The following is a 70,498-nucleotide window of genomic DNA, read 5'->3' on the forward strand; positions in this document are numbered from 1 at the left end:
GTAACAGGTAGAAGGTAACACAGTTTACCGTATTTCTGTGTGTTTGACTGAAGTTGGAGTAAGACGGCAGCAAATCATGTTGAGACAGTTCAGGGCGTAAATGTCCATGTTGAACATGAGAGAAACAAAGTACCACTTTCTACCAAAGATGTTTAATGAGAGGATATTTCCATGAACAGTGATGTAATAGTGCTTTTTCTTGTATTGTATGCAACAGTTAAACCAACTTTATACTAAAGCTGCTGATGGACAGACTTTTTTTTTTTTTCCTCAGTCAATTCTAACATTGAAGCCTTGCATCAGACATTATTTGGCCCCGACAACTACACCCTTAGCTGGGGAATAAGGAACACTTCGTCCATCTCCATGTTCAGAGTTTACCACGAGGGGGTGCTGCAGGGCACCACACTCTTCACCAACTACACCGTGATGGGACTGTTGCCATGCAACAAGTACCAGGCCAAGGTGGAGGCGCTGTGTGGAGAGAATGGGCTCATGAATGCCAGGACAGTCACAGCACACACAGGTTAGAAAACCTGATCATCAAACAGTACACAAAGAGAGAAAATATAAACCTGATACTGGTAAGAAGCTTCTGATGACAAAACTGGTTTGACTGTAAGGAGGGCTAATGGATCATTTTAAAATACCATAACAAATGATTAAGGTTATGGTGGTCTGATGAGCCAATCAACGCCAACTGAAAGTTGGCTTAAAGATATTTTTTTGGCAAATTTGCAGTGATTTGAGATGATCGCATAAACTTAAATGCAGTGATTTGTAAAGCTCATGAACTGATAATTTATTCAAAATGGAAAACGGATCAAATGTTGAAATTGAAACATTTCACTGTTTCGTGAAGAATATTAGCCCCTTTTGAATCTGACGGAAGCAACGAGTCTCAAAAGTTGGGATGATACTGGAGCTATGATTCCCACTGAGTAGCATCCCCTTTTCTTTTCACAACAGTCTTCTGTACCCATGCTCAGTTAGGAAATTCGGATCGTAATCTTCTTCTCCTCTCTTCAAAATATAAACCAATTGTTCAGGAGCGACCAAACAGACAAAAAGATTTGTGGGATACGTTGCAGCCACGGTCTAGAAATGCGCTCTCAGCCCCATGGAGATAATAACAATGCCATGACGGAATGCATTGCAGACTACATTAACCTATTAAGACTGTTTAGAATGTGATCCTTCTGCCTGTATAGTATACTATTTGCCATTGTCGTGGATGAGTAAACATCATCTTCATCGGCAACACCATCATCGGCACATCTCAACTTTAAAATCTTCATCTTTAAATAAAATTCAAATTTAAAGCTTTGAGTTAAATTATCACCCTGTGATGCAGCCTGATTCTAAGGATTAGCAAGAGCACAACAATAAGAGAATACATCTTGCCAGGCTCTAAGCTCAGCGTTTGTGGCCAGAGCATATGATTTAGTCCTATTAGGCATCCTGTACGGGCAGCTGTTAGCAGATCGTTAGACGCGATGACAGTCAACAGTAGCAGGTCCTACTCATTTAGTTATGCTGGGTGCAGATTGAAAGATGCTTTATCAAATCACCTGCTTTAAGTAAACCTTTTATATAGAGCACTTTCCTGTTATGTCAAAAGCCATCTGGTGAGTCAGGTCAGTAAAAATAGTGCAATAAAAACTAATAATTATCTCTAAGCTGTTGTGAAAAAGTGTAAAGATGGTCCAAGTTGAGTAACTTAAATTACCTTCTCTATATTAAACTACAGCTGCTGATTTATCAGTACTTTATGGTGAAGGTTTTAGCTTTTAATTTTGTGTGGTTGTCTTTAAGTACGCTTTTTTTTTTGGTGTATCATTCATTTTTGTTACTGTATGTTGCGTATACATCCAGGACCTCATGGCGTGGCTGAACTGAAGTACCGCTCTAGTGATTCCACCGCCGCGTGGGTACCTAGTATCGTACAGACAGCCGTGGCCTATATTTACGAGCTGTCTCTGGAGAACGGCCCCACAATCCAGAGCAGCCTTGTGTCCGGGACAGAGCTGCCCCTCCCAGGGCTGGAAGAGGGGAAATCCTATGTTCTCAACGTGTGGGAAGAATGCAACGACCAGTGGGATTCTGAGCCGTCTCGTTTGTCCTTTGAAGGAGCCAATTCATCTTTTGAGATTGATGTGAGGGCTGCTGAATCTGGTCTGGACCGAGGTCAGTCTGAGGTTCCTCAGTCCAGCTAGACTGTTCATTATCTTTCATAAAAATCTTTGATAACCTAATTTCCATTTTATGGCCTCCATAGAGATAAAGTTAGATTTTGACAACATGGGTCTCGCAATTGTTGTACCCTGGTCACTGCCCCAGGTTCTACAGGACTACTTGTCAGAATCTCAAGCTAAATTGAAGCAGATCTTCACAGAAGAGGTGGGAGGAAGTTGATTGTTCAGAATTTATTATTTTAATCTTATAGAGTGTTGTGTAAAAGTTTTCTTCACTTTTTATCTAAATAATTCTGTTTTGAATTTATTTTTGTGTGGAAACAGGACGTTTCTTTGAAAAATCAAACGTCTACTTATGGATGGCTTTGATGTCTAGTTATTTATATTTATTCATAAACCATTTTCAGTTTCCTACATGTTAGCCAAACAATAATTTATTTACATAGCTGTTCATTTTTCGAACTTTAAGGGTTGTGTTTTCATGGAAGAAAGATTTCTTTGTTTGTATGTCCTTTAGCTGCAGGAGCTGTTGAAAGACTTTAATCAGCCAGTCCGCATCAACCTGGACTCCTTTGAACTTGCAAATGAGCCAGACAAAACGGAGATTCTGTTTCAGTCTTTTGATGCCTCCAAAAGCGAAGAAAATGTACCCCTGCCTGTTAATGATCTGCTGAATTATATCGACTCCCTGAATAACACCAACATCAGCATTAAGGACAGAGTCCTCTACTGGGATGGTAAGTGACACAGATGCAGTATATTCTCATAACATTTGCAGTAATACAAATATGATATTCAGAATCTTCTCTTTGGTGGGATATTATTTGCTTTGATCACTTGTTTTGTTCAGGTCCAGACACATGTGCCTCCTCCAAACAACCTTTGTGTCCTCTCAATTCTCTGTGCATTAACACTCTGGGCTCGTACTCATGTGTGTGCAAGCGTGGTTACTATGACGTCAGCTCCATCATTGATCCTCCTGGGACTTCACAACCAGCATGTAAAGGTACAAAGGCCATTACCAATATATATATTTTTTGTCTTTCATAAAACACATTGTATTTTTTTAATTAGATTAACTACGAAGGGTTTGACCGTAACATTTGTGGGGAAGGGGAACTTTGCTTTAAGGGGTGGCCGTGGCTCGGTGATGAGAGTGGGTTGTCCGATTAACCTGAAGGTTGGCAGTTCCATTCCCACTCTCACTGCTCAAAGATTGGTGAAGCTATAGCTGGAGGGGTGGCAGTCCACCTCCTTGCCCCATGCCCCCCGGGTGCAATGAATGGCTGTCCATTGCTATGTGTATATGGCATCTGTCTGCATGAGTGTGTGACCCAGTACATGTTTGTGTTCAACAGATGCCAACCTGTATGGGTTAAATGCAGAGGAGTAATTTTGTGCATCTACATGACAATAAAGATTTAAGTTAACTTTTTTTTCAGGTCTAGGTTTTTCTCCATCATATAAACCATCAACATTGTTATTTGGTTTAGAAAGACTTCCACAAAATGAGCAGGATCTTGTTTTTTTTTCATTTATTCTTTCAGATAAATCTCCAAGCAGTTTTTCTGCTTTTCTAGCATGACACCCAGTGTTTTCTAAATGTAATTTTAATGTATCAACAGATAAAGCTGCTGCTGAAAATTCTAACCCGGCAAAGGATTTAATGGGAGCTTAGAAATGACCATATTGAAGTCCTTGTAACGTATCTGATGTTTATTGTTGGATTTTACAGTTCCATAGAAGAACGTTTCACAAAATACAACTCTTGAACTCTCACCATTGTTTTCAAACAGATAAAGGTCTTTTCAGCCAGTGTCTGGATAAAATGGTGACTGGCGGAATAGCAAAAGCTTACTTGACCTCTCACTTCGAGGGAGAGGTTGAGGTGAAGTTGAACGGTGGCCAGTGCATTGTGAATGAGAGCAAGACACTTTACTACTTCCGTACCTCACAAAAATCCGCAGAGTGTGGAACCGAAAAACAGGTAAGTGACTACACTGTTTCACTGCTGTTTCTGTATCTGCAGCCCTTACTGATTGGGATGGTGGCGTTTTTTCATGATAAATTCTACTAAACTAATAAACTAAAGTAAAAGTTGCCTGTTTTTTTTTTTGTTTTTTTTTAAAAAAAAATTATTTTTTTATACCAGTTTTGTTTGCCGGCTGGGATTAAATATGTCAATGTAAATATGCGACAAAACAATATTCGCATGCCTTGATATGCACATTATCACGATACTATATCGTAGAAATGCTCTTTAACCCTGAAAAAATAATCTCGACCCAGAGCTTTTGATCATCCCACTCCACCGGTTTACAGTCATTAAACCGGTGGAGATTCAGCATGTTATCATGCTAACATTTATTATTTGTCATTAAACAAAAAGTACAGCTAAAGATTAATGCCATTAGTTGCTGATATTTGGTCATACACCATGAATTTGGACAAAATGTAGATGACAGTGGCATTAAAGGTAAGGTTAGGGCAAATATTACAATATCAAGTTCTATGGAAACCCATACAGTCCCTTTTGAGATTACAAATATGGCATCATCAAAGTCGTCAAGATACTTTATGTTGTTAAAATTTGCTGTGTGATGGATTCAGGCTATTTTTCTTTGAATAACTGACTACTCTTTCCATGTTGGGGTAATGTTGGTTTCAAACAATTGTGAAACAATCAAACACAGTGGTATGCGTTTGTTCCTCGGCTTTGTGCTGCAATTTGAGTTTGAGTTTGAAAATAAGTGAATATGTATTTGTCGTCCAGGTCAACAAAAGCCACATCCTGATCCAAAACACTCTGAGCATCAGTTGTCAGGTTGTCTGGAAGTGTGTCTACCCACGACATTATGTCCGCAACACTCAAGTCTTTGCAGATATGGAGTGGTGAGACGCATCTATTCCTGTGTTTCCATAACTGTAGTATGATGACAGATGTCAAATCCACGTACAGCACAGCAGAAGAGTTGAGTGTCTGTTCTGTTTCTTTGATTGTAGGCTCTCATCAATTTCTTTGGTGGAGTTCAACTCATCCCTACAGCTGGGTCTGACCATGACACTTTATAAGGATAAGTCTTATGCACACAGCTACACGGATACTATAGACCTTGGACTTGAGGACACCCTGTTCTTCCAGGTGGCCCTACAGACCAACAGCTCTTTTGCCTCAGAAGTGCTCCTGCAGGTGGACTCGTGCTGGGCCACTGAGAGCACCAACCCACAGGATCCCGTCCAGGCCGTTATTCTTGAGGAGAGGTATTTATTTATTTATTTTTCCCAATGTGACCATGTCAGATGCGTGGCTAGAAGCAAATGCATCCATCTCGCCATGCCACTGACTACAATTTGGATACTTTTAGAAATGTGTGAGAAAGAATTCCCTCTTGCATTTTGAACATCTCTAAAGGTTAAACAATGTGATCTAGACTGTTGTAACTAAAGGTGCAATTTAAAAGTAGCTTTAAGATGTATAATCGATTTTATTTGCGTTCAGTGATGAGGAGGATGACTATTATACTTGATCTTTTTCAGCTGTCCCGTTGACAACACGTTCCATTGGCTCTCTGTTAACGGTCTGGCACAGAGAAGCAGATCCAGATGTTCACCATGCCAAAGGGCTTACCCATCTACTTTCACTGCCGGGCCAACATATGTGTAAATGAGGAAGACTGCACAAAGGAAAATTAGGAAAAAGTCAGGTTGACATATGTGGTGGAAAAATAATGATTATCCAAGCACTGTTAAGGTGAAAAACGCTCAGGCAGGTTTTTTGAACAGCTCTTGTACAAGAGAGAGCAAAACTTCAACACAGAGCACCTGTGTAGCTCTGACTTACAGTTTCAGTGCATGTCGTATTATACCCGAACACAGGAGAAGAAAATAATTTACTTCTAATTTCTTCTTATCTCTTGATGAGCTGGACGGCCTTGTGGAGTGCACAAAACAAAATGAACAATCAAATACAGAACTGTTTGATTGGAAACATTTTCTCTCTAGTGCCTTAGAAAGAAGATTAGGTCTTATAAGTAATGCCTGGGAAATGGAGACCAAGTTTCACAAGTAACAAAATAAATATTGTACTGTAACAACTGGTTCATCTAATGCCTGGGAAAAAATATCAAGTCTTACAAGTGATTTAAGCATGATGAGACAGAAGTATAAGGCTAAATAAAAAGTTCCATTACAACATACATGCTGTAACCGACCGGTTAACATAAAAAGGTAATTTGTTACTAGCATGTGATCAGTTTGACTCCATTAACATGCAGTCTTTGTGTAGATAAACATAGATGGATAAGGACAATCGGGTTTTTTGTTTGTTTTTGTGTAAATGCAGATTACATTTTGAGGTGGTCCGTTTGGAATCTGATGTCCACAGGTCTAAATGCAAAAGGTCACCTACTCATCTTCAACATACTCAGCAACGCCAACTAAAGGCACATGTATCAGAAAAATAAGCTCAGCAATGACATAAGTAAAACCCACAGAAAAGTCAATTGATTTGTTCCGATCAAGTGAGACATTTTATAATTCGACTTGTAAAGTTGACATAATTTGTTTTCAGACTAAGATATCACACTTTCTAGATGCTTTTTCATACTAATAACCAAATATTCCACACTTCTTACTGTGGTTATAGTGACTTTTAAATTACATACATGAATTTTTTCTTTTTCTTTTCTTTAACTGACGAGGAGTACCCTGGTTATGACAAACCACCTACTTTCCAAGCTGTTCACCGCTGCTTTTAAAAATCCCCCAATTTTTTTTTTCTTCCAACATGAGAATAAATGGTTTTACCCTTATTTTGAACCAGAACTGCACCAGCAAGCAGCGGCCCAAAAGGTCACTGAGCCAGACGGACGGAAAAGGGAACCTAGGTGCTGTTGTGTCTGCTGGACCTTTGATAGTCAACATGAGGGTGAGGTCACTCCAGCCATCTTCCTGTGAGTTCATATCGACTGAGAATCTGCTCATATTCAGTTGATTCATATTAAAACTGACCTTCAGCAAATCGACCTGTTTTAGATCCATTTTAAGCGTTAACCAATTTAGCTGGAAAGTCTGTATTCTGTGCCTGAACTCGTATACGGGATTAATATGCTGTACAGTGCCGTGAGTACCGTAAAATAACTTGACTTTCTCTTTTCAGGGCCAGATCACATGACCGCAATCTCTATTGTGGTAGCGTCAATAAGCTTCTTGGGAATAACGGTGTTCTCGCTGAGTGCAGCCAAAGCAATCATGGCGTACTACGAGCAGCTACAGCTGCAATAAAGTGTTTGGAAGAGCACCTGCCAGTGTGTGAAGTTTGTGCCTTCAGTACAGACAGAAACGTAAAGGAGGAGAATATTATTTTTCTTTTTTTTTAAACTGTTTTTCACACAAAATTACCTGTAACTGGTTGACGCAACCTGAATTCACAATGTCAGTTTATTTCAAACCGAGCAATATCGTCAGAGCAAGCACTGTGGTTATGAGAGAGCTTTGTGACCTTTTTCACACCGCACTCACTTTGACATGGCTGCTATGCTTTCTCCTCCTTTCTTGTGGAGAAACTGAGAGGCCTGAAATTGAGGGAGCAGCCTCTTCCAAATAATGCAACACTGACAGTAGTTCAGCTCATTCAACCCGAAGCTCCTGGTGCAGATACGAGCAAAGCAATGACGACAGACCTGGCAGGATCAGGAGGATAACCTCACCAACCTTATTGAAAGTCTTCTGGTGGGAACCTCTGGACGGGATAGGAGCCGTCATTGGCAAGACGGTCAATTATGCAGTTCACACCACTTGAAAGAAGACCAGTTCACAATATCTGACTGTGAATAAACACATTTTACATACATTAAATATGAATTAATGGTAATGCTTTTCTGGATCGCTGAAAAACATTTGAATTGTTTGAGATATTCGAATGACAACCGTAAATATTTTCACATGTGACGTATGTACATAAATATTGTACAGTACCAGTTTTCTCATTTTTGGTTGCTGGCCCCCATTCCTCCCTCCTCAGGCCTTGTAAGCAGAGACAACACACGTGCTGTAGTGAAAACAGACAAGGACAGAGATATCTTCTCGACTATATTCGGTCTCTATATTAAGCTTTCTAAATGTAGGTAAAATCAGCAGGTGGCAGTACTGTGAATCCACAGATACCGGATGCATTGAAACTTCAAAGAAGAAGAAGACATTGCGTCACTTCCGCTGTTCAATCATGGCGTCCTCCACGAATGAAGACGGCATGAGTGAAGCACACCCAAGGAAAAATTCTAAAAAGACTAAAAATCAGGGTAAATTGTACATGAGTCGGAGACTATGAGCTGGTACCCATTTATCGGTTAATATTGAATGAGAGATTTTTTTTTCTTCTTAACTGTAATGTTGACATAACTTTCCTGAGCCATGCACAAATTAGCATACAATTAGCAAGCGAGCCTTCATGTTGTAAACAATCTTTCCCGCCCTTTCTTACAACTACGATTGATGTTCACACAAACGTTAAGCATGAGTATACATATACACATAAGCTGTGTAGTTTGACGTCGCTTTATTTGTTCTAAAATTGGAAAGTAATGAAGAACATCGGGTAAACGAGTGCAACTTCATAAAGAACCACTCGTAAACAATAGATAATCGTCCTCAAAAAAAGTAACCGTAATGCAAAACTGTTCTGTTTCCCTACTCTGCACACATTTTTAAGTGAATGTGTTATCTCTGTATGGACAACCATAAGCATAAACGTTTGAGTTGTCATTTTTTTCGTGATTGTAACGCACGTGTTTTGTAGTGGATGAATCTGAACTTCTGACTGTTCCTGATGGATGGATGGAGCCAAGGTTCACTAAAGATGACAACCCCCGCGGCCTGCTAGAGGAGAGCAGCTTTGCCACCCTGTTTCCCAAGTACAGAGAAGCTTATCTGAAGGAGTGCTAGCCTTTGGTGGAGAAGGCTTTAGGAGATGCAGTACGTACACAGAATTGGAATACATTTTCAACCTGAACATAAGTGTAAAATGTTGGCAGCACTGAAAAGTTGCTGATGGTTATGTCACCCCTGGTTCAGTGGAAGGTGCTCATTCCGCACTGACGTACTGCTTTTCTTCCCCTCACTCAAAATTGCTTTCTACCAGCAGATGTGCTTGGTGATGTTAGCCGCTGTCATCAGAATGACCCTGTTGTTTAAATTCAAAATAAGTTCTTATAATCATACATATAGTTTTAGAGTTTGCAGTTACTTGGTTAGATCGCACTAGCCTTCGGATATTGATAAGAAAAAGTGGTTATGGTAGCTTGGCTATTCTTAGCTAAGGGAAACTCTTGAATAACACTGCCTCAAAAATGTGTAAGGACAGGACCATTAAATTTCCGTTAACCACAGCCTGATTATTAGTAAAGAGTAGCAGTAATAATAACCAACAAATGCCAAAGTGCACCTGCCAGTGAGAAAGTGGTTTGCATGGATGGAATGAAAGTGGTATGCCAACACTGTAGTGGTTGAGCCTTGTCTACACTGGATATAACAGACCTGGGGCCAGATGCATAAATGTGTAAACACTTAGAGGCCACATGATCTAACAAAAAAGCAGACAATTTCAGAGTTTTTTTGTCAAGATTTCGCTTCTTATTATTCATTTTCATAGTCCGTTCTTATTTAATTTTAGGGGCGACAGGGGACTGCAGCCTTATGCCAAGGTTGTGTATAATGACTGCGAAAGACCATCTTAACCAGGTTTTACGAAGACAACATGGATTCAGAGATCGTATTGATTTATGACACGAACAAGCGGCTTATACCCTGCTGTAGGATATTAAAGGTTGTTTAAGAAAGCTGCAAATGTACCATAACTGATCTGTGCCTCTGGCCTGGCCCCTGGGATAAAGATGTATGCTGAATCTGATGTGATGTGACCTTCTGATCATCAGCCATGACAGTGAAATGACTCGTTAACTGGATATTTTATACATGCAGGAAGAATAGAGGTTGAGATATAATCGTAAGTAATTCCCTTTCAGTGTGGATGTGAACTGCTTTTAGCTTTATTTATCATTGTTTTTGGATGATTTTGTTTCTTAAGCATTTGACATCTATACTGACTTCTGTCATGCTGTTTTTTGCATTTTTGTCTCAAATCGTTCATTGCGTTGATCGTGTTTCTCTCAGCACGTCAAAGCTTCTTTGGACCTGATAGAAGGCAGCGTTACAGTCTGCACCACTAAGAAAACGTTTGACCCCTACGCCATTGTGAGAGCAAGAGACCTCATTAAGCTCCTGGCGAGGAGCGTCCCATTTGAGCAGGTAAAGGTCACTGGTCATTCTCAGGAACTGATTTTCATTCATTTATTTATTTTTTCCTTCTCCAAGCATTAGAAATTATGCTGATTTGTCTATTTACGGTGTTCATTCAAGGCTGTACAGATATTAGAGGACGATGTGGCCTGTGACATCATCAAAATTGGGACCCTGGTGAGGAACAGAGAGCGCTTTGTGAAGCGAAGGCAGCGGTTGATCGGCCCCAAGGGCTCCACCTTAAAGGTAAGTCCCGCAGCAGAGACGAGCACATTTCACACCAGCACAGGGGACAATCATTTTCTACTCTGTTGCTGATGCAGGCTGCACGTCTTTGGGATTAGAGTGCGGATTAGCTTTCTGTAAAGTAATTGCACAGTCTTTATAGAGTCAGTTATAGACTGTTTATTTCCTCTGTTTTTTCCCTGTTGGTCACATGCAGCAGTTTTAATCATCCTAATGATTACCAATAAACACAAAGTAAAGAAATTTGCATGTTGGGTAATTTGCATGCTGTTTGGAGTTTGATAGGCTCGATCCAGACCGTTCGTAATAACCTTTGAGCATGTTGTTATGGTATGAGAGAGCAAACAACAAATGGACTTGGAGCCCAGACCACATGCCAAACTGAGAGGAAAAACTCTCAATTGCAAATTTTGCTCTGAAATGCTTAAATTTCCCTAGTTTGCAGTTGGACCATGGGCATCTGGTGGGTCACCAATCTTTCTTTTAGACACAGTCTCGTGGCGAGTCTTGTGTTGATCTGGCCCAGGTTGTTAAAACATGGTTCTCAGAACATGGTGACGACACTATTGAGAACACTTGTTGTAAGTTTTCAGCAGCTAACATTAAGAACTGTTGCTTCTATGGGCCATTTTGTGCCCCCTGCATCTGAAAATGTGTCATTCAGTGAGCCGTTCACATCTGAGGGGGAAATGTGCAAAATTCTACAAGGCTATGCAACCTCTTCCCCATATATATATATATATATATATATATATATATATTATTGCTCTACCTGTATTAATATCCCAACAAAGGAATCAGACTTCTAATTGGTGTTTAGGTTATTACCAGTTGGAATTTGGAAATTCCAGTTTCAGAGCAAAATGCTTGGGCTGTGTTTTTAGTAGTGACTTCAGACACCCAAATAACGTGCTCTTAAGCACAGAAAATTGATGATTCCACAGGATATTCCCTTTAATGTTTATTTCTCCCTCATCACCTTTCTCCAGGCGTTAGAGTTGCTGACCAACTGCCATGTGATGGTGCAGGGCAACACGGTGTCTGCACTGGGGCCCAACAATGGCCTGAAAGAGGTAAGATTCTCACAGATCCTCCTTCTGTTCACAGACGTCCAGTGTCAAAACTTATCCACAGTGCTTGTTCAGGGGAAAGAAACCGTTTAATCGCAGTTAAAAATGAATTGTTAGATGTATGAGGCTGAATTGCACCCATGAAAATGTGTCTACATTTGTTAGATTCATATGTGTGCTTATTATACACGCCATCTTTTAGTGTGAAAAACCCTTTGAAAATGTTTTAAATGCCTTTGTTGAGATGCAGCAAAATTTCCCTGAGGTTAATCATGCTTTGATAAAGGTGGATAGTGGAGAGGTGAAACTATTGAGCTCTATAGGGAAATCTGGGTGGTTCCAGCAACAAATGATAGGATATTGCAAAGAATGCTATAACAAACATGGGAGCCAGTGGCTTCTTTAAATGATGTGAAATAAAGACTATTTCTTCTTGCTATTCAACTCGGTATAATACAATGTTAAGAATTCTTATTTTCACTGAGTTGGTTTCTAAATACATTCAAGCTACTAAGCTCAACAAGTGCTGCTAGCTTTGCCAGTTAGCTTCTGTTAGCTAGAGTAGCATTGTCAAACTAATTTCTTAATCTATTTGGCTGTAAATAAAAAGAGATTTGAATGTCTTTTGCTTATTTTACTTAACCTAACTGCTCTTGCCGCCTGCCTTAATTGACTAACTAGCTGGTCTAAGCTGGTCTTATTGTAGTTTGACCATATTTATGGTCAAGAAGTGCCAACATCAAATGTTATTGGCAATGTTGCTCCATGATGCATATAAGTGGAGATGGAAGCTTCTTTTATGAATAACTGTCTTTTAGAAGTGTGCAAAGCATTTTGCAACATTTTTATTCAGTTGTTTATCCATCACCTTTGTCTACACGTAAAAATATGTGTGATAAGATTGAAGACTTATTATTCAGATAAGACTTGTTAGCTTTAATTTTTGCTTGAGCTAAGATCGCTAAAATTAAAACATGTACAAATTTTGAGTTTGAGTCGAGGTTGTTATATTTTCTTGAAATTTCTTTTGTTACTTTATATATTTAACACGATTCAAATGATTATTTCATAATGAACTTTTATACATTTAACACCTGGGGTCATTGGTGGAGGTTGTTGCTAATAAATGTTTTTTTTTTGTTGTTTTTTTTAAAAAAAAAAAAAACTTTATGTTTATCAAGCCTGACTTAAAGTGAATAATCATATCAGAGCAGCATTTCATACCAAGTAAATTAAAATCATGTGTTGTCACTCTGTTGTGCAGGTACGTAAAGTGGTGTTGGACACCATGAAGAACATTCACCCCATCTACAACATCAAGGTAGGTTCACATATAACTGTTGCGGTTGAGAGGCTTTGTATTGGTCCACAGCTCTAAACCATGTTGAATAGATTTCAGTGACTGCATAAATGCCCAATGAAGATTTTCTCCATCCTTGTTCTTGATCTCCTGACTGAAACAAATTCCTCTGGGTTTGTATGCCATGGCTGGCTCAACCTGGAGCTGAGGGCACGATTCGAGGACCAGATGTAGAAATAAATCGGTTTAAACTAAGGGTTTCACGGCTTGTTTTTGACACATTTTTTGCTGATTGAATTGCAGTTGTGCATTGTGACGCAGTGATCATGTACAGCAAGGTTACTGCGATTCGGTACTGATCGTGATCACCAAAGTCTTTTGGTGCAAGCAGGACAGTCCCCAAAGTAGAACATTTTTGTTCCCGTTGTTAACCCCAACTCCCCTCTCCCGATCTTTCTCATGGTTGCACCGGTTAGACTCTGATGATCAAACGGGAGCTTTCCAAAGACCCGGAAATGCGAGCGCAGAGCTGGGAATGCTTCCTGCCCAACTTCCGCCACAAGAACCTGTCCAAGCGCAAGGAGCCCAAGAAGAAGAGCATGAAGGAGTACACACCGTTCCCACCTCCGCAGCCAGAGAGCAAGGTCAGGGGGAGCTCGCTTGAAACCAGATATCTACCTAACTGCTTTAATGTTGTCACTCATGCTGAGTCTTTTTGTCTCTATTTTGTCCTCAACATTTTTCAAGACTAATCTGCTGAGATTACTGAGTTAAATCTAATGCAGAGCTTTAAATATGTTTTTTTTTTTGTTTGTTTTTTATTAACAGGTTGACCAGGAGCTGGTAACTGGAGAATTCTTCCTACGTGAAAGTGTGAAAAAGAGGAAGAAGATGGAGGAAATTTATTTATTTATTTTTTTTGATCTCCTATGTCTCTTTGTTTTAAAAGTTTGTTTCTAGCAGCTGGTTCAGGATGATGCAGCTCAAAGTGGCATCATAAATTTAAAAAAAAGAAACCGCAATGTGACCGTAGAAGTACTGACCAAGAAGCAAGAAGAGCGAAACAAAGCTTTCATTCCTCCTAAAGAGAAGCCTTTAATGAAGAAAACTGCTAAAGGTAATGTAAAAACAAACAAAAAAACCCTCTGATCTGAGAGTGAAGCACATTGTATCTGGAACTGTGTACAGTTGTAGCATAACTAATCTCTGTCCCACCCCTGTTGACTGTTTTTTTCACAGCCCCTACAGAAGGCAAGCTGGACATCGACGCCATCAAGGACAAAGTGAAAAAAGCCAAAACAAAGAAACTGGGGGGCCCCGCTAGTGATCTCAGCTCCGCCCACCACCACCACCACCACCACCACCAACAAAAAGAAGAAGAACAAAAACAAAGGCTAACCACACGCCAAAGCTACTGTTACCATATATCATGGTATAAATTTAGACAGAGTTACAGACACTGTAAGCACAGAGAAGCACAGGCATGTCAGACATGCAGTGTGTGTGGATTAAGATGAATGATTCCATCACAATCTCTGAAATATGTTTTAATCTACTCCTTCTGTTTTTGAGAATTTCCTGTCTGTTATATTCTTTTATACGTGCCGGCACTTGCCAGGTTCAGTATTTATAGTATACCAAGAGTGTAAAAGAAAATGTACAGTAAATATTTCCTTTCCTCTGTTATCTTCCTTTGTACCTGGTCCTTTTGCGTGGACAGTATTTACTCCTCGGATTGTTTTCTATGTTCAGGAGGGAGGCTCGTTTACTTTGAAATGTGAAACCAAAGTTTTTCTATGCCCCTGATACTTCCTTTCAGAAGTTCTATAAGCAGTCCTCCATTCATGGGTTGACAGACCTGTTCATGTAACTGCAGTCGGGTGAAGGACATAATTGAAAATATGTTTACCAGGTTTTGAATTTAGGCAGATGCAGCTTAAGTTGCACAACTCACTGTCATTGTTTAAATATACAAAAACTAAACCAATATGTAGAATCACCGTATATGTACAGTAATCTCTTATCATGGAGGAATTTTGGCCTCGTTTCACAGAAACTGAAATGATGTAGTTACTCCTTGGCATTGCATCAACACGCAGCAGATTTCGCCAGAGCAACAGACTGCCAAAACCTTTTTTTATAGAGGTGCTCAAACTTTTTAATGGTGAGTCAGTGAAGTGCTTTTGATTAGTTGCACCTGGCTGCTACTCGCCCTCTTAACACCCAGGAAATCAGTGCATTTTGGTTTTCACACTAAAGTGAAGCCAACTAAAGTTTGGCCTAACATGTCGCATCCTTGATCATCTTGGCACTCACTACCAGATTCCTGCCTTGATGTGTAAAATCTTAGAATTTTAAGTGTTTTCTCCAAGAGTGTACTTCTTTTTTTTTTTTTTGGCCAATTTGGAGCAACACCACAGACATTAAGTAGGTGGGTAAGTACATCATGTTTCTGTCCACATGATGAGGACTCCTATAAAGTCTCCTCTTATTCTGACGTGGCATCGGTCAGAAATCATCCACCTAATAAAAATGTGCACCAGCTATGTGCCACCTGTGTTTGGTACTGGTTTGCACTGTTCAAAGCTACAAAATGTGTCTGTAAACATTCTACAAAGTTGCTCGACTACCAAACCCTGCTAAAGGTTCTGTATACAGGTGACTTTGTACATTTAATTACCTTGTTTATGTACAAATACCCATTTGTGTTGGCTGTAAAAGCATTTTTTTATTGCATTTGTATTTCAACCTGGTTTATTTCCAATAAAGCTATTGTATCCCAATGGTTTCATTTTTGACATTGCTCTTGTTGAGACTTCTCATGTGTGCAGACAACACAACAACACACGGTGTTTATGGAAACTTCGTATCTCAGGTAACAATGCAGAGCATCGTACAAAGTTAGCATGAGCTGTGTTGATGCACCCTACTGACATCTTTGATTTCCTTTAATATGAAGAAGAAAAAAAGCTAATTAATTTAGCTAATTGTTAGCTTTGTTGCTACCTCTATAAAGATGTTAAAAAGATTATGCAGCGTGACACGGTTGTTCACTTGTTGTTTTGAGATTGATTAATACAAAGAGCCTTTAGAACAAGCTGGAGCCCCCTTATCAATTAATTATTATTAAATATCCAGATTTGAGCAGTCTAACTATAGTAGTTTTCATACAGAAAATATTCTAGAGTGAGCAGGATGCGAAAAATGCATTTTCACAAATCCCAAATAAGGTATTTATTGGATCTACAGCCTCATTAGAATGATTATGTTCAGATTTGAGCAGTCTAACAACTGTAGTTTTCATACAGGAGCTGTTCTGGGGTCTCTAAATCTGCAGTGAAATGGCCCTTTATGCTCATCCCTTGAATTTGCAAATCGGAAGCCAACTTCTGCGTTGTCATGACAGCTGCTTGAAAATGCCAAAACATATTTTTGTCTTTGTCGTGATGTATAGGAAGCTCAGTGCGTGACATGCAAGGACTTTATTACGCTGACTGTAAAATTTAGTCTTCAAAAAAATATGTCCAACCACATCAGGAGGACCATAGTGTCTGGTGCAACGACCAATTTTTCTTATTCTAATCTGTGGCCATATAAAGACATAGGTTTTATTGTTTTATATATTTGTTTCAATTGTTATTACTTTACAAAGAGACAAATATAGAATAGTAGGAATTAACACTTGGCCAAAAGTTATCTGCTACGGGTACATTAAAGCACCACACTAAAAGTTTTTTTTTTTTTTTCTTTACCTAATTTCACTTAATTTAATCTTTGGCCAAAAAAAGAAATAAGACAAGTTGTTGTTACATGTTGTGGAAAGTAGCCTATTTAGATTCAGCGTAAAGAAGGCCAATAAAGGCCAATACAGCGTATTATCATACCGTAGAACCACCCCCTTGTGCTAAAGTGTCCTCTATTTCCCAAACTCAAATCTGGTCGCTCTACTTTGTGCACTTGTGGATTTTACAGTTTATGTACAGCAATGTTGGGAATTTCTCATTAGGTAAAATTAATGGTGTCACTCTGACAGAAGTCCATGCTCATGTTGACTCGAAACACAATCTCTATTCATAGCAGAAGACATTCGGGTAAAAGTAGCGAACTGCATATGCTACGATGAAGGTGAAGATGAGGGCAATGGGCCGGGTGACTAGAACAGACACATAGGTGTAGTCACTGGTTGTAAAAGCAGGATCCTGATCTACCCAATCTGGTGCCCAGTTGTAGCCTGGAAAAAACAAAGGGATTTCCAGAGAAATGATTAGTTCTACTTGAAAAGATCTTCACTATGATAATTTGCAAAGTGTGGCTGTGGATTTAAGAGTTATCAATCTCTTGCTTAACTGCTGTGAAACTTACTTTTCGGTGAATCTCGTTCATTGCTACCTGTAAAGACATTAAGAAAACATCAGACATGCCTTCATTTTTTAAAGCTTATCTTGTCTAGTTTGGATTCAAATAGGAAATGGATCATTTCTAAGACTAAAACCAAGCATAAATACTCACGGCAGAGACTGTTCTCACAAGTTCCTTCACATCCAGAGCAAGGTGCCCCTTGAGACTTATAAGGCTTTGTTCCTATCATATTACCACTGCAAAGAAAGCGCAACTTAAGTGACATCCTTTTCCCTTTTCAGAGTTTTTTTGCCCTGAATATTTTCTCCTTAGAGGAGGAGGTTTTGATATAATTGTAGTCACTGAATGCATGTGATAAAGGAGAATGAGAGAAATCAAGGTTTGGATACGGACTGTAAAATTTGTTCATGGTTTTCAACAAAGAATACCTCCAGTCATACACTTTAATGGATTGGATGGTTGAAGAGAGAAAGTAAGCCACTTTTTTTTCTACCTAAAACCACACCCGCAGCTATGTTTAGCAGTCATCTTAACCGCAAGGTGAGGTGTTGCAGAGGCATCCTTTATGTGGAATGTAAAATAAGAGGTGCAGGTGTTTCTTTTTTTTGCTTGTTTGTTTTTTAGATGTGTTCAACTTACGCTGTGGCATAGTTGCATACAAAAATGGCACCCTCGCGAGCATCAAAATGTGTGACACCCTTCGGGCAGAGCACGACAGCACAGCCAACCTTGTAGCTACTTGCCCACACAACCTGCACAAGACCAAAATGAAATAGTGAGATGCAGGCCAAGGTTCAAACATTCAAAGGTTCCCCTTTTTGGTACCCGTGTCACAAAGTTGAAGCAGCTTCAAACACTAAAGATCTACAGAATGCACAAACTTGTGTGTAGTGGCCGCAGACGTTTCTGCATCTGTTGCCTTCGTAGTTGTAAGCTTGTTTTTCATCCACCCAACTTTGTATGGCATTCGATGTGTCAAAAGATGATGGTGGGTAGCCTGTCCATATGTTTTCTCCTACAGAGGAATAGGTAGGGTGCACGCGACGGACGTCTTTGAGGTAGATGTTGTGGTCAAATATGCAGCGTCTCGCCCATGCTCTTGCAGTAATAGCCAAGGCCTCATCCCATGTCTAGAAAAGCAAATGCAGAAGATATTAATCCCTTCTCTTTCTTTAGGTATGTGTTTTTAGGTAACAGATATCAAAGAGTGTCTAGCTATACACGAGAACTTGTGAAAATGAAGGGGAGTGGAATTGTGTAATCTAGCTGGACACTCAAAGTGCTTCTAATACTACATGCCACATTCACCCATTCACACACGCTCAAACAGCACGTCTTAGTCAATGCTTCCTGCTCATTCACACACATTCATAATCCGATGGATGCATCGGTAGGCAAATGTGGGGTTCAGTGTCTTGTGGCCCTTCCTCCTGAGCTACAGCCACTCTCAAAGTGCTGTACAGAATACATAAAAACATTAAAATGACAAATGCCATTACACAGACACAAAAACATAGAATACTAAAATCCAAAATACTTTAAAACACACACAACCAGCCATGCAATAAAAACTAGGAAGGAGGCAGGATGGGGCAAGGCTATGGAGAGCTTTAAAAACAAATAAAAGAACTTTAAAATGAATCATGAAATGTATGGGAAGCCAGTGGAGTGAAGTTAAAATGGGGGAAATGTGCTCATATTTGCGTGTGCCAGAGAAAAGATGTGTCACAGCATTTTTTACTCTCTATAGCTGGACAATATAGGAACCACTAACCCCCACATAAAGTGTGCATTAAGTTATGGGCATGGATTGCTGTCTCAAAGTGCTTCCTAAGGGGAATTGGCTTTATTTTTGCCAACTGCCTTAATAGATAAAACTCGAGTTCACAACTGCCCTAATCTGACTATTAAATTTAAGATTAGCATCCACTTTAACCCAAAGGTTTGTAATGGTCAACTTCATATACTAGGCCAAATAACCTCAATAGAGTCTTAGCTGTGCAACTAAATGCCATGACTTCAGTCTTACTCTTGTTGAACTTTAAAAAGTTGAGAGCCATCCAGGCAGCGAATTAGCACAGTTTCCACATAAAAAGTCTGCCCACTTCAAATCAGTATTAATGCTGCTTTTGCAGATGTATTTTCCACATCACTGATTGGGACAAATGAATAAATAGATTAGAAAATAATAGAAAAAGCAAAATAATACCAAGTTTGTTTTTTGTTTTTCAATTATGACATTAAAGGCTAACATTCTGCTGCTTTTTGGCATGTTTTTGTTTGGAGTACACATTTGTTTTCACACTTCTGCCTTCAAAACAGTGAACAAATGTGCTTCCTATTCCTCATTTTTTAGAAAATTACAAATGAGTTTCAGCTTCTTTTACAATACACAGACTGTTGCTTAAAACTAAGAGAGAAATCAAAACCCCGTCTTCACTTACCATGTACAGCATGTCGCTGGCAGGTGGATTGACAGATGAACGGGCTCTGTTGTGTTCCCTCACACATTCATCAATGAAGTTCTTGTCAGTGATTTCTGGCAGTGAGACGGAGCAGAAACCCAGGTCCAGGACAACCCACACCCACAGTAGCATCTTCACTGTGCTGCCCATGGTTCTGTCAGTTACACAAACTCATAGGTTCTGTCAAGCTGTTACAGGAAATTACACACCCAACTGAAACAGGATGTGTGTTCTCCTTTTATGACGAGATATGACAAGTCTAAGACCACGGACAGCCCAGATGGTTTTATGATGTGCATAGTTGTTTGACTTAGTGATTCCAGATGTAAATGTTAACATAAAAACAGTTGCATGAAGATTAAGACCTTATTGGCATGTACATGAAATACACAAAATTACTTGTTCTTTGTTGGTCTTCACCTAGCTATTGCAAAGCTTTGAGGTGCATTTGGTTTGATTCTTTGTGGAAAAGGATTCGTAATGAAGCAGGATAATGAGGCACAACAATTACAGGCATTTGGGCCTGAGACTGAAGCACTACTAGGTCTGGGCAGAGTCAGATTTTTTTCAATAACTGTTTTTTATCCGGTTGTATAATTTCCTTTGCTTTTCTCTTTTGTTCCTCTTCTCTGTTGTTGTCACAAGTTTTGATGACTCATTGCTTAAAATGACTTTTTCTGCCTTCCTCTGTGAGATGCTGAGATATCTTGGCCCAACGCAAGAACTTGGCCTTATTTCTTCTGAGATCACTATCAGAAACCCTTGTTTTGAAACAGGATATTTCAACTGTGTAATATTATCAAAACCATGGGCATCCTATCTGGAAGTAACACTGAAAAAAATGGTCCATTAATCACTGCAATGCCCTTTTAGGCGGGTAACCAAATAGTTCTCTAGAAATTCTGTTTATGATCCAAAATAGTGTGGCCAGAACGCCTACAGGTGTTGCCAAGAAAGACCAGATTTCTAACCATAAACAAGTGATTTTATTGAAGTGACAAAATATAAACAAGACAAATGGCAAAATATATCCATGATGGTAACAGTCTCTTTATTAACAATTTTTATAATGGGACTGCCATTTGATTGTCCTTGTGTTTGAGAAGTGCTGTGTAGATACAGCTGAGTTGAGTCTTTTGTCTTTTATTAAATTCTCGGTCTCGTTATTATCTACCTGATCCTGATTTGGGTAAAACTGAATGTGGAATCAACAGTTTGTCTGACATTTTCACATGGTTCCCACCCTATGTTTTTCACTCTTCCACTCATACACTGAATATGTCTCAGAAACTTGAGGCACATCCATATTGGTAAGATATCATCTTCATTTTATTCTAAAATACCCTGTTTCAGTGTTTCTGATGCTTTTACAGTCCACTGTTTATGTTTAAAGTATTTTATCACAGTACAAAGTGACAATACAAATGCATGGTCCACATTCCATCGTTCTTACCTCGCAGAAACACTCAAGTAACACTTTCAAATGTAATTACATTCATGAATGCGTTACCTTTGTGCATGCGACTGGTGAACAACAGATGAGACTAGAGTTTATATTTTGTGAGAACACATATTTATACAAAGTGTGTTTGTGGACACTGTTAGGTTTAAGATTTAGAGAATGATGGTGGATGGAGCAGGAACCTGCTCTTTGTTTAGTTTTCTCATGAGAGCCAAGCCTCATCTGAATCTCTGTGTTTTGTCACCACCTGCAGTTTATCTGCAGAACGGCATAAGGCTCTTCCTGTTTGTGTAGCTTGTGGTTGTGGGAAAAAATGTTTGTTGTGTGTAAGGAGTGGTGATGACTGGCATTAGGGGAGTGACTCTGGGATGTCAGTGATCACTGTCTAGCCTCCTGGATGTGTCGTGGCCCCAACTAGACAAAACACAGATGAAAGGAAGTTCCCACCTGATGACCCCAATGACATCTTGGCCAGCACTGCTCACTGGTCTATATAGGGATTATAGGGAAATGTTCACTGAGTTTGGTCTATTCTTTTCTTAAGCACAAGTTTCTAGTGTTTACTTTGAACTCTCATGAGAGCCAAGCCTCATCTGAATCTCTGTGTTTTGTCATCACCTACCGTTTATCTGCAGAACTGCATCAGGCTTTTCCTGTCTGTGTATCTTCTTGCTTCTTTGAGTTTAGTTCAACTCAGTGCACAATTTGCAGCATTTTATTTGCTTATCTTTTTTAAAAACATTAGTTAAGTCTGAACCTTAGTGAAGAGTTTTTACCCAACAATCCTGTAGAGTCTAAATCATAGGAGGTCTCTTTATTCGCTCAGGAGAAAAGAAGTCCATATCCATTTACATTTCACCTATGTAATCAAACCTAAAACAACACCAATAAAAAAACACACATAAACCTATGCCTTCTTAACCTCCCTCTCTTCATTAAAGAAAATGTGTCTAATAAATATATATAGTGCAGCAGTTAACTAAATAGGACCCATCGTTAGCATATAAGTACTTTAAAAACCATCAAACTAGCTACAGATATATATATACTACTGAAGGATATTTTGCTTTCGGGGGAAATTTCAACCTAAAATGCATTATAGCCTTTACAGTGTCACATCAGTCTGTTCTAAACCATTAACATCAGCGTGGTCTGCGTGCTATATGACTTGCAAGGGTACCTGACCACACCACTAGGCACAGGTGACGATTTGCATAGGCCAGGGAGCATTTACATTGGACGAGGGACCAATGGGACTCAGTGCTGTTCTCCCACATTGAGCAGAAATGACGGCCGCCAACGATGTTGTAGACGTCAAGGAGAGCCCTAGGCACTAGCCACTGTTGTCACCAGACAAGCTTTTGATGGTGGTTGTGTTACAGTGTAGGTAGGTGTGTCTATCCAGTATAGAACTGAATATAGTCCATACTACCCGAATAACGTTATTAATCCATTGTTCCCCTGCATGAACAACACAGGCCTAATTTAATCTTCATGGATGACAATGCTTCAGCTCATCAAGGTCACATCATTAGGGAAAGGCTGCTGGAGACTGGGGTACCTCAAATTATTCATATATAACTGTGAGGAGGGCAACTGTTCTGTTGTCTTCAGGACCAAGAGTCAATGTAGATGAGGCTGGAATCAATGAGACTGGAAGCAAGAGTCTTTCATAGAGAATATTCTTTAATACGGTGTACACCGGGTCATACAGCTTGCACGCATCAGAGGTAAGACCTCAAACAAAGAATCCAAGTCCTATTAAAGGTACGTGCAAAACAGCACGTCTGTCTTTAGGTGTTATTTTCTTCATATGGTTTCTCTAAGGAAAGTCCAAACGTATTGACATGTCATATGTTTTCTCTGAACCCACTGATACCATATATCACAAGACTGACACTTCCGAGATCCTGCAGCATCAATCAGGTCCACCTTTTCCCAAAACATCCTTTCACCAACACAATAAATTTCATTATATCCATCTGATGTACATAACTTAGAGTATCAAGCAAAACATCTAATAGAATAGAAAGCATGAAAAACAAAACTTATTACCATTCTGTTTTGTATCTCAGAGAGTGTGGATTGTACACTAAAAAAAGTGTTGTATTGATTGTGTATTAGAACAGTTATTTAGTTAATTTGAAAGCAACTAAGTTAATTTGATGAAAATATTAATCAGTCTTCAGTGTGCTGATGTATTGCTGTCAGCTATGGCAGCACCATCTTGCTCACTACTGCGAAGACATTTATACAGAGTTATTGTTTAGTGGGGTAGATTACATAAGTAAAACCAGTTTAATCTTAATACCTCGCAGATTTTGTAAACAGATTTAGACAGTTAACCAGGAAATGGGTTATTTCATCTCTATAAACCTGCACTGCATATCTATAACACTGCACATAAGGTCAGTATTCCAATCTCATCAAATGCCATGTTTGTCTCCTGGATGAAGGTCACCTGCCGCAGAAACTGGTCCCAGTCTGGTTTGCAAAGTGGTAGCTCTGTCTGGAAGTGATTCCAAAACCTGAAGGGCAGACAGGAGACATTTTTGGACATTTACAAGACAGGTGCAGAGCAACTAATCAAAGCTACACAGATGTTTCTGTTAACTGTGCTGCCATCATTCAATACTGCATTCTGTTAATACTATCTATGAAGTGTGTGTGTACTTGTGGTGGTAGACATCCGGGTCTCGGCTGATGTGGTTCTGAAAGCCAATGTACAGGTCGTCCCAAAGGCGGCCGTGCAGCACCACGTACCTCATTACCCCAACCCGGTTTTTAATCTTAAAGGAGATCAAGAAACGTCAGGGTTACTTCTCTTTGAAAGAGAATTTTTAAGCAAGAGAGATTCCATGTTTCTATGATTTACTCAAAGTGGGCACCTTTTGTCAAAAGGACTTCAAACTGATGTCCTGTAAATTTGTTGTTTAACCAGCTGCCAAACCATCAGTAGATTTATATTTAAAGAAGCCTTTAGGCCTACAGTAGTTGATTTCATACCAATGCAGCTTGAATTTTTTTCCCCCATCAAGGGGAATACTCAAAAAATATTAATTGACTCTTAAAAGCACAGCAGTGTAAAACTTTAGTTGTGTAAAGTTTAATAGAACTAGGGGCTGCAAGTAATACAGGAAAATAACATTTTGATGCAAGACGTTATTACTGGATCAGTTATATGATCAGTCATGTTTTCCAAACCTTAAATAAGTAGTTTTCAATGTCTAATCTTTACTAGTAATTCGTTTCTTCAGCTTGACCATCAACTGTGTAGACTTTATTGCTTGACACTATGCTCCTGTATTTTGTAGTTATTTTGTATTTTTGTGGAAACAAATAAATAGATTAAGCATTTTTTGTGACTACCACACATTTAGTCACAAGTCTGGGTTGGGTCGACAGACTTTGTTCATTGTGCAAAAGTTGAGCTTGTGGGTAACTCAACATTTTTTCACCTTTGAAGATTGTAAACTTCAATGCTAGTACTTTTCAAATACAATCTTTAATGTTATTTTTTAAAAAAGTATTTTACCATTCCTGTTTAACCCAAATCTTTGAATATACTGTTTGACTTCAAGGTGATGAAGTGGAAATACCTGCAGTTCCAGCTAAGTGCTCCACAGTGACTCACCTCCAGGTAGGAATGCTCTCTGTTGGGCCTCGTGGTGGGGAAGGACAGGTCCAAAAAGTCCACCAGGTAATCATAGCCATCAGTTAGGGGTTCAAAGTTGTCATCTGTTTCAATCACCTATATGAAGGTCCGTTAATAGTACCGTTAAAAGGTTAAAAAAACAAAAAGTCAGGCTATAGAGTTAAAGCAGCCAAAGCGAGAAGGAAGGAAACGTGTAGAAGAGGAAACAAAGCAGAGCACTATCTTTTTAAAATATAAATGTTGTATGCTATGACCTATGACTGTTCAGAATGTTTCTGTTGAGCTGAAATTGTCACACCTGCTGAGGAGACGTAACCACCTGTACACCTGATCCTAATCACCTTGATTCCCAGCTCCTGCTAAGGATCGGGCTTCCTCCAACACAGCGCCTCTCCTTGTTCCATAAGTAGCACCCCTAGGATTGCCTGGATCCTTTCCCTTGCCTGTCTGACCTGGATTGCCTGGACCTAGCCTCAACCTGTCTGACCTGGATTAAAAAATATAACAAAAAATAATCTGTTTATTCTACTGCTGTCTCACAGTCCATCCCTGCCTCAAGCATGACAGATATTTGATAAATACATTCATGGTAGAAAAATAAGCACACCTTTGTTAAATCTAAAAGTTCAATGTATCAAGGGAATACAAATGATCATAATCTGGTCCTGGCCAAGACCAGGCATTAAACATTAAATAAACAACAACATATTATACGGTGTAGTATGCCATGTCTAAGTAAAAACACAGAAGCCGTGTGTAAAAAAAGAACTACAAACGTCCTTCCTGCTTCCACAGGAATTAAGAGGGTAAGTAGCAGCCAGGGCCAGCTAAGAAAATACACTTTATCAAATGATCATCAACAAGTGTGAGTACCCCTATAAAAGAAGAAGTTTTATCAGTTTGCAGATCTGGAGCATGCAGGTGTGTGTTAACACAGTGCCAAGGGGGAAAGAAGTTGGAGTCCATCCAAGATTATTCATGAGTGGAAAAATATTACAGACAGTTGCATATATTCCCAGGACTGGATGTCCCAGCAAGTTCACACCAAGGTCAGACTGGGCAAGGCTTAGAGAAACTCAGACTCAGCTACATCTCATCTATAGTCCTCAGTTACCATGTTAAATGTTAAAGTTCATGGCAGTACAATTAGAAAAAGACCAGACAAGTATGGCTTATTTGGATGTCTTGAAGGAGAAAGCCTCTTCTCTCTAAAAACAGAAAATGATCACCTCAAGTTACTACTGTTAAAGGGGTTCTACTACTATTGAATTGTGGGGTGGACTTAGGTTTTTTACAAACGGCTTCTGCATTTTAGCTTAGTTTTTTTTCTCACTCCATACCCTCATAAATGCTGTTCTGATCTTGAGCTAAACTTTGAGTACGATGGACGTCTTTACCGGAGTGAATGAGCTGTGCAGCAGCGACACGCGTCAATGAAGTGTAGAAAGCCCCCCCGATGGCCCCGGATAACAACAACATGGCAGCTATGAGCTAACAGTGTAATAATACGTGTTCATTCATTCATTCGGCTTAAAGTATTGGTGAAATAAAGACAGATAATGCCTTATTTAGAGGCTGTATTGTCTATGCCCTGTTCACTCTCGTTATCTAAATATCTTCCAAAGGACGTCAACTTTCACCAAACTGTTATCGGTGAGTAGATGAACATATTTTATGCCAGAAATAAGGTCCAAGTTTAAAAAAACCCACAAACTTCTCTTTTAAGCTCCTATCTTTTAATCTGTTTATATTTTACAGCAAGGAACAGATTAGATTAAGGGTATAGCGCCATAGATAGTGCCCATTATACAGCACCACAGTTTCTTGAAATACTAAAAAAGAAAAACTAAAACAAAGTATATGCCACAAAATGAGAAGTTATGCTGTTATGTAAGTTTATTCCAAGAAAGAGCAAAGAGTTAATGCAGAACAGATAACGTTGCCTGTCAAGTATATTTACCCGCACCACAAGGTTGTAGTTTTTAAAACCTGTCCAGGTGTAATAAAACTGGATCCAGGTTTGATGTTTGAATATCTCACAGCTGATGGCACTGTTCAGTTCATCCACATACAAGTCAAACTCCCAGGTGTCCTTGTAGATTTTTGCATTGGCTGGGGGGTCAGTAATAGCCTCACTGTGATTGGTCAGGGTAAAGAAAGTAGTAAAGGATATATTAAACTGAGAGTTCTTAAGATTTCCCTTCTTAGCTGCTAATTTCAGTTTATTACAATCTGGATTGTAATAGACTGAACTACATTGGTAATAATTACAGGACACTAACAAAGTTAAATGATCTTACACTAAATTAAGTACTTAAGTCGCTGCACGTCAGTGCTTTCTGACAGAGGTCATTTCTTTTCTCTAATGATTACATGAAAATATAATTGGTCTAGCAGTTTGTACGCATTTTTGTTCATCAGGGTTTTGCTTCAATTTTAAATAAAATAATGGATGCTGCAGTGTCTCCACTTTGCTTTGAGACAGTTTGCGTTTTTTAATGACAGAATGTTGAGTGAGACAAATGTAGGGGCTCGGAAGTAATTGAAAACACAGCTACAAGTATTGTTTGCCAAAGGGGGCACAATTTGTCTCCATTTCCACAACGTTTGATGTGTTCAAAACATTTTGCAAATGCCACCAGGTGTCGATTCAGGGCCACCTGTTGGGGGGAATTTTGGGCTAATAAGCTGCATTCACACTTGAAAAGTCATTAGGGTCACTTGTGTATATGGGTCATTTAGATAATTGTCATCTGTGAGTTGTTTACCTGCTTGAACAACATGCTTTGAACACAAGATTTAAGGTGCCTTCTTTGCGAATGTAGGTTTTTCCCTCAAGTATAGCACCTAAAATGCAGTACTGTCTCCCAGCCCCTCCCATTCTTACTTTGAATCTTGTGACCACAATCTTAGATGTTGGTCCAGATTTTAATAAAAGCCTGGTGGCAATACACTGAATTATGATAATATTGTAAGCAAATAAGCAAATGGTGGAAAGTTTCAAGAAAAAAAAAAAATTCTAACCTTTTTGTCACAAAATAGGGCATTTATTTGTTGCTGTGTTCCTTTTAGATCTGTCATGTTTGTTAGTTTGTTATAGTTTAAGTTCCTGGTTTAGTCTTTAGTTTTGCCATGTTTCCCTTACCCTGCTATCAAGTTCACTCACATCACCTGTCCTTAGTCTTTAGTATTTAGTCTCCAGGTTTTTCCATGTTCCATTGCCAGATCCTCACCATCATCAATGCCACAGTTGCCTATGTCTAGTCAGGTTTGGGCTTATCACGTTTGTTCTCATGTTTTCCACAGTCCTAGTCAGGTTTTTGTTTTGTCATAGTTAAGCTTTTGTATTTCAGCTCAGAACAAAAAGAAAAAATGTGCTGGTTATACATGAAAACCATAAAAGTTTAACTCTTTGATCTAATCAAAGAAGAGGAGAAATTGTTGGCGGTGAAATAAAAATGTCTTTGCAGTCTGGTACATTGAATTATAACATGCAAATATCTGATAAGATAGATGCCAGGTTTAAGGAAATATGAACGCAATGTAAATAAGTAGCGTTTATCAAATTGATCTCATGAATGGAATGAGGAGAAGTTTTGAAAAAAAAAAAAAGAGGCAAAGCAACTGCTTTTCACAACTGCCTTTCACAACAAGCAAGAGCTGGGTGTGCCTGCAACGAACATTTGCGAGATCAACAGGGAAGTGTTTCCTTTAAAATCCACAAGTTGTTGTCTCCAATTTTCTGAGTTTTGGTAATTCAGTGCAGAATACATTATTTGATTTCAGTGTAAATGTACTGAAGCACAGCACACCTGAAGAACAAAAAATATGTGTCTAAACACTCTCAGCCTAAACGGTATACCTGTGTTGACTTCAGTGAGCTTCACACACTGCTTTTATTTGTAATCACTTTTCTTAATGTACACCAGTCTGGTTCACCCTCTTGTTCATCTCGGCTGTCATTTAATCTCAGCATTTGCCTTTTACTGTGGATTTGAAAGATACCTTTCTGTGAGTTACTTCCTGATTCGTCCCCCACTGCCAAAGTGGAAAACTCCAAAGCCGAACAGGCCATCCAAAACAAAAGTGTCTTTAGTGTCTTCACCTGTTGTATTGATAAGTTTTTTCCCTCCCAATTTTGGTAATCATGAAAAATAAACAAGCATTTGTGAGCTGTTGTCAACCTGTTAGTTGGGTCTTTCAGAGCAAGGCCAAGGTCTAGCACAGCTCCTGGCTTGGGCGTCCATGTCCTAATGTCTGGTGCAACCTTGTTGATGAGCGCATTGAGGTCCTCTGCTCGGTTTTTTATATTTGTATCCTTAATGTACCTTTACAAACACACAGGTAGAAGAAACAAAGACAAATAGACACTTTCAGAAGGACATAAGAAGAATGAGCTAGTTTATAAATCATTGTTTAGGTGACAAAGTTACTCTTAAAGTCCCCCTCGGCTAAAAATTTAGTTTTTTGCATAACCATGTGGTATTTTTAATGAGATACAAGACATCACAAATGCAAAAACAGTCATCAACACTATGGTGAATGATTACCGCTTGAATCATCATCTTCATTCTCAAAAATACAAGTTCAGCGAACTCTTCTCTGCACAACAATGCTGGAACCATTCCTGATTACGTGGTAGGTGGATCTAAGGCATGCTGCAGGAGAAGTTGGTAGAAGCTAGTAGGAAAAACAAGTTGGCGTGTTTCCCCCTCGTTGTTAAGATAGCAGAGTTGTTGTGTTCTGTTTGTGACTGTGATGGCATTTAATCAGATTCTGTGAAACTGTAAGAGAAGGGATATTTGGTAAATTAATTAATTTTAATGTATTGTCTCAAAATGTTGGGGCAGTGAGTCCTCTGCTGGCTGAAGTTAGCTACCGGTGGGAATCCACTGGCCCTTTACCACTAAATTAAAAGAGAACGGTCCACCAAAAGTGAATGTTACACTCACAATGTGATGACCAAACAGTAAGAGGTGCTAAGTTTTTCTCACTGAGCACTACAATCATCGACAGGGACAAAGCAAAGCTGTCTTCTCTGGTGAGAGATAACTCACAAGCAGGACAGATACCCTCCATCCTAGCTCTCCAATTTGACACTAAAGTAATACTGCTCCAACCCTTTATTCAAAGGGCACTCTGGGATATGAGAGTATTAAATATTATATTTTTTTCTCTCTATCCTGCTCTCATTAGCAGTAACGGGGAGCAAAATGACTCAATATGAACATGTGATGTTTGAATAAAATGTTTATGAGAACAGCATTCCAGTTTGTAGGAATTTGAGTTGTGAAGGCCATTTAGCCCCCTTTTTTGGCTTTAATTTATCAGAGACTGACATTGCACAAACCCTGACCAAACCCAACTTGTCTGAGGGATGAGCCTCCACAAAATAGCCAGCAAATGGGCAGTAGATCCTTGGTTGCAGGGATTTAACCAGCAGCGATTTGTAATTGAGTAGCTTCTTCCTTTCGGTCTTAATGAATTCTGCCTTCCACGAATCTGCAAAAACAGTGAAACACCATGTGTCATGCCAGCAGTGTGGTGCTCAACAATAATCTTTTCACTTTGTTAAAATTGTTTTTATGTGTCTTCTTAGAAGTGTTCACTTATATAACACAGACAGTTAAAGTTTTTCTTGCACCAGAGAGTTCACTAAAATACCTCCTAAGGATCATTCTTAGGCGCACTTTGTTTAAATTTTCCAAATCTACATTGATTATACTATCTGATATGAATCCCATTTTGCTATTAAAAAAACTTACTTTCTTCATTTACTACTGATTCTGGCCCTGTTAATTTGAATCTAATTGAAGCCCCCTTTTAGAGCATAATATTCAGGAGTGTAGTTAGTCTTTACTGCTCTTTTAAAAACTTTCCTCTGGAAAAATAGTTTTTTAAACTGAGCTGGCTGTGTTCGTAAATCAACTGCAAAAGTCTCATTAGCGCTTTTATTGATTCACGACCATGTGCTAATTTTCTCTGTTTAGTAAATTTAAAGCATCCATATCAAACTTGCTTAAATATAGACATTTAAGCAAAGCAAATCCCCCGATCATCATTTGAGCATCATAACTTTATTTTTAGCATCCCTCCTATTCTTTGCATAACGGTTTACAGACCACCCCAGTATTCCATTTCTTATATCAGTGAATTCTCTGATTTCCTATCAATCATTCACACCACCTACAACAGGATTTGAATAACTGGTGATTTTAATCTACACGTTGACAACACCTCGGACCCAGTATCCAGAGAATTTTTAAACCTCTTAAACTGCTTGGATTTTAAACAACATGTAGCACAGCTGACCCACAAAAGAGGACCAGCTCGACCTCACTGGTACTGTTTTTAACTGGTTTGCTGTCTACCTCACAGGTCGATACGTCTTTGTAAGTATGGATACATGTTCCTCAGTAACCCACGAGATCAAGTGTGGGGTTCCCCAGGGGTCAATTTTAGGTCCAATTCTTTTTAATCTTTACATGCTTCCCCTCAGGGATGTCACCAGGAGGCACGGCTTCAGCTTTCATAGTTGATGCCTCTGCTCCTGTGTGTTTGTGTGCGTGTGTGTGTGTGTGTCTGTTTGTCTCCGTGTCTCTCTGGGTATTTATGGGGGTGGGTGGGTTGGTATGTTCTGTCATTGTTTTTTTTAGCCTCTGTGAGGTACTTTGTGTTGCTTTTAAAGTATGAAAGGTGCCATATAAATAAAATATGATTTGATTTGATAGATCTGATTGATACAGGGTGTGATTATAAATATTTTAGCCAATTCAACCAGACAAATGATTAAAAGCTGAAGGTGAACATGTGACTAAAAATAAGAAGTGTTTAATTGGCTTTCCTTCAGTCAACAGTGTTACACCAGACAAGATGTTCATAATTTCACCATTAAAAACTCTACTATTCAGTTTCCATATAGTTTAGGGATAGCCTAAATGCTGCACCACTCGATGCTGCAAACACACTGCAATTCATTTTACAATTGCAGACAGAAACGACATTCACTACTATGTAATCGAAGTGTTTGAGAGCAGTTGTGATGCATGTAAAATGTTAAAACTATACTGTACTGTGCATTGAGGTGTGAGTGTAGTAAATCTCACCACTGTATTTCCCTCCATAGAAGGTCATGGGGAATCCAGATGCTCCACCAGCAAAGTCGCTCATCATCAAGTCCACGTTCTGTGGTAATCTGCCCCCATTTGGCCTGGTGCAGTCCACAGTGTTGAGGATCATGTGACCTGCAATTGAGAGGGATTCTAAATATTTAACCATGGTATATTCATTTTTCACTCCAATTCTAAATACATCAATCTAAATATAAAAAATAATTCCACGTTTGTACCCTTATAGTCAACAATGATGCAGGTGTCCATTTCAGGATGTACACCATCCATCAGAATCATGAATCTCAGGTGTTCATCAATCTGTGGTGATATGAATAATTTATATTGTATCACAGGAACAGTTTTTATCTAAGGGTGGAATTCTTCTCAGTTATTTTGTATTATCAATATTGTACTTTGACTTGATACGAGAAACATGAGAAACTTACGTTTTGCCATACACCAAAAGAAGTGACATGGATATTGGTCAACTTGACCTGGCTTTGCTCCAAATACCTGTTACAACATAGAAGAAAGAGGTTGATGTGAATAAATGTAGCTTATCTTCATTCAAAATTAAGATATTTAACATTGATAGATTTAGTGTAATGGAACCACTAACCAAAAGACTGGTCTGGATGTATCACCGACATATATGGGGACATCTGGCCTCCTCTCTGACAAGACTTTCAGAGTTGGGTAACTGGAGGTGATACAAGACAGGTCAACCAATATTACATTGTCTTTTCTTCACTGACAACTTTTGAATTTCATCTTGTGTTAAAACTGTAGGCAACTGAATCACAAACCCTCAACAGCATAATTTGGCTGTGAAAATGAAAAATGATTAAAGAGACAGCTCTACTGTGATTGAATGCCCGTCAAATTAAATCCTAACAAAAAGAAGAAAACATTTCACAAGCCAATGAAATTAATTAGAGCGGGAAACTGCAGGCTTGAGTATCATGGGATGGTGGTTCTGCGAATGGTCTTATTTTCAGCGACCTGGCTATTCTCTGATGCTTTCACAACAGTGTCATCGGCAGGTCGTTTGGCTGCTTGTGGGTGAAGCTGTTGTTGAGTGCTGTCAAGCTGCAGCACATTACGGATATACTTTATTCAGACAGTGTTTCATCATTTTATCCCTCATGAGGCATGGCTCCAGATGAACAAATGGAGAATAATCCTTTTCTTCATTCTTTCACTACACGTCGCCTCTACATAAGTATCTAGCTCAACGATGACCATTGATTTTTTTTCAAGCATTCTTAATAGTTTCTTATTTTCTCATTTCTTGGAAATCAATGGAAAATATTGATGACTCATCTTGCACTTGTGGGAATATACTAATTTTACATCCAGTGTAAACAGTACTCCTTGTAAGTTTCATATTTCATCATGCAGCCTCAAGTCTAACTACTTTGAATCTAGATTTTTCAGTTTATATGGCAGTTGGTTAAAGCCTTCCAGCTTACTGACTTCACACCAGTGTGTGCATTTCTTTCCCTCCTCCAGTATAAGGCTACATTTATGGCATCATTTCATAACATAGTGTATGTAACAACAGTGTAAGAGTTTACCTGAGGTGGTCAGAGTGCATATGGCTGATGTAGATGAGATCTGCTGCACACAGTCTGTCTAGGCAGTCTTCTGGTGGCTCATGGAGAAGCCACCAGCCTCTGGCAAATGCAGGACCCATCAACCAAGGATCAAACATGAACCGTTTCTGTCCGAGCTGAAGCTCCATGCAGGCATGGGTGATGTACGTTATCTGAAAGGGGAGTTTAGCTTTTCCAGGTTACTGGTCACAGAAGTCACATTTTTGCCATTATGGTTCTTTTGCTATGGCAAACAGATCTGACAGCATTAACCTTTATTTAGAAAATGTTCACTTTCAAGAAGTGTTCACAAAATGTAAGAGAATTGTGGTTATTGTCATTACTGTCAAATCCAAATATACAATCCAATAAAGCAGAGGTCATCAATCTATTTCCATAGTGAATCATCTGTCATACTGGCAAAACTCTCTTTTCTTGTGTGTGTGTGTTTAATGTAGGGTCATTAACCAAAGCTATTTCTCAACCACAGTAGTATATTGTCAACTGTTGACACACTTATTAGAGATATAACGCATAGTATATGTTATCGTCACATTAATGATCACATTAATAAAAAAAAAGTCTTGTTTCTATGCAACTAAACTGCCCAATCGAGGGATAATATGATGAGCAACATTCGTGACATGTTCCAGTGAAGCAGGTGACAATAGCCTGGATTAGGACAGTCTGACCGTCTTGCCCAAACTCCAAGCTAATATCTGGGACATGTCAAATTTGTCCTTTTCCACTCACTGTCACGACAGTTCATTAGGAATCCTGCAGCTATGTGTTTGACTTCTATTTGGCCCAATATCCTGTGTTCATTGTCATTGCAAACGATTAGTGTTTGGTGTTATATTTGCATTTTACTTTCTTTTTTTTTGTTGCCTTTTTGCAGGTCCATTTATGGCCTGATATTAAAAGCTTCGCAGCCTAGGGACAGTTCATGTCCAGGTGGTTGGGGATCCCTGCTTTACTGATATAATGCACACAGAGAGCAGACATCAGTGTAACTTCAAGGTTTTGTCTAAAAAGAATGTAAAGCAAACTGTTTCCAAGCCTTATTTCTTAATCTTTAAAGGATTATAAAACACACGACTGAACATTTTCAGTCAAGTATTTACTGTTTTCAAATGTTTTTTTCTATTTTCAAACATAACAACAGTTCTTTTTCAAAGTGCAGTAAGGAAATACAGACTTTTACTTCTCCTTCCTGGAGCTCCAGAGGCTCTCTCGGGGCAGCCAGCCAGGGGTCAACCGGGCTCAGTTCCACCAGCTGAAGCCTGCCATCATCCGTGACCTCTACCTCTGTACGTGTATGTGTGTGTGAGAGAGAGAGAAAGAACTCAAATTTAGCAAGTTGGTTAAATTGCTGACATGTTTAACAAATAATACATAGTGCGTATTCATATTTGGTTTTTCATTTGTCACAGCCTGCTTAAAAAGGGTAAGACATACCCAAAAAAATTAAAGTGTTTTTACAAGAATCAAGACTTAATATACTTCTAACACAACCAGAAGCTTATTGTCGTAATAAACACATTTTTGTGTATAGTTGCTCATCTGCATTTGTACTTCTACATCATTACTTCACTAAAACATCTTTCTCACTCTGCCATATCCTTATCTGTTTTGTCTTGTAGAGGAACTAAAGAAGGTTTGCAGACAGGTGCAAATTAAATTATTTACTGTAGGGGGGACCGATGCCGAACAAGTTCAACTTGTTTACTTTTCAACACACCCTTGCTGATCCTATTCACGCCCTGACTTGTACAGTACATTTTAAATCTGAGTGAGATATTTGTGAGTTTTAAGTTCTTTTATTTCCTTGACATTTACAGTGATGTGATAAAAGACAGGATACTGTATTTTATTTCTTAGCTTGTCTGTATAAGAATAATAAAGAAAAATCTGGTCCTCTCACATCTTAATATTAGATAAATCAGATAAACAACAAAGCACGACAAATTACACCATGTAATTAATTATTCATTATGTCCACCCCATGATTAAACTACCTTTAGCAGCAAAATCTTGAATTGATCATGTCCTGTATATACGTATATATATATGTATAGAGGGTGAAGACGCCAAGAGAAACATGATTAAGCTTTACTAAATTACTTGTTTCAAAATTGACAGAGTTAGAGGCCGACCCTGGCACCCATTTAGACAGCCTGGCATATGTGGTCTACGAGGCACAATGTCTGACAGTTTTAACTATTCTTGTAGTTTTCCCTCTGTTATGGTTTGAGCTACAGGAAATGAAAGCCTCCATCTGTAGCAACCATATGCAAGCTGATAATGCGGACTATCTGGCAAAGAATGGGGAGGAAAACCAAGTATTTATACATAAGATAATTTAAAGACTATAGAAAACTGGTGTGTCAGGGCTGCATGGCATCCCCTCCTCCTGCTGGTAGATGGAAAACCAGGAAAATAAAACAAACACTAAGCAGGTCGTGGAGTAGCAGCTGTGGCTGTGACAAAGTCAACGTCCAAAATGTGCTGGATTCTGTATTTTCACGTTTGCCATGCAGGTTTTCTGTAACAAATGCTCCAGGCCTATGAAAAAACATCTGAAACACCTGGAGCACAAATTTGAGCTACAGGTAAAATCTTGTAACACAACTTACCAAGCTCGTCTTGCAAGAAGCTGTCAGGTGGGTTCACATATTTCATTGTTGACACATTTAACTTCCAATTATGTTTAGTGCATTTGACAGTCCTGTAAGAACAAAGTAGCCTGTTAGTTGTAGCTAAAAGTTTTAGTGACACAACTGGTGTTCATTCTGGCAGACTAGCCTCACCTGCCACCCAAGTCCTCGATGTCTTTGATGAATAACCCCCCTTGATGTTTGCATTGATTCTTACATGCTTTGAAGCCACCATTACTCTTGTAGATGATGTAACAATTACCATCCTCTGGGTTTTTCTTGAAATTGACTCCTTCTTTGAGCAAGTCCACTGCCTCAGCTTCCAGTGACAGCACCACCTTTGTTCCCTGAGCAGTCATTTGACCTAAATGTGAAACACAAGATCAAAGTGAAAAAAAAGTTCAGGTTCAACTCAAGTGAAGTGGCAAAGTTTAAAGTTGGTTTAACAGTGTTACAACATATATAACAACTCCAAACTCTGCCCTCTTGTAGATGGACGCACTTTCAAGCTTGGTGCACCCCAGAGGCCTGGGTGCGAGAAGGTTCTATGCATTATCTTTGCTGTCCCTCAGACTGTGCTCTGCTTGACAGAGACCTATGATGTTTCTGGGAACTGTTGAAGCCACTTTCCCAGTTTGGGCATCACAGCTCTGACTACTCAGATAACCACTTTCATCAATGTTTTCCTTTGCTCTCCATATCTTTTCAATTTCCTCATTCAGTTCTTGGTATTTTTCAAGCTTCTCATATTCCTTCTTTTTGTTGTTGCTTTAACTTGGGATGGCTAAATCTATCGCTACTGCCTTCCTCTGCAGTCTGCTGACCACCAATGTCTGGGTGGTTAACCATCACCAGTTAATCAATCTCGATCTGGAATTTCCCACAGGAACTTGTTTCTGTGATTCTTCACCAGCCTTGGAGGTGTATTCAACTTTGACTTTGGGACTTCCTGCTCATAAGTCCTGCAGAAGTTCCTGTACATTATTCACACCACTTGGTTATGGCATGGTTAGTGCCTCCATGATGTCTTTCAGACCAGCCTTTTTGCTCAGTCCTGGCATACAGAATGATGTCATCCATGTGGAGAAGCAGCTGGTGATTGCTAAAATTTGGAACCAGTATGTATAGCCACTCTTTGACATAATCTAGCTGAGGGGGTTCAGGCCTATGCAGAACAGTAGCAGAGACAGAGCATCTCCTTGACAGATACCACACTTGATGTTACCTTGTGCATTGGACTTTGAAATACCCTCAAGCATTATCTTACATAGTTCCACTGAGTTGTCTGGGTGTCCTGTTAATGTTACAGAATCTCAAGAATTGTAGGGTCCATGTGTGGGGTGTGGAGTTATAGGCTTTCTTGTAGGAAGTCCAGGCATTGCCCAGATTTTTTCTGAACAAGAATTGTTTGAACTGATAGTGTTATTGGTCAGTAGTCGGTGTTTAGCTCCTCTGCTGTTGCTTCCAATTCCCCTCTGGGCCCCACTCATGAGGCATGTGCCTATTTATCCTCTATGATGCTTCCATGTTGTCCAGAGGCTTATTGTGGAGATTTTTTATGATTAGGTCTTTCTAGAGCTTTCAAGAATCCATTGGTTCACATTCCTGGTAAATGTAGCATTGTCTCTTAACAAGAATCCATAAATGTCTGGGAAATGGAGAAACCAGTTGCTGGCCATTTGAGAGAGAAATGTTGTCCAATTCCCATTCAATTTTACAAAGACTTAGACTTAGTGTGTCACTTAGATTACATACACTTAATTGAACTAATTACTAATCATTCACATAATTTCATAATACTATCATTAGATAGGTTCAGATGTGTACTGGAAGAGAGTTTCAAGTGTGGTGGCTCTCAGTCTTTGGAAAGCCAAATCAGCTCTTGTATGGTTATTCAAATAACCAACTCACAACTGGCTCTAGCACTGGAACTGTTTTGGTTAAAAGGGATATAAGGAAATTATAAAGGAAACTGTCAGAACCAGGTCACAATTATTGGCTTCACATCAAAAGGAGGGATTACAGATGAAAACCCCATCCATCCATCCATTTCTGATATAATTCAATTATATATTCCTTTCTTGTCAAGATGAAGTCAAACTGAAAGGGGATTTCAGTGCTACAAGCTAGTTTTACCCTCTAATCTCCTTCTCTACCATTTGGTACCACCCAGTTTAGGTAAAAAATAAGTACATGTTATGCCATTACTTTTTCAAATGTTCATCATTTTACCATTTTCACCTCAACCATTTGTGAGTAAGACATTGATTCTGATTATGTTTCCTGTCACAGTCTGCTCTATAAGTTTATGTTATGTCACAGTTTGTTTAATCATGTTATGTTCTAGCCATGTTTTTCCCCTGCCACCTCGGTTCACTCAAGTCACCTGGCTCATTGTTCACAGCTGCACCTCATTCACTGATCACTCCCTCCACAGTATTTAGTCTTCTGGTTTCCTTTCAGTGACTGCAGAATCCTTACCTCACTTCATGCCTTGCCACACAGATAAGTCTCGTTTTGCATCATAGTCTTGTTTAGTCATGTTCCTTTGTTTGTTCATAGTCTCGTTTTGTTTCGTAGTTAAGTATTTTTGATCCGGCTCTGCTGCGCTTTTTGTTCTTGCTCCTTGTCCCCTTTTTGTAAATAAATCAAGTTTTACTTTAAAGAACTGCATCTGGGTCCTACCTCTCCAACGAACCGTGACATTTCCTTCTAGAAAACTAATAAATGCAAAAAAAAAATTTTTTCCCTTTGTGAAGGGTAAAAAGCATTCATTGGCTTTGGAGTAGTAATCATGAGCTGGTGTAACAGGAATTTCCTGCCTAACTAGTGTTCTACACTGTACACTTCTACACTTAAAGTGTCACTTGAGGATATATTTTGCCCCACTGGCAACAACTGTTACCGAAGTGTATCACTGTCATTTTCGACTCACAATAAAAAATCTCAAAGGAACTAATGCAACGTTTTCCACTTATATGCTAGTAGACAACTTAGACAAAGGTTTGGACTTATAAAAAATCGTTTTCCTATCGCATGACATCATCTACTTCCTACTCTTTCCGGCTGAAGACATGCCGGATTCAAATCCTCTTGGAAAGACGTAATTTTAGCTTGTTGCTAACTAAAGGAAAACACTGTCTGTAGGATTGCACCTAATTTACTTATTTAAAATTGTAGAATGATGTACAATGGCTCATTTTAGTCCTCTTAGAATACTCTTCCAAGCTAAATAAATTCACAGGTATTCAAGGCCTCTGTCTATAGGACTTTGATAGTCAGAAATACATGCACATGACACAGACTGTGACAGTGACCAATCTGATGATGAAGCCACTGGTGACCATAACCGCCTCCCATCGAGATTACTGAAATGTGAAGGCTTTCTACCTAATTCAGACATGCAACTGCCAAATCCCCCCGATGATGATCCTGGGTGCTTATCCTCAGTGAGTCAGACAGAGACTAGAAAGGTCAGTGGCACAAATAAAAAGGTGACCAGTCAGATCACTGGGTCCATGCTCCACAAAACCAAGAACCAAGACAGGAAATTAAAAAAATAAAAATAAATCAAGCCACCACCACAAGCCAACAAAAAAGATCAGATCCCTCGCTATGTCCCCAAAGAACATGATCCTGGCTTCACATCAGATGATCCAGTGGATATCTTCCTCACATTCTATCCCAAGTCCCTCAGAGATGCCACACTGGAAATGTCCGGTCGCCATGCTGAACAAAAAGGGAAAACACTCAACCTGACAGAGGATGAACTTCTGACATTCTCTGGTATTCTGTTGACCAGTGCATACAACACAGTCTTCTCTGGTCAGACCATTAGGATGTCAGCAACACTGCACATCATTTGTGTGTGGAAAGTGTGATGTGCCACTACATGTGGAGTCATTTCCTGTTTTATTTTGAAAGCACTGACCTTCTCCTCTCGTTTCAGGTATCTTGTCCTTCCTCCCGTGTCAAGCGTCTCATTATCTTCCCTGATTCCCAAGTGTTTCCACCTGTTCCCCTTGGTCCCCCATGTGTTCAAATAGTCTGCGTTTCCCTTGTATTGTGCCAGTATGTTGTCTCTCCCCATGAGCTCCATTACCAGCCATTTGTCTTGTACCTCGATCCACAGTTCCACGTGCCTGCAGTGAGCGATCCACCTGCAGTGCTACCTTGTTCTGTAAATTATTCTTATCCCTTATCCCTTTGTTTATTTATTAGCTTTGTTTTTTCCTCCGTGAGGAAAAAATGAGTGATTTTTGTTGTAACCATTCATACTTGCCTCCGTTAAAGGAGAGTTTTAAGTTTATCGGTAAAGTTTCATAGTGCCTCTGTTTTGTAAAGACTGCGTCTTTTGTTTCAATCCGCCTCGTTAGGAGAGCGTGTCTTTGTTTTGTAAAACTGTTCATAGCTTTGTTATAATTGGCTTTGATCTTAGACATTATAAATTCATATTCTGTATTTTCCTAAATAACCTATGTTCCTAGCTGGTACTTTTCCACTTTGCTCATACTACACAACAGATGACCTTAAATGGTCCAAGACCTTAGAAGGACATAAACAACTGGGTCAGACAAAATATCTCTATTAGGGCAGATAGGTCTGGTACATTAGATCCACGCCTAAAACAGCACTCACACACACACACACACACACATTGTTTATAACATCCAAAGAACACAACAAGGACAGCAGCTGGCCTGAGCAAGTCACCCAAAACTGGCCAATTATACTCTGACAAGTGTGAAAACAACTTCTGTGAGATAAAGCTGAATATAAATATAACATGTTTCCGGATATCGGGCCTCGGCCTGACGGATTTCCTGCGGGAGCTCTGGCACTCCGAGTCCAGCGCTGCAATATACTTTACTTGTGACCACTAATAAATACTTTTTTAATAAACGATTTCTCCAGCTTGTTCTTGAGCTTCCAATGAAAAAATCGTGTCCGATCGAGGACTTCCGGAGCTGGTTGGAGGGGACTCTTCTTTAGACAATTCAAGGCGCCTAAAACACAAGGTGAGCAGAAAACCTCTTGTATCAGGATATGTGAAATTTCTGCACATTGGTCATTCTAAACTAAATTGTCTGAATTAGGATGTCCTCCGATCACTAAATCAAAAGCACAAAATTTGTGTCTACAGGTTTACTAGGTGGTCACATGTAAAGTATAAACACATAGTCTCACATAGGGAGAGTCATATGTGTCCTAGTTTAGTACAATTTGGCCAAATAAAAGACATAAATTAAGGTAACATAAATTCATCTCTGTCTTCTAAACTGAATAGGAATTAGATGCCAATGGGCGGGGTCTATTAGTCCGCTATCGCGGTGTGAGTAATCTCGGTATTACTGCACGACCGGATGTGAGTAATTTCTGTGCAAGAGGCACTTGGACCTTTATCTGCCATCGGCGGTGGGTCTGTATTACGTCACTATAGACTGTGTGAGTAATTTCTGCGCACAAGGGCGCTTGGACCTTTATCTGCAATCGGCGGTGGGTCTGTATTACGTCACTATAGACTGTGTGAGTAATTTCTGCGCACAAGGGCGCTTGGACCTTTATCTGCAATCGGCGGTGGGTCTGTATTACTTCACGTTTAGTGGTTGGACTGTAAAATCCGCGATCGGCGGTGTGTCTGTTTTTTTTTTGTTTTTTTTTCTCCGCAATCGGCGGTGGTTCTGGGGTTGTTGTGCATAGATGATACACTATGGGTTTATCTCTGCATAAGGACACAGGGCTAAGTTTTATTATTTTTCATGAAAATGTGGGGTGGTTTGCTACTTGGTTGATATTTTACTGTGTTAGTGGAAGTGTATCGAGCAGTCGAGACTGATCGAGAATTCCTACACTGACACAGATCTCAAGTGGTTCTGTAAAAGGGGGGCATTGGAATACAACTTTAGCTAGGGTGTTACAGAGATTGGTGAATTAAAACGGGAGAACCCCCAGCGATCAAGCGCACAAAGTAAAAGATTCTGTGTAGAAGCTTCTTGGTCGGGTCCAACACTCGGGCATTGCGCCATTCACCCATTCTGATTAACACGTGTAAACATTTAAACATGTCACAAATCATAGTTGATAAGTGGAAAACAGGTAAACCCGGCTCAGTGGGGTCGGTATTGTTTAACACCTTGACTAGATGGATAAAAAAGGTTCCTAGAGAAGATGAAAAAGGAGGGACAGATAGATCTGTAAACTGGACGAGAGAAATGCAAGGGAAAGGAATGTTTGGAGGGTGTGAAAGTGCTCCTCCGCAACGGAGTGATTTCTTTATGTTTTCAAAACAAGCTACAGGCAGTAGGAATCAAGCAACAGCAAAGCTAAAGGAGGCAGGTTTATTCCAGAAAGCAAGGGCAGATAAAGACGAAAAAAAGAAAGAACATTTCTTGCAGACTGTCAGCATTTTTAGGAGAAGTTAAATTCTGTATTCAGACGCAGTCCTCTGCACCACTACCACAGCATGTGCCAGACACAACGTCATCTTTTCCAGGGACACATCCTACTACACTAGAAGATAAGACACATCTTCCTAGCATCACGCTCAATGACAGAAGCCTGCCATTTAGCAAAAGAAAAAACTGACCATTTATACAGATTCAGCATAAACAGCTTAGGCTGTACATGTGGACATGTGTAATTGGAAAAGACAAGGTTAGATATCCTTAGCTTTGTCATAAATGCTCTCACCCTAAGATTATCTCATCCCAACCCTGCTTCCTTCTTCCCCCATTCAGCCCTGAGAGTGAGGACAGATTCTGATTGGTCATTGGCCTGTACTTAAAAAGTACCAGAGTTACATATAGTTATTTAGTCGAAAAATTTACAATGATAATGGAAGTTTTTACTAGAGCATTTATCATCAATTCAATCATTTATTTTTAAATAAATTTGAATGGGAGAAATACCACATTGAATGGACAATCTGAAAACCGCTTTTCCATCCAAGTATCACAGTGAAGAGATAAGAAGCAATACAATGTCCAAAATAAATCCAAATGTGTAAAAAAAAAAAAAATCCAAAATAAATCCAGGAAGAACAGACTGTTTAAAACTAAACATTAGAACCAGTTTGTTGTTGAATTAGGATTTAACAGCTCTCTTAAAAAGTTAAAGTCAGACAAACAAACACAGCATTTAAATCTTTGATCCTTTAATTGAAAAACTGCCTGAACAAAAGATGTTCTACAAATTGAGACTATTATTTCCACCTGAAGCAGGTCTGAGACCGGACAGTCAGACCATATGACATATTAGAAAATATCAGGATTTAACAGCAAGGTCAGACAGATAGGTGTCAGACAGTTTACCATCTTAAAGCATTAAAAGGTTAACCTTTATTGTGTTAGAGATCACAGTAACGGGACTTTTAATTTAGCTGATCTAAATACTTCTCCTCTGCTTATTTTCACCAATTCTGAGTTAATATTCATCATCAGTATTTATATTTGATCTCATTAAACCATTTAACTATTTAACTGCAGCAGATCTATGAATTAATGGATCTGTTATCTTAACAGAGCAGCAAAGTGCTTTACAGAAAGGTTTAAAGTGAGTTAGATTATTAGGAAATTAACAAAAACACGGCAATAAAAGGCACAACGAGAGTCAGATATCACCAATGAGTTTCTTAAAGAAGAAATTTAAAGACAGCTGCGCTGCAGTAAGTCTGACTCATAACAAGTCAAGTCAAGGTTTGTTTTCATGGCACATTTAAAAACAGACACAGCAACTAGAGAGCTATACAGCTGAACAATATATTAATACTATTAGCAAATTCTAACTCTGCAGATAAATATTAATTAATCTAACAATAAACATTGAATAAATTAGTGAAATAAAAACAAAAACAGAGTTTACAGTTAAAGACATGCCTCTATACCAGACATGTGTCACTGGAAAAGGAAAGGCTTTGTGACCTCAGCAGGCACCCCGGTTAAACACTTGAATCAATTACTCGAACTATATTATGCCATACTTGAACCAAAACAAGTTGCTATAGTCAAGTGCAGAGGACATCAAAAGGGAGATGGGAGAGTAGCGAGAGGCAACAGTGCGGCAGATAAGGCAGCAAAAACAAAAGCAGGGTATATTGCATTTAACCAGATGTCTCAGAAAACATTGGAGGAAAAATCACAACGAGAATTATGTTTAGAAAACATTAAAGAACTTCACGAAGCAGCGGCACCATCTGAAAAGCCAGCATGGAACGAAAAAAATAAAAAAGGATTCCACAGGACTCTGGAGGAATCATGAAGGCAAAATAGTAGCTCCAACTGGACTACTAAATTTGCTATGTCAAGAAGCACACAGTAGAGCACACTGTACTAGCTCAAAAGTAACAGCGCTAATTTCACAACACTGGTGGCATCCACACCTAAAAGACACAATAAAATATCTTGTGCAATCTTGTGAAATTTGCAAGCTGTTCAATCTCAAAGCAGGACTAGGTAGTTTCCCAGTACCTGATGCCCCTTGGAAACAGATAGTAATTGAGTTTACTGACATGGGAGCAGCGAACAGGACTGAAGGTAAACTATTTCTTCTAGTGTGTGTAGCTCCCTTTTTTAGATGGGTAGAAGCCACACCTACTAAAACCGAAAAAGGAAAAGAAGTCATTAAATGGCTTACAAGAGAAATTATTCCAAGATTTGGGGTACCAGAAGTGATAAGATCAGACAATGGTACTCACTCACTTTTCTAATGAAGAACTAAGAGAAGTAGAAAAGATGTTTGGAATTACACATAAGCTCGGTGCAGTCTCTCACCCAGCTTTACAAGGACTAGTGAAAAGAGCAAATAGAACCATCAAAAAGGCCGAACAGAAGTCTGTGCAGACACACAGTTAACCTGGGCTGAAGCTCTACGTATTGTGTTAGCCTAAGATTTACTCCAAATGCCACCATGAATGTTGTCATGTTGTCCCACATGAGGTCATGACAGGGAGGACACACCCTGTCCATTTACAACTGCACCAACAGGCTCACCCCTTGTTGTACTACAGTATGGAAACTTGTGTGAATGTGAAACAACTGAATAACACGGTGATGAGGATATCTCAACAGGTTACATAAATACTCACCAAGGAACAGGACCAGGAATGTGAACAAACTTAACTGGTCCTCTCCTCTATGGACAGGACGCAGAAGCTGCAACACATTGTGTAAAGGTATGGTTGACCGAGAATAGACTGAGTAACTGGATCCACAAGGATCACTGTACTCAGGCTCAAGATCCTGCCGAAAGAACATTAACTGAGGTCCAGACTGACTTAGGAACCTCACCTACTGACAAAGACTAGACCATGGGGACTAAAACTCTATCAGAGACTGAACGGACCACTGACAATGAAACCAAAGGAAAACACTACTGTGGAGACTAGACTGTAGAACCGCAGTAGCAGAAACAATAATGGTTACAATAACTAATTTTCACACCTCTCCGGTGTGCAAGTCAGACATTAAAAGCTCAAGTGACAAAGAACTACAACAATAATCTGGACACACCCTCTCTTCCCACCACTCCACACCAGGTGACTAAAAGATCTCTGAAAAATGGCAACAATCCACTTCAATTGCAATTTATTGAGAAACAATATGTACAATCCAATCTGTGCTCAGTCATGACATGTTGGTCGAAAGAAAAGGATATGAATGGGATGAATAAAATGTTCTGTGAGAACAGTTTTAATCATGTGCTCTGGTCCATTCGAGAAATTACACGGGAGATGACCCAAGTTGTTTAATCTGGTGCACTTAATCAATCAATCAATCAATCAAACTTTATTTTCATAACACTTTTCATACAAGAAAATGTAACACAAAGTGCTTCACAAGATAGAAGAAAATAAAACAAAACAGTGAAATCCAAGGCCACATACAGACACACACACGCACATCTATACGCACACACACACCCACATACATCCACACATACTGGAAGAAAGAAGTAAAGATTAAGTAAAACATAATAAACTGAGGCAGAGCTGCTCTAAGTAAGGTAAAGCACAGAGCTTTGAACTGCACGATTAAAGGTCTAATTCATGTCAAGAAAAAATAAGAAGGATCCTGAACAATTTAGCTAACATTCCAAAACTGCTACAAGCAAAGAAAAATATTACAAAATAATATCAAGAATCTGGGCCCTTAGGTCAAAGCATGCATGCAAGGTAACAGTGATCAATAACCAACCAAAGATCTGATGTCTAACAACACAAGCACAATGCTGTGGCACTGCTAAGGAAAAAGTTAGCAGCACAAGGCCACATGGCTCATCTAAAAAATAAATAAATGAGGAATTAAGACAAATAGAAAAATAGAATAAACCTTTGTCTTTGATTCTAATTTGTATGGAAATATGTTATTGTATCATGTGATGTTATAAGAAACTCTGATGTCACACCGTTGGTACCACATGAAGTGTTTCTAATTCAAATGGAAAAAAAAAATAATTAAAAATTAATGCTGATCCTGAACTGTCTGTGGATGGCTCAGCATCACGAAACACAGCCACTGGTAAGAATTAAATAGAATTTAGTATAAAGTAACAAGTGAGAATTAAGCAGATCATGCTGAAATTTTATCAAAAACACTCTGAGCCGAATTAAGAGGACAGACAATATTTATCCCAAAAAGGTTAATCAGTTACTCATTGAGAAGAAATGGCTGCTTTCTTGATGTGGTGCTGCTCCCAAAATTAAATCTAACCACAAACATTTCTGTCCTGCAGCAGGACATACTGTCCTAAAACATGGTTTCTATCAATCAGTTGTTTTGTTTTTCATTTATTTTTATTTTATTTTATTTTATTTTATTTTATTTTATTTTATTTTATTTTATTTTATTGCACTGCACCACTCTGCACAATGTTATCATAAAATTTTCACTCAAAAGAAATTGTCAGTTTTTACACTATCATTACTCATCTGTTCTCAACAGGGTCATATCTTCATATTCACATCATGTTTAAATGTCTGTACTGTATTATTTTGTGTTTTGTGATGTTCCTCTTTAGTTTAATGATTTTAAGTAGACCAATTACTAATCATAGGAATTCATACATACGTCCATTGCCATTGGTGTGAATCGGCTGTTCGGAGCGGGACCGTAGGCACTGAAAGGTAATTAAGTGGTCGGTCGCCAAGGGGGAATGGGGCCATAGGAGAATTTTCCCGGATATCAGCCATCAGGTTTTTCGCTCCTATTCGCTGCGAACAGTGGACGATCCTGATGGTGATGTTAATTGCCTTAAGCACTTTTTGAGTTTCAATATTTTATGAATTGTTGTAGCTTAGTTAATTATTGTTATGTGTTGTAATGGTACTTATGGGTGAGCAGGGTCTTGCCACTGCTTAAACCACATATAGTTTTGGGCCAAAATGAACTAAGATTCTACACAGAGATTGGGTTAGGGGCCACATACACACACTCATTTTAAGACATATTGAAACAATGATTGATTTATTCCTTGCATACACGTACAGGCGTGATACTTATAGCTTTTAAGAAATGTGCTCATTGCAGAGTTATGATCAGTTGAGTAATGAAGGTTGAACTATTCTGGGAAAGAGGTTCTGTTCCCAGCATCATGATAAACACTCCTGATACAGAAAGGTTTAGCTAACGCATTACAATTATTTTACACATGCATATGCAATGAAAACTTGCTTGCTGCTGATAATCGCAAAGAAGAACAGCTTACACATAACAGCTCACATAATGAAGTTATATCAAAAGGGGGATAACAAGAATCTCCTGTCTGGTTGTGCTGCACCTCAAGGTAGTTGGCCACTTGCAGTTTGGGGACCTGCTAAGTTGGCTGCCGCTAACAGGTGTGACACAATACAGAATATAACGGTCCTACCTCATTTAGTTGACATGATTAAATCATGTCAAAAGGGGGAGTTGTTATAATTGGCTTTGATCTTAGACATTATAAATTCATATTCTGTATTTTACTAAATAACCTATGTTCCTAGCTGGTACTTTTCCACTTTGCTCATACTGCACAACAGATGACCTTAAATGGTCCAAGACCTTAGAAGGACATAAACAACTGGGTCAGACAAAATATCTCTATTAGGGCAGATAGGTCTGGTACATTAGATCCACACCTAAAACAGCACTCACACATACACACACATTGTTTATCACATCCAAAGAACACAACAAGTGTGAAAACAACTTCTGTGAGATAAAGCTGAACATAAATATAACATGTTTCCGGATATCGGGCCTCGGCCTGACGGATTTCCTGCGGGAGCTCTGGCACTCCAGCGCTGCAATATACTTTACTTGTGACCACTAATAAATACTTTTTTAATAAACGATTTCTCCAGCTTGTTCTTGAGCTTCCAATGAAAAAATGAAAAAAAAACAGCTTTTCTGTTTACCTCCCAGTGTGGAGAGATCTATGTTTTGTAACTTTCATGGCTGCGCTCCTCCTCCGCCATAGTTACTAAGGAGAGCGCTTAGGTTTTCCATTGCTCCATTTCCATCCGGGAGATCGTCCTGCCTTGCAGTGCTATTTAATGGTAAATGGACTTGTACTTGTATAGCGCTTTTCTAGTCTAACTGGCCACTCAAAGCGCTTCACTACATGCCGCATTCACCCCAATCACACACACTCATACGTAGTTAAGTATCTTAAGACGTGCTTTTCTAATAATTCATACACACATTCATACCCCAGTGATACACTGGGAGGCAACGTGGGGTTCAGTTGTCGAGGACGCTTCGACATGTAGCCTGGGGAAGCCAGAGGTGGGCGACTGCTCTTCCTCCTGAGCTACAGCCGCCACCAATTTAATAATTTTTAATAATGAAACCATCTAGGAATCCAAACGACCCTGTGTCCAGAGTCCTCGTGGTAACTGACACTGATTAAAATGATATGCCTTACAACTCCGAAAAAAACCTGGGCACAAATGGGTTAATCAAAATCTTTAGAATTTAAAAGACAAGCTTCATGTGCACTAAAATGATCTGTTGACTCAGATCAACTGATTTTCAACAGCATATTACTGTATCTCATCTCTGTAACTGCCTCCCCCAGAGGTACTTTCAACTGCGGTTTTCAGCCACCTCCCTCGCACTACTTTTAACTGCCGTTAACCTCAACTTCTCATTGCACCTACGTTTAGCTGAGACAAGCAAGAAAGCACATCGCTCCTGTAGTTGAAAGTCATGTGTGAAAAGGCTTACTGACACCATGAGTGATAGTTCAGAAACTGGCCATGACTTTTCCTTTTTTTTTTCAAGAAGCAGACTTAGTCATAAATATCAAATCCAGTGGAACCGTTTTCTAGAATAAATAATCAACCCATCAATAACACTGCACTTTCATAACACGCTCCAGCACAAGGCTTAACACAAATGGCCAAAACAGTGAAGCGGAAACATGCCTCAAAATAATGGGACAGCCGCAGACTACAGAAACCGAGAAACACATCTGAACATATATAAAACACGCGGAGCCCAGTCATGTGGACATGTGGCAACTTTCTCGCCCTCGAATATTCCTGGAAGATTTTCTGGAAATGTGAAAGGGAAAAAATGATTTTAAAAAAGTTAAAATAAAGCGGAACAGCAGAGCTGCAAAAGTGTTAAATGTATCAACATGATGCCTGTGAAACTAGGCTTACGTTACTTTATATCGCTAACTGGAAGGTGGAGGTTAATAAAAGCATGAATAAATAAAAATCTCCCTGTTCTAGTCTGAGTAGTTTGTGGGGGATGAGATGTTTATACACCTATTTTGCTGTTAGATTAATTTAGTCGCATTATTTACGATTTAGCTTTTATTATGGCTGCGAGTTTATCAGTTCTGTGAGCGTCTTCACGGGATAATTCATAAAGCCACTGTCGGTCTAAACCTCATCTGTGAGAATATTTGAAAAACAGCATTTAAACTCACCTTTAAAAGCATGTCACTCTCGCTAGAGTCCGCGGGAAGTTACTGCGTCTGTCAGAGGTATATTTAGTGATGAAAAAGAAACGTTTTTTTCGTAGTGCGAATCCCAGACTCTGTTCTACGCCACAGAGGAAACAAAAATACACGTGACGACGAAGAGAGATGGTGGCGATGTTGGTGTCAACCGGAATTCAACAGCAGCTTCCACGAAATTCGACAATTTTTTTTATTAACGTACCCTTTTGCGAGACGGAGGAAAAAAATCTAGTTATGGAGCTGGGATCCGACAAGCCTGAAATCAACATTTCCCAGCAAATTAAGGTGAAAGGTAAATCTTACAAACGGAGTTTTTGTCGGAGCTGGTTCAACCGTAAGACGTGGCTGGCAGGTTGTAGAGTAGCCAATGCACTTCTCTGTTTCCCCTGTATCCTCTTCAGAAGTGACAAATGTGATTCGATTTGGACAAACACTGGACTGACTGAGTTAAAGCACCTCTCCGAACGGATCAAGGAGAATGATGGTTCCAAAGTTCACATGGAAAACTGCGTAAAGCCAGCTGTGTTCGGAAATAATAGCATAGCAACGCAGCTAGATGATGGGCACTGCATTGCTGTAAGAAGGCACAATAAAGAGGTAGATACAAAAAAAAACGTAATATTTTATTTAAGCTCATCGATTGTGTTAATGCTTATACTAGATTAGGCAGGGAAATATGTTGGGACACCCCACCAATATTTTTTTTCACCCTCCGCCACTTGGCAGAGACGTAATTTCAGGATAAAATGAAAATGTTTATTCCATACAAATTAAATCATCCGGGGCTGGAGCAGTTAATGGAAAGAAAACCCAAAAGAAGATACACCAAAAAGGAGAAAAGAAGGTTATAAGATTGTCTTTATTAGGACTACAATTAAAATAAGGTCTAAGCTTAAGATATATTTTTTAATGATTTGAATGTATTAAAATAGTCCTCATCTGCACGTTATCTTTTAACTTATCTGGACTGTTGCTTGTTATTATTCATTTTAATTATTTTATTTCTTTTGATTTATATATAATTTTTTTACATATTTTTTATGTTTTTTCTGCTCCCTGCTGCAGTGATTTTATTTTATGTAAAGCACTTTGAATTGTTTTGTACATGAAATGTGCTTTGCAAATAAATTTGACTTTGACTTTGAAATGTGATTGGTTAAATGCTTTAATATGAAAATACACGTCTGGAATCAGCGCAACCCAAGGAAAAGCTATGAAAGGAAGCGGACAGACTATTTGGGATTATTTAATAAGTATTCATGGACAAAATATAATTAACATCAGTCTGTGATTCAGATATTTTTTAGGCCAGCAGAGAAGGCCTTGCAGGCCCTGGTGGCGCACCACTGCTACAACAAGAAGGGACACCACTAGTGCTGAGCCTCCCCACAATCCAGCACTCTGCTCCTGAAAAAGAAAAACTAACGCAAAAGAATCAACACGAATATGTCATCTTATATATTCAAACATGCCAGTAGTTAAGTGCTTTGCTCCAGTTTACCTTCAGATCTATATCCTTCAACGCATGCAATATTTCTGTCTTTTCCCAGGATTTACTCCTATTGTCCCAAACATCCCATCTGTAGAGGATGTCATTCAGTCTGTCTGTTCTTGCTGCCTGGTGTCAGATGGAAAACGAGTTGAATGGCAAAGCTGATCTAAATAAATAATTTTAAAGATGTTTTAAGTAACTTGGAGGAAAGTATGCGGCTGTAGATGCTTTGACTGATGACCTGGGATGAATTCTTCTTTTCTGTAGAAGACATAATTATGCTATATTTATAATCAGTAATAATCAGTCTTCTGGCAGCGAGGCCCAGGCAGCTCCCTGACCGCTGGGATCTCCTCTCTCAAGCAGAGGGGGAGTTACTTTACCCTCAGCCAGAACTGTGGTGGCTGCAGAGGTCCAACTTCATTGCTAAGGGCTGTGGTGGCAACAATTCAAAGTGCTAGAGCATCTTCCACTAGAGGTTTATATGCCTATAAATGGCGGGCCTTTGAGCAGTGGTGTCAGGACAGGAACATTGTTCCTTTTTTCAGTGCGTTATTGTGGATGTTTTGACATTTCTCCAGGAGCTCCTGGACAAAGGTCTCTCCTTTTCTACAATTAAAGTCTACAATTCTGCCTGTCATGTTGGTTTTGATGGAGTGACGCCAGACGCTCATCCTCTGGCCATGCACGTATTGAAAGGGGTCCGTAGACTGAGACCTGTGATTAAATCAAACATTCCCTCGTGGGATTTGACCTTAGTGCTTGAGGCCCTTTGTGGTCCTCCAATTGAGCCAGTTGAATCTGCTGATATGAAATGCCTTCCATACAAAACCACTGTACTTCTTGCTCTGACCTCTGCAAAACGAGTTGGGGACCTTCATACACTCTCTGTGCATCTCCCTTTTGAAATTAATTAATTGGATTTCTTTGGATTATGATTACAATGAATTGAACTCCAATTGGCTTGAATTGGACTATATTATTTAAGTACCTTGAGATGATATTTGTTGTAATTTGGCGCTATATAAATAAAACTTAATTGAATTGAATCTACATTGAACTGGTTTTCCTTTTTTTGTTTTGTTTCTTGTATTCCAACTTAGGCTAAATGTGTTACCTGTTTAAATAACTTTTATATACATTAAACACCCCCGACAGGTGGAAATTGAATGCTGTTACATTGTGAAATTTGTTAAAAGTTACTGCACCTCACACCTGAGTTAGCTAAGGTCATGATTCATAGTTGTAATAATGTAAAAATGTATGTCTCTATAACTTACAATTGAGATGGAGAAAGTCAAGATTAAAAGTTGGTACAATGTGAAATTTTTAAGTTTAAGTTGCTGCTCATACTTGAATTACCAATAATCAGGATTTACAGTTGTTACAATTTAGAATTCTAAGTTACTTCCCCTTTTGGACCCATCTCTCCCACTGGTAATCTTAAACACTGAATTGGTCTCACTTCCCTATTTCACTGTATCCCCGTGTGCATGTGGTTTTTAAACTAGGTTTTCTAATAAGATTAACCATGCCTTCTGCGTTATGTAAATGAGCTTGTGTGTCTTGTGGTTAGTGTAACCACTGTGAATCATTTGCCTGGTGAGAATTCTCAGGGTGGCGTTGGCGCTTCACTTAATCCCCGTATGTAGATTCTTACTTGGTGATCACCACAATCAGCCAACGTTTTCTTTCGAATGTTTTACTGCGGATGCTGACTTGTGCTGCTAAAGGATTTAAAGGAAATAAATAAATCAATAATAAGTTTCATCAACTCACCCTTCACACTGGGCTGGTTATTGACAGAAAGTCACGTTTTCCTGTTCGATGTCAGTGGTTCTTTCACTTAATTCTACTTATTCTCAATGAGTGGGGTTTCGGCTGGATTTCAGTGCTGGAATGAGGTCATATATGTTAATTATTAAAACAGGTGACTTTTGAACAGTGCTGCGATGTCCGCAGAATCATGAGATGGGAGTCTATGGATTTCAGCTCTCACTTTCTTTCCTAAAAATTGTATCAGTATACTTTATACTTTCACTGTACTTTTTCTATTTTCAATATAAAACACCTGAATAAAACTTTCCTATCAGATGCCATGAACCTGACTGTTTTCAGTTGTCCTGACTGTTGTCCTGACTGTTTTCAGTTGTCCTGACTGTTTTCAGTTGTCCTGATTGTTTTCAGTTGTCCTATCGGTTTTCCTGAGAAGGAGAGACACCATCCTGTTTCTAATAATATACAGGAAATACCATTCCTAATGTGTTTGTTCGGAGGGCCATTTTCTCTGAGTGCATGTTTGTGGGCCATTTCCTGCCATCTTTACAAATTGACCCTGTAACACTGTCACAGTTACAAATTTAAAACTTCAATTTTTTATTCTAAAAAAAGGCCTGCAAATGCTTTTTTTTCTCAAGACCACATTTACATAGTTAATGGGTCCTATTGTTTTTTTTTATCACTGACAGCCCAGAGTGCGCTTTCACTCAGTGCAGCTCTTAAAAATGATGTGCAGTTCTTACAAACTATTTATCCCCTACTTCCAGACAAAAATAACAGTATGTTGGTTATTTAATACATGCTTAAAAAATCTGTTTTATAATATTTTGATGATGTTTAATGCATGTGTGTCTTCACGTTGATTACACGAATACTACACAGAAACAGTGTACAATAAAATTGTTACTCTATCTCCACTTCAATGAGTTTATTCGAGATTAGAATATGGATAAAAATATAAACTGTACTCTCGTAGCCTACTTATGTTAAAGCTGTGACTGTTTCTTTTTAAATAAAAGTTAAGCAGAGAAACATGGTGATATTTACGTTTGTTTGTTTTGTTTTACAATAAATAAAATCCAAGTTCTTCATGTCACATGCTTTTTCAATATTTGAGTAAACATATTGATGATTCATTTGCCAGCCTGTCAGAAATTGTATCCTCTCTCTTTATAGTTTGTATTACATCCTACCATCACCTCTTATCTCTCAATTGTCTGGCATAACATAGAGAAATAAATCTGTACCATAAGACCACTGAACATTACATTTAAACATTCTGTTTAAGATTAATAGATAGTTGTCTTTGATAATCCAAAGGAGGAAATGAGGTTAAAGAATCTGACCAGCACCTTCAGTTTAAGTTGATTTAAGAACTACAAATCACTAGCACCTGAGATCAGGAAGGATGTTCATGTTCAGCATCTTTTTCAAATCAAGCTTAAGAATAATATCAGCAGTGGTCTTAAGGTTGAATTCAGGTAAAATCTAAGAGCATAAAGTAGTTTTGTGGGTATGTAGTGTACAATTTATAAGGTCTTTATGCAGAACAAAAGCATGGAGCTTTAATTTCAGCTTAATCAAATCTTTTGTGGCGCATAAACTATCGTAGTACTATATACTAAAAAACGGGGCTGAGGCAGTCACCAAGATGCCATAAACGATTCGAGAAAAATTTGATCATCTTTATTATATTCAATCCTGAGTCCCCAGGAGATCAGTATGTTTCCTTTGCATGTTCACCTGTCCGTTCCACACTGTCTACTCATAAAATCGAACAATTGTTCATGTCTGAATCTTACCACAAAGCCACCTCCGTTGAGATTATTGTGTTTTGATTTCAAATGAAGGATGGATTGAGCAGAGTCTGAAGTCTGTATGGCTGAATAAACTTTTTTAGGAAACCCACTTCTTAAACTCGGTTCGGGTCCAATATTTTGGAATGTTGCGATATTAACATTATTTTATCAGGAATATGTGTGAACTGGCTTATTGAAGCTTTGAAGAGCAGAGTCTAATGTTATCCACTTTCACCTTTGACTTATCACACTAAACATGTTTGTACAGTGCAGCATTACGCTTCTAAAATACTTCTCTCTGGTGCCGCTTCAGAGTAATTCATCAGAAAGTTGGCTTATTTTCTGCAGTTCCTGGTTGGACAGGGAAAGGCTTTGTGGAAAGATAACTCTTGACTACATTTCAGTGTGCGCGCTGCAGTCTTTTGCTGCTGAGAAAATTTGTTCCACAGCTCGCCAGTAACAGCAAATGCAGGATATGACTTCTACATCTAACTATTTGTTACACAAATCTAATGTAAATGTTTAACTGGATATGAATGAGATTTCAAAATGAAAGATGGAATCAAACATTTGTAGTTCTCAGGGTGACAGCTGAGAACCTGACCCTGCTGAAGAAGTGAGCTACCATTATCTCCAGATAAGTTTTTTTTAAGTCTGTAGTTGCCAAATCACTTGGGTGTGCCCTGGTTTATCTCATGAGAACAGACATGGTGCCTCTGTGACTAAACTGCTATTTCATGCAGGTGATGGTAATCATTTTCCAGGTGTGGAAAAAATTCTGAAGTTTATTAAATGCCAACTTTAATTTAATCATCTTATCACAGAGAAACATCTGTCTCTTGACACTTCTGATCACTTCGTGGGTAACTCAGTGTTCAGCTATTGCATAAGTTTTGTTGCTTTAGGAACATTTTGGACCCGGTTTGAAAACTTTACTTTGACTGCAGTTTATTCCTTTGCATGATGTTAGGAGGTTTTTACATCTGTTTTTTTTTTTTACTTAAATAATTCTTATTATCAACTCTAAACAACCCAAGGAGATTGACTTCAGTGCTGTTGCACAACAGTCATCATCACCCATGAAAATTCCGCTGCTGCAGCACAATGAAAGAATAAGGTTGTTTTTTTTAAAAAACAAGCTTTTATTCTCTCTGGGCTAGTTAATAGATGACTCAGTAGCAGTAGCAGTTTCCTCAGATTTACACAGGAAACTGTCTGCAGTCCTGAAAACTTAGTTGCTTGTCTTTGGCTGTGTGTGATCACCTTGATTAATAATAAATTGCAGTGAAGATCACATTGAATACAGCTAATTAAATGTTGAGTAAGTTATAAGGATGAGTAACAAGGCTCCTGAAGGTCATCGGCTGCTGGTCAACTGAAGGTAGATCAATCTATTAGCAGCAAACTAACATAATGTTTATGCATTTAGCAGATGCTTTTATCCAAAGCGACTTACAAATGAAGATACAACAAGCTATATAAAAAAAGCTAACAATAAACTACATAGAAGGAACCCACGAGTCAGACTCTGTCAGATATGACAGAGTAGAGATAGAGTGCAGGCATATAGCTGCCACTTTGTCAGTAATAAATGAGGCAAAGGTGTCTGCTGTTAGATTGGTAGCAGGTGGTGGAGGATTAAGTAGAGTTTTGAAGATGGAAAAAAGTTTCCGGGTGTCAGTAGTACTATGAATCTTGTTAAAGTAGAAAGACTTTTTTGCATCAGTAACATTGGATGCGAATGACGCCTGGAGTTTAGCTAGATCTGCAGGATCTTTTGACTTGAGCTATTTCCTTTCGGCAGCTCTGAGATTGGTGCGCAACACTCGGAGGGTATCATTAAGCCAGGGGTGAGACTGGGAGGATCGAGCGGGTTTGGTGGATAGAGGACACAGACTATCCAGAGATGAGCTCAGTGTAGAGCAAAGGGACTCAGTGGCATCATTAACCTCAAGGGAGGAGAATTTGTTGGAGGTCAGAAGAGCGGAGGCAACAACAGAGGAGAAGCGGGTGGGCGACAGGAAGGAAACTATAGGGGTAGAAGCAGAGGGTCTTCTCGGGAGACTCACTCTGAACTGAATGAAATAGTGGTCAGAAAAGTGCAGAGGTGTGACAGATAGGGCCTCTGTGGCACAGTTTCTTGAGAAAACGAGATCTAGCACTTTGCCAGTGTTAGAAAAATTATATAGTTATACTATGAGAAAAGCTGCAAGAATATGAGTTGCTGTGATGTGGGGAGGCTTCCTCCTGTCTTTTGGTTCTCATAATACTATGTAGCAAGCAAAAATGTTTTGACTGTCTGAATTCGTCTTCCCATAACATTAAATGGCTAGTAATGTCTTTTCCCATAACATTGTGTGGCCAACAAGCATAAACAATATAAATAGCAATAGCACCATTTTGTTGGTCAGACAACTCTGAGCCAGCTTCCTGACAGGTTGTGCAGACTTGTCTCTTTCTTGCAAGAAATAAATGTTTTGTGTTAATCGTATCCAGCGACTCTGAGCCTAATTTTGAGAGAATTTTTCTGACATAATGGTCCTTCGAACCGGATCCTAAATTCCTTTCCACCTCCCAGGATCAGAGCTGAAACCGTGCACGGGGGAGTCCAGGACTCCTAACTGAAGTCCTCTCAGCAGAGTTTCTGATAGAGGCCGGCTGCCACTGGCTGGAGGAAAGGTGACAGGATCTATTTTTGAATCAGTGGACAGACTTGCTGGATTCTTCATTGTTGAACTTACCAGTGGATTTATGGTAAGGAACCCTTTGTGTTACTATTGTTGGCGAGAAATAGTGTGATTATTAGGGAAAAATTATGATTATTTAACTAACAATTGTTAGAAACTAGAGGCCTTTAACTAAATTGGGGCGTTGCTATTTTCCTAAAAATATTACTATTTCGAGTGCAACTTAGTAAGGAAGCCTTTTAACTGGTAACTGTGTAGAAGTTATGTTGGATTAACTCACAAATGAAGCAGTCAGAAAAGGTCAGCCTTTTAACTGGTAACTGTGTGTAGGTTGTGTTGGATTAACCCATAAAAGAAGCAGTCAGAAAAGGTCAGCCTTTTAACTGGTAACTGTGTATAAGATTAACCCATGAAAACATAATAGCAGTCAGAAAAGGTCAGCCTTTTAACTGGTAACTGTGTGTAGGTTGTGTTGGATTAACCCATAAAAGAAGCAGTCAGAAAAGGTCAGCTTTTTAACTGGTAACTGTGTATAGGATTAACCCATGAAAACATAATAGCAGTCAGAAAAGGTGAGTCAAAGGGAAGAAGCCTTTTAACTGGTAACTGTGTAGTGGTGTGGGATTAACCAATGACAACAAAAATGCAGTCAGAAAAGGTTAGTCCATAGTCTGTGTGAGAAGACTACAGGAATAAATAACTCTGCGCCGCTCGTTAGAAACGGAATCTTTCTTAAGAGAGTTTGCGATGGAAGATCGCAAGAATTAAATCCATCTATGTTTGTTTGTTCGTACTGTTAGCCCGATTTTTTCATTGGAAGCCCAAGAATAAGCTGGAGAAATCGTTTATTAAAAAAGTATTTATTAGTGGTAAAAGTAAAGTATATTGCAGCGCTGGAGTGCCAGAGCTCCCGCAGGAAATCTGTCAGGCCAAGCCCCGTTATCCGGAAACATGTCATGTTTATATTCAGCTTTATCTCACAGAAGTTGTATTCACACTTGTATAATTGGCCAGTTTTGAGTGGCATGATCAGGCCAGCTGCTGTCCTTGTTGTGTTCTTTGGATGTGATAAACAATGTGTGTGTATGTGTGAGTGCTGTTTTAGGCGTGGATCTACTGTACCAGACCTATCTGCCCTAATAGAGATGTTTTGTCTGACCCAGTTGTTTATGTCCTTCTAAGGTCTTGGACCATTTAAGGTCATCTGTTGTGCAGTATGAGCAGAGTGGAAAAGTACCAGCTAGGAACATAGGTTATTTAGTAAAATACAGAATATGAATTTATAATGTCTAAGAACAAAGCCAATTATAACAGTACGTCTGATTATTTGTTTGTTAAATGGCCTGATTGTTGAATCGTTCGTTTGTTAAAGGGGCTGGTTGTTGAATTGTTGGTTTGTTAAATTGTTTTGTTTCTTTGCTTCTTTGCTGCAGTGTTGTTTTATTTGCTATGTATGTATAAGAGTGAAACAGCTGCTGGTGTGTGTGATGTTGCTGATGGTGACAACAGAAGAGTTGAAGTTGAAGTGAACATTGGAGTCTGGTTGTTGCTTGTGACATAACGACAGAAGTAGTGTTTCATTCAGTAGTACTCACAATAACTCCACTGAAAATTGATTAGCTGCAAGAGGACAGTATGGGAAATACCTGTTTTAAAGCTAACCGGGAGTTAAGTGGGAGTGCTAAAATCATGTTTCAGAAAAAACCCCGATAATATTAAATACTTAGACAGATGAGAAAATAAGTTTGGGTTTGAGGGAGATTTGAACATGGTAACATTGCCCAATCCTAGAGAAGGGGAAGACAAAAAGTAATGTACAAAGGAAATCTAGTTAAAAAAACAAAAAAAAAAACACCAAGGTTTAAAGCTAGACATTTGTACAAGTTTGTGTATTAAGATTTAACAGCTCTCTTAAAGAGTTAAAGTTCGGAAGATCTCAGACAAACAAACAGGAAAAACTGTCTGAGCAAAAGATGTTTTACAACCTGAGATTTTCATAATTTCCATATCAAACCTGCCATTCTTAGGCAAAGTTCTAGAAAAAGTTGCACACCAACAGCTTTCTGACTTTTTCCTGTCTAACAGTACTTTTGATACTTTCCTCTCAAAGTCTTGATTTTATTTGTTTAACTGAGAGATGAAACAACAAGACCGAGAGTGGCGAGGGTCTTTGTGCCATATTCAGGGCCAATATACCCACTCACAAGATAAAACATTTAGTTTTTTCCTTAATTCGAGCATGTGCCATTTAAAATGGAGATAAAACGATGTTAAATACTTTGTATCACCACAGAATGATTTTATTGAGGATTTTACTGAATTTCTTTAAATTGTGTGCACTGCTGTTGACTGTTTAGTCATAACAGGGGACTTGAAGGTGCACATAGATGTAGCCCATAATAAGCAAGCTAAAGAACTCACTGCTTTCCTTGAAATGTTTGGTCTAATTCAGTGTGTGACTGAACCCCCCCTGCACATGATCAGTTTTGAAAATACTCTGTGTTCTAATGATGATGATTTGTTGAGCTCTTACACATTAAGTCTTTTGACCAATACCATTGCTCCTGTCAAGGTTAGAATGGTTAAAAAGTGGGCAAAGGGCGCTATGGAGAAATGAAGAGTCGGTCAGGGCACAGAAAAAGAAGTGCCAGAGAGCCGAACAAAAATGGTGCAAGTCAAAGCTCCAGGTTCATGATGAGATTTACAGAGAAAAGCTATGTGTGTTCAACCAGACTTTGCATAGAACAAGGGAGAGTTATTTTTCTGAAGTCATAAAAAAAAAAACTAAAAAAAAAAACTGCAGTAATAACTCTCATTTCCTGCTTGCTACAGTAAACAGATTAACAAACCCTCCAGTTTAACTGCATTTAGAACTAATTTCTACATATAAGGGTAATGAAGTTGGAATATTCTTTAATGACAAAGTTCAAGGCATTAAAAATGAAATAATTTCCACCTGAAGCAGGTCTGAGACCAGACAGTCAAACCTTTCAGGTGCAGATGGTTTTCAAGCCAAACTGAAACATTTTCTAAATTTGAGATTAGCTCTTCTGCAACAATATCATAAGTGTATCAGAAACATAAGCCGGAAATGGAGAATTTAACATATTAATGGCTTCATTACTTCTGATTGACTAACTTCCCTAAAACTTAGGAACTTAGGAACTGATATCATATTTATCAGAGATTAAAGCATTTATCTCATATCTTATCAGCAGCAAAGTCTGTAAAGTGCTTTATAGAATGGGTTAAAGTGAGTATTAGGATATATAAAACAAACAAAAAATAAAAAATACACAGCGATGAAATATGCTATGTGAGTCAGATATCAAACAATAGTTTTCTGAAAGAGAATTTTAAAGACAGCTGCAATAAATCAGTCATAACAAGTCAAAGTTTGTTTTTATGGTGCATTTAAAAGCAGCCACAGTGACCAGTAAGTTGCACAAGTGGAGTATATAATAATACTATTAGCAGTTTTTAAGCCTGCAGATAAATATTAATTAAATTAAACAGAAAGGTTGTGCATGTGTGTTCAACAGGTGCCAAACTGGATGGGTCAAATGCGGAGAGTAATTTTGTGGGACTTGTAACACTTGTAACATGACAATAAACAGTAATCTTAATGTGTTTGCACAGCAATGGAATAAAGAGGGCATGCAGAGGAGCACTCTAACAACAAAAAGAAAAGTAAGAAAGGACTAAACTTTTTGTTGGAAGGGAGAGAAGCAACTATATATGTGATGAGGGGAAGCGAAAACACAGATCAAAACAGGAGCAGTGACAGAGCAGGAGGAAATACATGTCGGCTGTGTGGAAGGAGGGGGCATTGGGCGAGGGACTGCAGGAGCAAGCGTAAGATAGAGGAAGAGTTTGGGAGTCAGTTATGACTAGATAAGGAAAAAACAGGAGCTGTAACCAGGATAGAAGCAGAAAAGCCAGAAAAAGTGTTAAACTTAGAGGGAATTGAACTTATCTTATAGTAGGACATCAAGCCTGAGATTACATTGAATGTTTCCGGGACGGAGGTAACTTTTCTATGCGACATAGGTGCAACACGAACTGTAATCCATCCTGATGACATTCCGGGAGTTGAGGAATCCAAAGAAATTATTTGCGTCAAATCAGTGAATGGTAAGAGCCATCCTGAGCGTTTATCAAAGCTCTTGACAGTAACTGATACACGGACTGGAATGAGTGCTGATTGTCAAGTTGTCTTGTCCACTTTGTGTCAGTGTAACTTACTGGGAAGATATTTACTCCATTTATTGAAGCTAAGAATAGTCCCAGAAGAAAAAGGGTTAACTGTAGTTCGAATGAAGTCCGCTCAAACAATGATTCAGCATGTGGCGAGACCACCTTCATACTGGTATAGTTTGGATCTTGTGTCTACAAGCCCCTGCTCTATCACGCTCCCTCTCCTTAAGAAGGCAAAAGAACACGTCTCAGGAGAGCTCACCTTCAGGTCACCACACGAATTACACTGCACTATACATTACAAATATACTCAAGGGGAGTACAATTTTTTTTTTTAACATATGAGAAATGTTTTTTCAGAGAAAAACAGACCATGTTAAAGTTAGAACACTTATACTGGAATAAAGAGGGTTGTTGTGCAGCTAGCTGCTCACTCTCCCACAGCATGAGAAAGTTTTTAAGATCATGGAATGCACCTCATGTGTCACTCTCAAACCCACAGATGACCACTGAAGGCGTTTAGGTGTGTTTGTGACTGCATGTGAAGAAGCCTCAGATTGGGAGAAGGTGGAGCCATTTACTATGAAGTGTAGAACTTATACTGCAAAAGAGTTTGTTTAAATATGCTTCAGTATTGAGCCATGGAGCACGTCATGTCTCTACAGGAGGGATGGTAGCTATAATGAACAAGGTTTTTACAGTGTATGGTTTTATTTATAATAAATAACAATATCATAATATGATAATAAAGAATTTTTGTCTAACATGTCAAATATGTGAAAAATATGATCCATACATATGGCCTAGGACCGGGGCGAGGACAGTTCCCGAGGCCGGAGGACCCTTTTCAACACGTTTGTATGGATTTCATTGAATTAAATAAAGGTGTCTCCCTGGTGATAAGTGATGTTTTACCAAATGAGTTGAAGTATTTCCATATGCACAGGCAGATGCACTCTCAACACTGGTGAATTAAATATTACCTAGATTTGGAATTCCTGAAAAAATCTACAGTGATAATGGGACGCACTTTGTAAACAATATTATCTTCCTGATGGCAAAGAACTTAAAAAAATCTCAGAAACAACTGTGCATATCATCCACAATCAACAGGTTTGCTGGAGAGACACAATTAAATAATTAGGTCAAGACTGAAGAAACTGGGAAGAATTGGGTTTACTGTTTACCACTAGTAGTCCTAAACATGCATATTACTCTAACTAGCACAGGATTAACTCCAGTTGAGATAATGTATAATATATGACCATTTTTACTACCACAGAACTATTCACCGGACATGATGAAGAAAGAGAAGAAACCTTAGCAGGATACATGGTTAAAATGTTAACAAGTAGAGAGATCTCTTCTGTCTAGTCTGTTCCAGGTGAACCTGTGGAGGAATCTCTAAGACCTGGAGACTGGATCCTCATCAAAGTGATAGAGAAAGAGAACTGGTCCAGCCCAAGGTGGGAAGGTTCATATCAGGTACTGCTTACAGAAACCACAGCAGCTAAACTAATATATCCTGGATTCACTTATCACACTGTAAACTAGTAAGGCCACGACCTGCAGAAGTAGGGAAAGATTAGTTACCCACCACCGTTCTCTGAGGCATGAGTCTGACTACAAAGGGGAATTCTCTCAACAGGAGGGGGTTCGTCTCAACCTCAGTGAAGAAAACGACGGCTAAAACGAGAACATAGGGTGTGGCTAAAATAAGACAGGGACAGACAGACAGCAGCCGTGGCATCCATTTAGATTACCAGGATTTTGTAGGTTAAAAGGAACCAGCTGTGTATTGTTAATCATTATTCTAATTATCGTATTCCTAATTCTATGTGATTAAGCACAGATTAATAAAAAACTAAAAGATAATGCATTACAATGAATCACCCTCAGACCCTTGACACAGACTGACCACAGAGATAGGAGGTCCCTCAGGTCCAACAGACAACTTGTCAACCTATTTTTTGTTGCAGGAATAGATGGGATGGCTGACATTGACTTATGCTCAATTATTTTATGTAAAGACAACCAAAAAGCCCATGTGTAGTCTGAAAAGTACATATGTGAAATGTATGTTAATACAAAATTTCTGAAGAATCGTCAGTGTATCAGTTGGAATTTTGTTAGAATGTATACAGCATGACAAAATAACCAATCTAATTGTATTGAATGTGCTAAAGCCAGAATATAAATCTAGAAATGAAGCAATCACTCTGACCCAACTGGTTTCCAATGTGCATTACAATTGCATAATGAATCTTTTGTACCTAACACAGAGCAATGTAAAACTCTCTCTCTGTTGTTCCCAGCAGTTAAGAAAAGAGATGTACTGCCGTCAGCGTTGTCTTATAAGGGTAATTTATATATGTTTCATCCACAGGGGTACAGGTAAGAATGTGGGTACACTCATGTCAGATAATTGTCAAGAATCCATCTATTGTCACTCAGGACGCAGGTAACTACTCAGCATCTTGGTTTCGGAACCAGACTTCCATGAGAGCAGACCTCTGGTGGCTGTGTGGGAATATGAAACTGAGGTCCGTCCTTCCGCCTAACTGGAGGGCAGCTGCACAATAGCCCAACTACTGATGCCTTTCCATCTGTTCCCTGTGGGGGACTTTAAGGCCTTGGGTGAGAAGCTGCAATGTCTCAAGCGTTCAACTGTGTCTGGAGGTTCATTTGACAACAGAGTGTACCTGGATAGCTTTGGAGTTCTATGTCCCAGATGAATTTAAAGCTAGAAATCAAGTAACTTCAGACTTTGAATCTTTTCTTTTCTGGTGGGCAACAATAAATAACAATGTTTATTGGATAAATTACATCTACAAGGCACTGCTGAACAATGAAAATGTTTGGAACTTTTTCCTGTTCCTTTATTCTTAACAATACTTCCCCAGATGACAACATCACCAAGAGGGACTCGCATCACTCTCTGCAGAGCTGATAGAAAACTCAGGGATCAACGACCTCTTCACTGACATGATGGAGAAGTGGTTTGGTCTCCGTCTGTTGTAACAGCCATAGTAGTCACCTGTGCTTGATGTTGTATCACATGCTTGAGAGGACTGTCCCAAAGACTGATTGAAACCATCCTTACCAGCATAATGTATCAACAGGTAGAGGGTGATGATAACAACGAGCTACACATGGATGATGGAGACGATGATACAGATAACATTTAAAGTTTAAAGTACTTTGAATGACCCCGAGTGAATTCTCAATGATTTGTTTAATGATTATTTTTGCGTTCATATGAAAGACCAATGAACATGGGAATTGGACCTATTAAAAGGCAATTCCTAAATGTAGAGCATTGTAAAGATGATATGTTGCTTTTTCCTGCTAACATTTGTCCACAGGTTAAATGAACTGCATCAGCAGCAGAACCACTACAGGACTCAAAGTCAGGTAACTGACCAGGTTTCTGGAATTCTGGAATTCCCATCATGCCAAGATGATGGTGGAACAATCACAAATTTTTATCCACATGTGTACAAAAGGGTGGATGGCGAAGCTAAGCGCTCCACCCCAACTGAATGAAAAGCTGATTTGAAGAGTTAATTCCACCAAGTAACGTCTAACAATCTACAGCCTCCAACCACTATTATATCCTGAAGTGTCCTAAAAGAGGATTAGTTAGGGAATAAGAGGTGGTAAACACCTCTTCCTGGAAGTGAAGTGCTGGTAACCTCTCCTTCCATGATAGCTTAACAGTTCCAGACTTCGGCCAGAAGCAGACGATTGCAGAGTGGACTGAATAAACTGCATTGCATTATTATTATGATTGTTTGACTATTCTTGATTTTCATTTTATTATTTTTTTCCATTTAATATCCATTTCATATTACTATTAATTGCATTTAATCATATTTTCATTTATTATTCATTATTCTTATTTTCATTTCATTAATTTTTTGTTTGTGTATTCATTTTGTGTTTGCTAATCACACGTATGTCCATCGCCATTCATTAGAATCAACTGTTCGGAGTGTGACCTTTGATACTGAGTGAGTGATTAAGCGGTCGGTCGCCAGGGGGAGAATGGGGCCATAGGAGAATTTTCCCGTAAATGCAGCAAATGGGTTTTTCGCTCCTATGCACTGCGAACAGTGGAAAGTTTTCTATTTCAATGATTCAAAATGATTCAATGTTAATTGTACAAGATGCAGAGTTTTTCCCTTTTTTTCTTCATAGCATAAACAGGAGGGAAAGTTAGAAAAATTATATAGTTATACTATGAGAAAAGCTGCAAGAATATGAGTTGCTGTGTGGCAAACAAGCATAAACAATATAAATAGCAATAGCACCATTTTGTTGGTCAGACAACTCTGAGCCAGCTTCCTGACAGGTTGTGCGGACTTGTCTCTTTCTTGCAAGAAATAAATGTTTTGTGTTAATCGTATCCAGCGACTCTGAGCCTAATTTTGAGACAGCCAGCTTTATGGGTCGGAGGACTGCTGAGCAGTTGTAGCTCAAACGTGTGCATTAGTGTCAGAAAATCAGAAGAATTGGGACTCTCAATGTGTTCATGTCACCAAGGACAATTATGGGACAGTCATGCTCCGGGATAGAAGAGAGCAAGGTGTCTAGTTCATTTAGAAAGTCATCGACTTGTCCTGGTGGACGATATACGACAATCATATAGATTTTGACCGGTGCAGTTACCAAGATGGCGTGGTATTCAAAGGTATTGTATTTAGCATTCGTTAGCAGTTGTAGATGAATGTTTCTTCTTACTTTTGCAGAAGTCCAGCAGGGTTTTGATGCGAGGCACTGGTTGTACGACCTGCTCAGTCCAATTTACAGCTCAGTAAAAAACGCCAAACGCTTACAACCAAAGCATAACAATGACAGTGCTGTCTAAGACTGGCACCTAATGGAAGCATGAAGAAAGTAAAAAGAATTGGTCCAAACACGGAATCTCGTGGAACTCTATGACATTACATTATCTGTACCCTCACCTCCATCACAAGAAGGCAGTCAGCCTCATGACCCCATCCACCCTGATAACATAAGTTCTGCTGTTATCTTATCCACACCAACCTCTCCCTTTGGTTAAACACGTTAGAATAGAAGTTATTAAGTACAGTACACACACACACATATATATATAGGCCAGAGCGACATGGATGAGGCAAGTAGGACAGGTTTGCCTTGTTCAGTGGCCTTGCTCGGTGGACACGTGCAGGTAGAGACGCTAGTCTTTACCCAAGAATCCCAGTTCCGATTCCTTCAGTGTGCTGTAGTGAATTTTTTAAAGCTCTAACCTTAGTAAGAGGACTGCCCACCGAGAGTTAACTAACAAGTGTTTTCAGAGAGGGGAGTGACCGCACCGTTCACAGCCCCTGAATACTCTGATTGCTTTGCGATGGCCCAATCGAGGCTACTAGGCAACAGGTAATGATACATATATTGATAATACAGTACATGCTTTTATGCCATGACATACAGCAATGCAGTCTTAACTAGACCAGATGGCATGTGTCTAATGATAGAACATTAATTTCAGTCTTTTAAGACTTGAGACTTGACTTGGACTTGGAAAAAATTATTGTGAACATGTCTGGTTCAAAGACATAGATGGGGGATTTCCACACCAGGAAGAAACAGACTCCTCCTCTATTCACCACAACCTTTGTACTTTTAAGACAATTTGAGGACCTGTCCCATAACTTATCTGGAGGACATTAAAATAACAGATAGCAAAAAGCTTTCTATGAACAAACAAAGGAACCCTTTTTATGTGAACATGACGTGGACGGTGGTTGGAATGCTCACGTCACTAATAACTGGCCAATTACATTCAGTTTCGTTTAAGTTCTTTACACAACCAACTTCTGTACGGGGCTGGCCTAGCCTAAGAAGATAAATATGAACTATTTCCAGATATCGGAGCTCAGGCTGACGGATTCCCCATATCTTTTTTTCCTCTATCATATACATTCATACATCAGTGGAATCGGTAGGTAACATGGGGTTCAGTGTCTTGCCCAAGTACGCTTTGACACGTGGACAGGAGTTGAACCATCAACCTTCCAACTGGCAGAAACTCTTCATACTGAGGTACATCTCGATCTAATCTCTAGAGCAGTCTCACAAATACAACATTTTCTGTTGTTGCTCTATTATCTCAAACAGTAAATGGACTGTACTTACATAGTACTTTTCTAGTCAAGTTGACCACTCAAAGTGCTTTTACACTATCAGCTACATTCACTCATTATGTCATTAATGAGTCATGTCATAGAGTGCTTTTTTTTTTCTCTGTTACACAGATTCACACACCGATGCATTGTTAGGCATCATTGGGGTCCAACGTCTTGCTCAAAGGACCTCACTTCATTTGATGAAATTTTGAAAATATTTAAAGACTTTGCATCGTTAAAACTTTTAAATAAAGTGTTGCACTCAGAGAATAAATTATAGTCATCTTCACTACTGTCAGCTGGTGTTTAGTTTGTTTTAGCATTGGAGTTTCAATAAAGAAATGAAAATCTTCCCATTGTATCAGAAATACTTTCTGATCTAATGCAAGTTAGACCATTCAAACTTCATTCATAAGAATAAAAATGCTTTCTTACCTGATTATCAGAGTTTCTTTCCTCCACACAGCTATGCAACCTCAAAATTCACGGAAGGGATGGTGCTTTTATTTGATTATCAGCTTAGCAAATCACCCTTTATCAGCGGTGATGATACTGTGACACAACCATCCCTTTTTTTACAACCATCTACTGTCTCTCCCGCATTGGCTTGCTTTAAGTATGGGATTAATCATTACACAAGGACATGCCTTCAAGGAACTACAGACAAAAGAACCTGTATTTGGAAGCAGAAAAATCAGTGTCATCCAGGCCTTTGTCTGTAAGACATGCATGTAGTCTAACAGATATGTTTAATCTAGTTTCATTGATAAGTATGAAATAAGTATGAGTATCATCCGTGAGGCAATGGTGTCAGGGTTTGTGGTGCGAGAAGGGAGGACCTAGATGCAGAACTTTTAAAGTAAACTTGGATTTATTAACAAAAAAGCCACAAGGCAAAAACAAAGGACGCGGCTGAGCCGGTTATCAAAAATCTTAACTGTGAAATAACGAAACAAGACAAAACAAGACTGTGACTATGAAACAAAAAAAACATGACAAGAATTAACCAAGACCTGAAAACAAGATAAAACATAACTGAAAATGTCACAAATGGAAATTTATCCCATGCTTATCACGGGTCTCTGAGCCAAAACTGAACAGACTCTTAAGCAGAACACCACAAGAAATGAGTTTAGGTAAAAAAAGGCTTATTTGTACAGATGTTGGTAAGAATATGATCAGGGAATCCTAGAGTGTGTGCAAGTGAAATGTAGGTGTCTCTGGGAGAGAAGAGTCCATAGAATGTCCATAGAATAATCCAGGAATTGTATTGAGTGATGAATGTTTCTTCTTACTTTTGCAGAAGTCCAGCAGGGTTTTGATGCGAGGCACTGGTTGTACGACCTGCTCAGTCCAATTTACAGCTCAGTAAAAAACGCCAAACGCTTACAACCAAAGCATAACAATGACAATGCTGTCTAAGACTGGCACCTAATGGAAGCATGAAGAAAGTAAAAAGAATTGGTCCAAACACGGAATCTCGTGGAACTCTATGACATTACATTATCTGTACCCTCACCTCCATCACAAGAAGGCAGTCAGCATCATGACCCCATCCACCCTGATAACAGAAGTTCTGCTGTTATCTTATCCGCACCAACCTCTCCCTTTGGTTAAACACTTTAGAATAGAAGTTATTAAGTACACACATATATCCACAGTCCACATATATATATATATATAAACTTTAACTCTATATTAGATTCATTTGGATTTTCTTGAAGTGCACACAGACCTACTTACTCTCTTAATCATACCCTTGATCTTGAGCTGAGATATGGCATTGAAAGTGAACAATTAACAGTATTTCTCATAACCCTGTCTTATCTGACCATATTTTGTTACTAACTAAACTAAATACCATGGGGAGGTGATTGGTGATGGAGTGCAGCTGAGAACAAAACACGCTGTCGCACGGCCAGACGTCTGGCGATGTGGGACCAGGGACCAGGTGAACATAAATATGAAATGTTTCCAGAATATTATACAATAACTATATTATTCAAGTGCCTTGAGATTTCTCAGTGGGTAACC

At 39.0% G+C, this 70,498-nt stretch overlaps 2 protein-coding genes and 1 pseudogene across 2 annotated transcripts; 1 reads left to right on the plus strand and 2 right to left on the minus strand.

The window, feature by feature from the left end:
- Nucleotides 1-8,415: 8,415 nt before the first annotated feature.
- On the plus strand, nucleotides 8,416-14,593 carry LOC140283154 (KRR1 small subunit processome component homolog; annotated as a pseudogene).
- A 2,392-nt stretch (nucleotides 14,594-16,985) lies between these two features.
- Nucleotides 16,986-20,123, minus strand: glipr1a (GLI pathogenesis-related 1a). The gene is made up of 6 exons (XM_072377568.1): nucleotides 19,910-20,123; nucleotides 18,347-18,595; nucleotides 18,105-18,217; nucleotides 17,616-17,701; nucleotides 17,469-17,495; nucleotides 16,986-17,337 (listed from the first exon to the last, which is right to left on the minus strand). The coding sequence occupies exons 1-6, from the start codon at nucleotides 20,078-20,080 to the stop codon at nucleotides 17,174-17,176; spliced, it is 810 nt and encodes a 269-aa protein (XP_072233669.1). The 5' UTR covers nucleotides 20,081-20,123; the 3' UTR covers nucleotides 16,986-17,173.
- A 2,949-nt stretch (nucleotides 20,124-23,072) lies between these two features.
- Nucleotides 23,073-50,439, minus strand: cmah (cytidine monophospho-N-acetylneuraminic acid hydroxylase). Its single transcript, XM_072377567.1, has 15 exons — nucleotides 50,326-50,439; nucleotides 36,565-36,775; nucleotides 36,391-36,482; nucleotides 34,953-35,062; nucleotides 33,737-33,927; nucleotides 32,779-32,859; nucleotides 32,606-32,672; nucleotides 32,396-32,477; nucleotides 32,154-32,291; nucleotides 30,414-30,549; nucleotides 29,232-29,375; nucleotides 27,008-27,182; nucleotides 25,027-25,143; nucleotides 24,066-24,181; nucleotides 23,073-23,920 (listed from the first exon to the last, which is right to left on the minus strand). Exons 2-15 carry the CDS (start codon nucleotides 36,768-36,770, stop codon nucleotides 23,782-23,784), a joined length of 1,794 nt encoding a protein of 597 aa, XP_072233668.1. The 5' UTR covers nucleotides 36,771-36,775; nucleotides 50,326-50,439; the 3' UTR covers nucleotides 23,073-23,781.
- Between the last annotated feature and the right edge of the window lie 20,059 nt (nucleotides 50,440-70,498).

This window comes from Leuresthes tenuis, unplaced genomic scaffold (genome assembly GCF_036924035.1).
Source record: "Leuresthes tenuis unplaced genomic scaffold, fLeuTen1.0.hap1 SCAF_23, whole genome shotgun sequence".
Lineage (NCBI taxonomy): Eukaryota > Metazoa > Chordata > Actinopteri > Atheriniformes > Atherinopsidae > Leuresthes > Leuresthes tenuis.

What these genes read in the sequence shown, in the direction of transcription:
- cmah (XM_072377567.1), bottom strand. Translation starts at nt 36,770, where the DNA reads ATGACTGCTCAGGGAACAAAGGTGGTGCTGTCACTGGAAGCTGAGGCA. An exon ending in ATCGAGGACTTGGGTGGCAG is followed by an intron (nt 36,483 to 36,564) that starts GTGAGGCTAGTC and finishes TTGTTCTTACAG; the next exon opens with GACTGTCAAATGCACTAAAC. An exon ending in CTATGGAGGGAAATACAGTG is followed by an intron (nt 30,550 to 32,153) that starts GTGAGATTTACT and finishes CTGTTTTTGCAG; the next exon opens with ATTCGTGGAAGGCAGAATTC.
- glipr1a (XM_072377568.1), bottom strand. Translation starts at nt 20,080, where the DNA reads ATGGGCAGCACAGTGAAGATGCTACTGTGGGTGTGGGTTGTCCTGGAC. An exon ending in GTATGCAACTATGCCACAGC is followed by an intron (nt 17,702 to 18,104) that starts GTAAGTTGAACA and finishes CTTTCTTTGCAG; the next exon opens with TGGTAATATGATAGGAACAA. An exon ending in TTGTGAGAACAGTCTCTGCC is followed by an intron (nt 17,496 to 17,615) that starts GTGAGTATTTAT and finishes ATGTCTTTACAG; the next exon opens with GTAGCAATGAACGAGATTCA.